The sequence below is a fragment of the Bombina bombina genome, chromosome 10 (assembly GCF_027579735.1).
Source record: "Bombina bombina isolate aBomBom1 chromosome 10, aBomBom1.pri, whole genome shotgun sequence".
NCBI lineage: Eukaryota > Metazoa > Chordata > Amphibia > Anura > Bombinatoridae > Bombina > Bombina bombina.
The window spans coordinates 96,126,986-96,195,774 of record NC_069508.1 but is presented as its reverse complement, the minus strand read 5'-3'; the positions used below and the strand labels follow the sequence as shown (position 1 = coordinate 96,195,774).

Genomic DNA, 68,789 nt, shown 5'->3' with positions numbered 1-68,789 from the left:
GAGGGGTCTCATGGAAGTACAAGGAAAGTACACAGGAGTGCTCTGGTGTCAAATGTGGGCATAAAATGGCTGCACCTGGATTTGCTTAAGATTAGCATGTACAAAATAGGGCTCTAGGGGTAGGCTGAATCTTGATACGTACATAATATAGCTGCCGCAGGCTTTGCTGAAACTTGGTTTGTACATTATATGGCTGCAGGGGGCTTTGCTGAAGCTTGGTTTGTACAGTATATGGCTGCAGGGAGCTTTACTGAAGTTTGATATGTACATAATATAGCTGCAGGGGGCTTTACTGAAGTTTGATATGTACAAAATATGACTGCAGATGGCTTTGTTGAAGCTTGGTATGTACATAATATGGATGCAGATGGCTTTGCTGAAGCTTGGTATGCACATAATATGGCTGCAGATGGCTTTGTTGAAGCTTGGTTTGTACATAAAATGGCTGCAGATGGCTTTGTTGAAGCTTGGTATGTACATAATATGGCTGCAGATGGCTTTGTTGAAGTTTGGTATGTACATAATATGGCTGCAAGGGGATTTGCTGAAGCTTGGTATGTACATAATATGGCTGCAGATGGCTTTGCTGAAGCTTGGTATGTACATAATATGGCTGCAGATGGCTTTGTTGAAGCTTGGTATGTACATAATATGGCTGGAGATGGCTTTGTTGAAGCTTGGTATGTACATAATATGGCTGCAGATGGCTTTGTTGAAGCTTGGTATGTACATAATATGGCTGCAGATGGCTTTGTTGAAGCTTGGTATGTACATTAAATGGCTGCAGATGGCTTTGTTGAAGCTTGGTATGTACATAATATAGCTGCAGATGGCTTTGTTGAGGTTGGTATGTACATAATATAGCTGCAGATGGCTTTGTTAAAGCTTGGTATGTACATAATATAGCTGCATATGGCTTTGTTGAAGTTTGGTATGTACATAATATAGCTGCAGATGGCTTTGTTGAAGCTTGGTATGTACATAATATAGCTGCAGATGGCTTTGTTAAAGCTTGGTATGTACATAATATAGATGCAGATGGCTTTGTTGAAGTTTGGTATGTACATAATATGGCTGCAGATGGCTTTGTTGAAGCTTGGTATGTACATAATATGGCTGCAGATGGCTTTGCTGAAGCTTGGTATGTACATAATATGGCTGCAAGGGGATTTGCTGAAGCTTGGTATGTACATAATAAAGCTGCAGATGGCTTTGCTGAAGCTTGGTATGTACATAATATAGCTGCAGATGACTTTGTTGAAGCTTGGTATGTACATAATATAGCTGCAGATGGCTTTGTGAAGTTTGGTATGTACATAATATAGCTGCAGATGGCTTTGTTGAAGTTTGGTATGTACATAATATAGCTGCAGATGGTTTTGTTGAAGCTTGGTATGTACATAATATAGCTGTAGATGGCTTTGTTGAAGCTTGGTATGTACATAATATGGCTGCAAGGGGATTTGCTGAAGTTTGGTATGTACATAATATGGCTGCAAGGGGATTTGCTGAAGCTTAGTATATACATAATATGGCTGCAAGGGGATTTGCCGAAGCTTATTATATACATAATTAGTGATGTTGTGAACCTAAAATTTTCCGGTATTGTTCGCGAATGCGCGAACCGCGCGAACCGCCATTGAATTCAATAGGCAGGTGAACTTTAAAACCTACAAGGACTCTTTCTGGTTACAATAGTGATGGAAAAGTTATTTCAAGGGTACTAACACCTGGACTGTCGCATGCTCGAGGGGGATCCCTGGCAAAACTCCCATGGAAAATTACATAGTTTATGCAGAAGCTGCTTTTAAGCCATAATGGGCCTAAATCAACTAACATTCCCAAAGTGGCTGTCTCAAAACATCCCGGACAGAAGATAGATTGATAGATAGGATGGATAGCTATACATAGATTGATAGTTAGATAGAATCGATAGAAGAGAAATAGATAGATTTGTTAGATATATAATTACCCTAATAAAGTCTAATAATTAAACATGCGTTCTTGGACCCAACTAGCTTGTGTTAATTAGTACTTTTCTTAGCACTTTAATCCCTGTTCCCCCCCCCCTATCGGGGGTGTTCTATATGGCCTGCCTGATTACCCTGAAAAAATATAATAATAAGACATGCGGTCTGGTACCTATTTTAACTAGGTTGTGTTTTAAGTACTACCATTCTTAGCACTTTAATCTCTGTAACTCCCCCTATTTGGTGAGGTCTATACGGCCTGGATGATTAATCATACAAAATATAATAAGACATCTGCTCTTGGTCTGCGACCCATGGTAACTATGTTGTGTTAATTAGTAATGTCCTTCACATTTTAATAGCTGTTACTCATACTCACCCTATCGGTGGAGGTCTATATGGCCTGCATGATTACCCTTACAAAATATAATAACCAAACATATGCTCTGGGACCCATGGTAAGTAGGTTGTGTTAAGTAGTACTGTTCTTTGCAGTTTAATACCTGTTACAACACCAAATGGTGGCAGGTCTATCTGGCCTTCATGATTAGCTGCACCCAAACCCAAAAAAAGCAGAGTGGTCTTAGACTAACAACCATGGCTAACTCGGTTGTTTCAATTAGTACTATTCTTAGCACTTTCATCCCTGTTACGGGTGGTCTACATGGCCATCATGATTAGCCGAACAAAATACTACAATCCAACCTTTGCTCAGTCTTCATAGGCCCTTCATTGTCTGTATTTTGATAGTACAGTTCTTATTATTTTTATAGCTGATACAACACTGAATGGTGGCAGCTCTATATGGCCTGCATGATTAGCCGCACCCAATACAAAAATAAATCCAAGCGGTCTTGGATTAACACCCATGGCTAACTCTGTTGTTTCAAGTAGTACTATTCTTAGCACTTTCATCTCATCATCCCTGTTACTTCCAGGACTCTCGGTGGTGGTCTACATGGCCATCATGATTAGCCTAACCAAATACTACAATCCAACCTTGGCTCAGTCTTCCTAAGGCCCTTCATTGACTGTATTTGGGTAGTACTGTTCTTATTAGTTTAATAGCTGATACGACACCGAATGGTGGCAGCTCTATATGGCCTGCATGAATAGCCGCACCCAAAGCCAAAAAAAAAGCCAAGCGGTTTTGCACTAACACCCATGGCTAACTGTTTCAAGTTCTACTATGCTTAGCTCTTTCATCTCATCCCTGTTACTTCCAGGACTCTCAGTGGTGGTGGTCTACATGGCCATCATGATTACCCTCACCAAAATATAACAACAATATGTGCGTGCAGGGAACCATGGTAAGGTTACTTCCTTTCGCAAAATCGAGTATAACAGTTGCAGGCAGAGGTTCTGACCCTGCATTATGGCTGCACCTCTCCCTAAAAGAGGCATGTGTTACAGAGTCTGTGGGCATGTATGCAAAGAGCTGGCCTGCCTAAAAAGAGGAGCAAGGCTGTACAGGTTGTTCTCCTTCAGCTGTTTTATACGCTGTCCCACGGCCACGACCCTCAACAACCACAACAGAATGAAACACCACATATGCCATCCTTTTGAACAACAGAGTACAGGTATGGCATTGATTTTAGTTACACGGCGATATTTATTATGAACCGTGAAATTGAAAACAAAAACATGATTGGACACCAAGTACAGTACAGGTCGTTCTCCTTCGGCCTTTTTAGAATAGTGTTCCGGACCCCCAACAAAATCAACAGCAGAAAAGAGGACATATGGCATCCTTTTGAACAATAGATGACAGGTAAGGCATAGATTTTACAAAGCCATAGATATTTTTTTTGCAACTGTGAAATAAAAAAAACATTGATTGGACACCCAGCACACTTCTTTATCCTTAGGCTTTTTTATAAGAGGCTCCCAGAGCCTCAACTGAAACAACAGCATGAAAGAGGACATATGGCAAACTGAGGATTCACAAAAACTATTAACAAAAATTGTAATTTTTAATTACTAAGAATACTGTGACAACAAATATGATTGGTGTAAATATTTTTCAAGTAGGCCTGGCACACAGGCTTGGAAGGCAGTAGAAAAGTGCAATTCTAGGGCACGAGCAAAGTGAGGATTAAGATCATCAACAATCAAGAATTTTTTAATTTTAATTAGTAACTATACTGTGACCAAAAATTATGATTGGTGTAAATAGTTGGCAAGACGGCCTGGCACAAAAGGCTGGCAGGCAGGAGGTAGATGCAATTCAAGGACACAAGGAGACTGATTACTGACAGTCAAAACAGTGATGATTGACAATTTTTGCAATACTATTACAAGAAATATGATTGCTGGCAACAATTGGCTAGGTGGGCCTGGCTCAAAGCAGGCTGCAAGGCAGGAGGAAAGTGCTATTCAATGGCACCAGCAAACTGAGGATTCACAACAACTATTACCAAAAATTTTAATTTTTAATTATTAAGAATACTGTCACAACAAATATAATTGGTGTAAATATTTTTCAAGTAGGCCTGGCACACAGGCTTGGAAGGCTGTAGAAAAGTGCAATTCTAGGGCACGAGCAAACTGAGGATTAAGATCATCAACAATCAAGAATTTTTTAATTTTTATTAGTAACTATACTGTGACAAAAAATTATGATTGGTGTAAATAGTTGGCAAGACGGCCTGGCACAAAAGGCTGGCAGGCAGGAGGTAGATGCAATTAAAGGACACTAGGAGACTGATTACTGACAGTCAAAACAGTGATGATTGACAATTTTTGCAATGCTGTTACAAGAAATATGATTGCTGGCAACAATTGGCTAGGTGGGCCTGGCTCACAGCAGGCTGCAAGGCAGGAGGAAAGTGCTATTCAATGGCACCAGCAAACTGAGGATTCACAACAACTATTACCAAAATTTTTAATTTTTAATTATTAAGAATACTGTCACAACAACTATGATTGGTGTAAATATTTTTCAAGTAGGCCTGGCACACAGGCTTGGAAGGCTGTAGAAAAGTGCAATTCTAGGGCACAAGCAAACTGAGGATTAAGATCATCAACAATCAATAATTTTTTAATTTTAATTAGTAACTATACTGAGACAAAAAATTATGATTGGTGTAAATAGTTGGCAAGACGGCCTGGCACAAAAGGCTGGCAGGCAGGAGGTAGATGCAATTCAAGGACACTAGGAGACTGATTACTGACAGTCAAAACAGTGATTATTGACAATTTTCGCAATACTGTTAAAAGAAATATGATTGCTGGCAACAATTGGCTAGGTGGGCCTGGCTCACAGCAGGCTGCAAGGCAGGAGGAAAGTGCTATTCAATGGCACCAGCAAACTGAGGATTCACAACAACTATTACCAAAAAATTTAATTTTTAATTATTAAGAATACTGTGACAACAAATATGATTGGTGTAAATATTTTTCAAGTAGGCCTGGCACACAGGCTTGGAAGGCTGTAGAAAAGTGCAATTCTAGGGCATGAGCAAACTGAGGATTAAGATCATCAACAATCAAGAATTTTTTAATTTTAATTAGTAACTATACTGTGACAAAAAATTATGATTGGTGTAAATAGTTGGCAAGACGGCCTGGCACAAAAGGCTGGCAGGCAGGAGGTAGATGCAATTCAAGGACACTAGGAGACTGATTACTGACAGTCAAAACAGTGATGATTGACAATTTTTGCAATACTGTTAAAAGAAATATGATTGCTGGCAACAAATGGCTAGGTGGGCCTGGCTCACAGCAGGCTGCAAGGCACGAGGAAAGTGCTATTCAATGGCACCAGCAAACTGAGGATTCACAACAACTATTACCAAAAATTTTAATTTTTAATTAAGAATACTGTCACAACAAATATGATTGGTGTAAATATTTTTCAAGTAGGCCTGGCACACAGTCTTGCAAGGAAGTAAAAAAGTGAAATTCTAGGGCACGAGCAAACTGAGGATTAAGATCATCAACAATCAAGATTTTTTTAATTTTAATTAGTAACTATACTGTGACAACAATTATGATTGGTGTAAATAGTTGGCAAGACGGCCTGGCACAAAAGGCTGGCAGGCAGGAGGTAAATGCAATTCAAGGACACTAGGAGACTGATTACTGACAGTCAAAACAGTGATGATTGACAATTTTTGCAATACTGTTAAAAGAAATATGATTGCTGGCAATAATTGGCTAGGTGGGGCGGGCACACAGCAGGCTGCAAGGCAGGAGGAAAGTGCTATTCACTGGCACCAGCAAACTGAGGATTCACAACAACTATTACCAACAATTTTAATTTTTAATTATTAAGAATACTGTCACAACAAATATGATTGGTGTAAATATTTCACAAGTAGGCCTGGCACACAGGCTTGGAAGGCAGTAGAAAAGTGCAATTCTAGGGCACGAGCAAACTGAGGATTAAGATCAACAATCAAATTTTTTTTAATTTTAATTAGTAACTATACTGTCTGTGACAACAATTATGATTGGTGTAAATAGTTGGCTAGACGGCCTGGCACAAAAGGCTGGCAGTGGCAGGCAGGAGGTAAATGCAATTCAATGGCACTAGGAGACTGAATATTTGCAGTCCGAAAAATTATGATTTTTATTTTTTTATATACTGTTACAAGAATTGTGATTGGTGCCACTAATTGACTAGTTGTGCCTGGCACACAGGCTGGCAGATATGAGTCGTGGATGGTAGGTAGGGCAGCAATTTAACACAGTATGCTGTGTAAGTGACAAAAACACAGGCCTGATTGAAAATTAAGTTAGATTACACTAGCAAAATATTTTAAAATTTTAGATTTTAATATTAAAATTATGTTAAGAAGTGCAATGCACATATGAGTCTCTGAGTGGTCGCACTGGCTGGCTGCTACGTAGGGCAGCAATTAACAACAGTATGCTGTGTAAGTCAGATAGACAGTTAGACACAGGCCTGATAGAAAATACAATTAGATTACACTAGCATAATGATTTAAATACTTTTTTTGGCAATTTAAAGAAAAAGGTTAAGCATATACATATGAGTTGTGGCTGATAGCCTTGGAAGGGCAGCTATTAAAACAGTAGGCTCTGTAAGTCAGATACACGCACGCCTGATAGAAAATACTATTAGATTACACTAGAAAAATTATTTAAATTATTTTTTGGGGAGGGAAATTAAAAAAAGGTTAAACACATATGAGTCGTGGCTCATAGACTAGGGGCGGCAGCAAGTAAACACAGTAGGCTCTGTATGTCAGCAAAACACACAGGCCGGATAGAAAAGTATATTAGATTACACTAGCAAATAAATTTAAACTTTTTTTTTATATTAAAATTAAGGTGAAGAAGAATAGTTATGAGTGCTGGGTGGCTGCCTGGCACAGACCAATTAACCAAAAGACTGAAAAAAAATGAGGTATATTAATGCTGAGTGAGCCTGACAGACACAGGCCTGATAGTAAATGTAATTAGATTACACTAGCAAAATATATATATTTTTTTTAAATTTAAAATAATGTTATAAACGGATATTAACACTGGTGGCTGCTGGCTGGCACAGAGCAATGAACCAGAGTATATGCTGTGTGACACTGGCCTGATAGAAAAAAAATTACACTAGAAAAATAATTAAATTTTTTGGTTAGTTAAATTTAAACTAATGTTGTTAGGGAGATATCAGTGGTGGCAGTAGTCACAGCATATGCTGTGAGCCTTAAACACACAGCCTGAAAGCCAAGCAAATGCTAATAAAAAAAAAACGAAAGAAAAAAAAAAAACGCACGAAATATAGCCCTAAAAAGGGATTTTTGGGGTGCTGTGCTTGCAGCAGAGATGAGTGGAGTCCTTCTGGACTGTAAATACACTAGCCTAGCTATGTTTTTACTATTAATGTCAGGAGCAAAAACACAACACGTCCTCTCATTAAGAAAGCAAGGTCGTAATGAGTCTAAAATGGTGGATTCCGAGTAGCTGGGAGGGTCTGTGAGAGAGTGTCTGATGTTGATTGGCTCTAATGTGTCAGGCGGCTGTGACATAAAGGGTCAAAGTTTCCACAATGATGACACATAGGGGCGGATCGAACATCGCCATGTGTTCGCCCACAAACGCGAACGCGAACAAGCTATGCTTGCTGTGAACCGTTCGCAGGCGAACAGTTCGGGACATCACTATACATAATATGGCTGCAGATGGCTTTGTTGAAGCTTGGTATGTACATAATATGGCTGCAGATGGCTTTGCTGAAGCTTGGTATGTACATAATATGGCTGCAAGGGGATTTGCTGAAGCTTGGTATGTACATAATATGGCTGCAGATGGCTTTGCTGAAGCTTGGTATGTACATAATATGGCTGCAAGGGGATTTGCTGAAGCTTGGTATGTACATAATATGGCTGCAAGGGGATTTGCTGTAGCTTGGTATGTACATAATATGGCTGCAAGGGGATTTGCTGAAGCTTTGTATGTATAATATGTCTGCAAGGGGATTTGCTGAAGCTTGGTATGTACATAATATGGCTGCAAGGGGATTTGCTGAAGCTAGTTATGTACATAACATGGCTGCAGATGGATTTGCTGAAGCTTGGTATGTACATAATATGGCTGCAAGGGGATTTGCTGAAGCCTGGTATGTACATAATATGGCTGCAAGGGGATTTGCTGAAGCTTGGTATATACATAATATGTCTGCAAGGGGATTTGCTGAAGCTTGGTATATACATAATATGGCTGCAAGGAGATTTGTTGAAGATTGGTATTTACTTAATACAGCTGTTGGGAGTTTTGATGAAGCTTGGTATGTACATATTACAGCTGCAGTCTTTTATCCTGTAGCTTGGCATGAACATAATGGGGCCACAGGAGGCTACTGAGTGGTCTTATTTAGACCATATAGAACTTCTGCATTCTGCTCTGGAATCTAACATGGACATAACAAAACTGTAGGGGATTGTGATCTTATGGACATATTGGGGGCATCGGATGGCAGCTCTAAAGGTCTGATAAGTACATAGCGGGGTTGTAGATGCTGTTCTTTTTTAGATGTGGGCTTACTGGGGCTGCAGGACTCTTTTAGGCAATAATACAGGCATTGTAGGGCTGCAGGTGAATGATCTGGGGCCATGTGTGAGCATAATTTGATCCCTAGAGGCTGCTGCTGAGTCTTATGTGAGCATAATTGAACTGCAGGGACAGTCATTTGTTCCAATGTATATGATATTGGCATACACTAGCATAATGGGGCTGCAGGGCACATATATCCTGTGTGATGCAGCAATTTAAGTAGAATTAAACGCTGCAGTGCAGGGCCATGCACTGGTCTGAGATGTGACACTGACATATGTCTGGCATTAGGAACTGTATGCATCTGGTCTAAGGATTGATATTGCATATAGCTGTCATAAGGTGGTGAATTAAACAGGGGTAAATATCTGATCTGTGGTCTGGTCTGTGGAGGGGAATTCAGCTGGAATAAAGGTATTCCTGGGACTTACATAGTAGGTAGGTGTATAAATCATGTGCATATGCATACATTGTATTCATTGTTTTTTATTCTCAATATGTCCCTATGAAAGTGTAGTTTCTATAGACAATATTATTATTAATACGGTATTAATTATTGCATGTTGGATGTGTGCACTAAAATAAACTACTTTTATGTTTGTGGTTAAATATGATGTAGACAATGCACCAAGAAATGTATGAATTTAGAATGAATACTGAATCTGTAAAATTCTTTTTCAAATGCAAATATTTATTTGGAATGCAATATATTACAACATATAGATTGTTGGGTTTTTTGATAATTCCTCAAATAAAAATCATGCACGTACACAGATTATGTATTAACAGCTTCCCTGTATTTAGAAAATTAAAATATAATCTATGTAGTCTTCCTGAGAAAGAATAAAATGCATTGTCTTTTATGCACATGGGGATGATTCACATGAACAGGCCGTGTGAGATTGAATCTTATCAGAGAAATCTTCAGATTTATCCAGGTGAATTTGCTCATCAGCCAGGTCAAGAGTTGCTTCTGCAAGAGAGAAGTTACGTTAATCCACAAATAATCCAAAATGACCATAAATCTCTTGCTTAGTAAAGGGATAGTCCAGCCAAAATTGTAATCCACATGGATGTATTTCAGTTTTAGCAGTGTATTTAACCTTTTACCGCCGTTATGACATTGTATTCCGTCCAAACAGTGCTGGGCTTTAGCGCCGTTAGGACGAAATACAACGTCATAGCTGTTAGCTGTTTGGTTGTCCTGAAGCCCACTGCGCTACCTGGATGTGATCGCAGTCTGGAGGGCGTGCCTAGCATCATAGGGATGCCCCCTTGACCAGATCCCATAATTGAAATCTCGCGATCGCGTGCACAATCGCGGTATTTCAATTTGTCTACATCGGAAAGTTTTTTCCAATGTAGACATTATGACCCTGTCATGAAAGGGTTAAGTATGCACCCTGCAAAAGCATTTTAAATGCCGCACTTGCTCAGAGAGCCTAAGGTGCTTGTACTATCGGATAATTACTCCATTTGTTAATTGCTTAAACAAGGAAAAGGTAGGGAACAGCAGCCAAAACAAATAGGCACAGGAGCCAGGAAGCAGCCACCTCATCCACATCAAATGAAACTCCAAAAGAAAGGGTGCGCCAGCCTTTGCCGTTTAAAGTAAAATGACCTTTATTGTGCCATGGTCCACAAAACAATTAACGTTTCAGACCTACATTAGGTCCTTAGTCATGGCTATCTGTGTATGCAGAGAGACTGCCTTTATACAAGTTAACAGGTGTAAAGCAATTACACTGGTGCAAATCAACTGCACATTAATTGTACAACAGCGCCATCTAATGCTGACAATTTTTATAACATTCAAAGATGGTATTTCTTATCTTAAGCAAGCACTGCGTATAATGTGTATTGACAAAATTAAGCTACATTTACATTATCAAAAACAATCATGATAAGACAGAATCCAGAAATAATCCTAGTAGCAGAATAGCAACCATCATATATACAAAAATGCAGGTACAAAAGATATAGACATGACTAAGGACCTAATGTAGGTCTGAAATGTTGTTTGTTTTGTGGATCATGGCACAATAAAGGCCATTTTACTTTAAACGGCAAAGGCTGGAGCACCCTTTCTTTTGGAGTTTCATTTGTTAATTGCTGATATAATACGAGCCCCCACTGGCGCTCTGAGGAACTGCAGCATTTAAAATGCTAGTGCACTGAGAATATCTAGCTATGCTTCACATGCACGTGTAAAGAAAAAAATGTTGTCATTAAAATAGTTATCACTTTTAATGGAAGCAATTTTGCCAATTCATATATATTGCAAATATGTCTCTATTCACACATGTAATTCATTAATGTGCATTTACATTTTGACCGGAATGTCCCTTTAATGAAGAACACAACATTTTAAGTACAAGAATCAACTCAAGATTAACTGCAAATGGACTAATGGTTTTATTTATTTATCTTATTAGGGTATTTCACTATGCATTGTGCTCTGTTAACATTATCTAACCAAGATTTTTTATTTCAAAGTTGTTTACTTGTTTTGGTTGTTACATGAAAAACGTCATAATCCTAGAGTTATTCTTATTGTGTATAACTTTTGTTTTTGTAGCATTTTATAAATATTTAAGAAAGGTGGATTATGGCTAAAAAAAAAATAGATAAAATGTATGGAACTTTTTGTAGATATATTATGTTTCACCTGGAATTAGATCTATACTTTTTTGGTAAAATAATTTTAGCCCTCACCTGAGTAAAACTATTTTTTTTAATAACAGAATCTATTAATATTGTCTAAATTAAACATGCAACATGTAAATATATTATACTGCTTGGATTTCATTGAATCATTCTTTTTTTTTATTATATTGAAAGGAAATACATATAGACCATTATATCTTCATGCAATGCAACATGTTCCCACTAAATGTAACTTTCTCACTTTCTAATTTAGCCATATTTAACCATTCGGCTACCTGGGATAAAGCAAGACATTATGTGGCAGAAAAAGGCATGCATAAACAAGTTGTTGCACTACAATACTATGTAACAGCATAAATATAATTGTCTAGGGAATTCATGCAGCTTTAAACTTACCAGAAGGAAGACAGTGGAAACCAGTAGTGACCTCTGCAGTCTTAACTGGGGAACATCCCTTGAGACATTGAAAAACTGGACGAACTGAATAACATTTTGCATTTTCTCCATCAAGTCCTACTGGTTTGTCAAATTTCACCAGAGAGTGCTTAACTTTGCAGTCTACAAAAGAATGTAATAATTTGTATGTGAATATTACATGTTATCATTAATTTAAAACTCTAAAATGTAAGAATGTTTCATGCAGTTATCCTTCTATATATTATTCTTTTCAGTAAATGAAACAAATAAAAAACTAAATTAAACAGATTTATTTCACCAAGTGCATTTCTCATTGTTGCTGTATCCAAGAGATTCTACTATATCCTAGATTGTGGATATTTATTATTAAAATAACATTTTTGTATTTTATTTGCAATTGGTAGGTACACCTGTGAAGTAATATACCATTACTGTTTTCTTAAAAATAGGTTGGTGTTATCTATTGTCTTAGAAATAGAAATTATATATAGCATATGTTTAAAAAATACTAATTAACAGTTCTAGCATTTCAAAAGACAATATAGATATTCCTTAAAAACATAAGATCCCTGAAACGTCAATAAATACTGTGACACTTTTTGTCTAAAATCCTTGTAAGTGCGTCATTCTGTTTACATACTTAATGTTTACATACTTTAAATTTGTTTATATATATAATTAAATATTTTATTAGATCGATAGATATTACAGATATATTTTGCAGCAGTACATATACGTTATATACCTTCAGAGCATCTTTCTGAATTCAGAATCCATGAATGACCAAAGCTCACAACATCTTTGGCAACATAACCATCAGGTGTCTGGAACTCCTGTTCATTTTCATCATCATGGCGACCACACAATCCACAGGTCTTGGCTTTCATCCAAATAGCAGTTCTTACCTATATATTTACAAAAATTGCTTGATGAATTTTAAATGTCATAAGTCTAGAATTAAGGATGTGAAAAGGATAGTTTTACAATAATTGACAAATTTAAGGCCATAATTATCTTGACCTCTTGTGTTTAATACATATCTTCTTTCCAGATATGAATAAGTAAGACTTTTTCATGATGTCATTTTTAATGTATATATATATACTGTATATGGAAATATTGAAGTTAATGGAAAAATTAAATTTAGTAAAAGCTACAATGTGATATAAAGTTGATGGGTAGGGTGTGATGGACTAATTCTCTATGGCACCTTTTTACAGAAATGTTAGCTAATGCATTCCATGAGATAAAGTAGTAACAAATGCAATAAATTAATTGAAAAAATAATAATAATCCTGCAATATGTATGAAGTCTGTCCAATTAATCATGCTTACACTATTGATATGTGTATGGGAAAACTAGATGGGTTTTCTGGAAGTTATGTGCGTCCAAATCCATGTTATAGTTGACTTAGGACAATTAGAAAACATACCAATTCTAAGTAAAATTTATTTTATTGGATGCCACAGGACATACATAATTTAGAACTTTAACATTACTCATCACTTAATGAGACTTATTGCCCAATCAGGATCTTGGATCTTGAAACTTATGCTGCTGTGACGTTGAACACCAATGAGCAAATACATGTTCCATTATTACTTTAAAGGATGTGTGTCTTTGTTTCTAAAACAAAATCTAGTTCAAACTAAAGCAAGCTATAAGCTGTGTAACATACTCAGAATAGATATCTACAGACATCATTAATTTTATTAAAGATCCTTTACCATGCAGACAATCTTCCTGTACAAAACATTCATCTAATGAAGTATATTTTACATAATAAAAAATATGATGCTTGGACTTTTATGTTATAAACAATTACCTTGATATTTTCACCATCATAATGAAGAGCTTCAATGCCATATTCTGGGGCTAATACAGACACACCAGTTTCCTCCTTAAGAATCAGGACAGATGGATCTGAAAACAGATAAAGATCATATTTTATCTCTAATTACATATCCTTAGGATAATTCTTTTTAATGCTTAAACTGTTTAATGTTCTTTGGATTCTTACCAGCATGTGATCTATATGGAAGGTTTTCTTCAGATAACTCTACACCATTTATTTTCATTTTCAGATTGTTCTCTACATAATATAAGTCGATGTCACTACATAGACATAAACAAATATATATATATATCAGTATTGAGGAATTAAAACCAGATATAGATATATAAAAGATATATTTACATAAGTCAACTATATATAATGTTGTTTAGTGTTTTGTTGCTAGTCCGTTATATTGAAAATCCAAAAAGGGTAAGATATAGGTGTAGTTAGATTAATTGTGGTGATATTTTATGGCACTACGGTTACTGTGTATTCGGAGCAAACTAACCATTAAGAAAATATTAGTTTACAACAAACTAGACAGTTACCCTCCTAGTCTTCTTACCTGTTAGAAATTGCAGAACCCAAAATGTTTACAAATTTAGGACATCTTAAAGGCAAATTTTGGTCTATTTACTTTTTAAACATTTTTTTGTTTATGTGCCTGCCTTGTCCCCTTACCTGGCATCTGGTCATTCTGGTATCTTCACTCAACTGATGAAGATTTGACAAAAAATCCATAGCCCAGTTAGTAGACATTTTATATTATTAAGTAGATATGAGGAGTGGATGGATCCATATGACCAGATATAGATTGAAGAGAGATAACATAAAACCACCCAATTTAAATTCATATAATAAAAACAAGCTTTTAATTATGTCCCTTTCAAGAAAAGACATCTACCAATTTGTCAGGAACAGAGAAAGGTTCATGAGCGTGTAAACCATGAATTTTATGGTTTATAAAACAAGTTCTACTTGCAATGCGGAAGATGTGGTAAGATTAGCAGCAATCATTTTTATCCTTGTGTAATTGGTAAACCAGAATGATCATACTTAAAATTTGACCCTTTTCTGGCTTTTGTAGGACTGTCTTGCACATTGATGGTCTTCAAGTATGCAGCTTTACAAGCACTGTCAAAGAACTAGTCTATGTAGCTCACTATCCTGCAGCTAAAAAAGACCTATAAAATAGTACAGGAAAATAGAAGCCATATATTTTCTTAATATCTTAACTTTAGTCAGTAGAATTTTTCTGGAAATAGACTGTTTAAATGTATAAGCATATTTGCTATTGATCTCCATACAACTTTGGACCTATGAAGACTGGGTTACAATTCTGTAAGATTTTGTTTTTAAATAAATATCTTTAGAAATAAATGATCAAATAACTGGTTCCATATAAATCTAAAACATTAACATAGTACAATTCAAATACTGACAACCAAAGAGCCTCATTCCATATGATACCTTTAGGAATGACATATGAAAAGTATAATTTTTCTAATTCTCAGACAGGACATGATTCCTCAAAAAGCAAACCATGTTTAATGGAAATCAGAAATTCACAACTACTAAGTCTTTAGAGCAAAAGCCATCCAAAATATAATTGAAAAGAATAACTTTATAATCTGAACTACAAACAATTTTCAGCACAAAAATGTGCACACAAGATAATATACTAAAAAACATTTTACCAACTTTTCATTTTTTTGTTTATTTTTCTATAGTCCGCCAATTTTTTCACCTTTAATACCAAAGATATTAAGCCATTCTATTTTTCTGCATTGCCCTGTAAAACTACATAACAAAAACAATTCAAAAATGTTAAGGTTGTTTCTTGTCCCCATGTATGTATCTCAACAACAAAATAAAGCACTGAGACTTCAAATCCTGCCAGTTCCTGATGCCAAGGACGTCTTTGCTAAAGTTGCTAATCTTCCCATACCAAGGACACTATGTATTTGGGCATTCCACGCCTTCTGACACCTTGTTCGGAACCAACTGCCAAATTGTATTCCACTGAAAATGACACAAAACATCAGCAGTTGGATATCACATTACAGAAACGAGCCTGTAAATGTTTCTTTTTTAAAAAAAATATAAGAAACCCAAATGTCTCAGAAGCTTTACTCATGGAAGCTGACTTGAAGACAATTGGTACAACTCAACGAGATGTTCCCTTATAAAAAAATATTTTAGACAGTATGTTGGCGTATTTTGCCCATTTCCTTCAAGTTTATAAACTAATATAAAGATAGTCTTAAATATTGTTGGAGCAAAATGCTGCTCGATGTGATTTAGATTATTAAATTCAAACTTCTTTCTCTGTTCCTTGGATACCAAAATATGAAAAAAGGGAAATGCTTTGTGTTCAGCAATATGAAAAGGCCCATCATCTATTTCAATCTAATTCCTTCAATATATTTTTTTATCAAGAGAACTATTTATTTTTTCCGGTAGCTTCTATCTTCAGACTAGTTCCTCAGTTCTCATATTTGTTTCATCCTTTGCTTTCAAAAAAACATTGTATATGAAACAACAATTTGCAGTGGACATATCTGTATGGGTTCCAGTTATAAAAACATTTTTGTATTCTTTCAACAGTGCCCACCCTGAATATATGCATTCTCCAATCATCAAAGCCAAATATCCACTCCACAAAAGCCTACATAACATAAATTACCCAAATAACATACACCTGATATATAACAAACACATATCTTTCAGATGATGTTGAGTTCACCTGTACAAACTAAGCTATACATTTCATGTTTTATGATATGAGGCTATGGTTTCATGTGATTTTTCCTTTTATCAACATATTATCCTTATGAACAACAGGAAAATATCATAATGATCTCTCCAAGCATTATTTGTAATTTTCAAAACCAAGTTCACATTAAGTGCATCCACACACTTGACTCATTGAGAGTCAGATACCAAAAAATACATATTTTAAATTAATTGAAAATACTTCTGATAGAAGTAGCAAATATCATTAAAGAGATATCAACAGCTTTAAAAATACTAACCAATGTTCCAAAGGGTACTCATTTCTACCACTCTCCATGTTTATGAACCTACCCAATCATATTTGCCACCAATTTGTACCCTTTTATTCAAGGTAAAAAATACTACCCGCTATGGCTCCCTTTTTGGGTGCCCCAGTAATCAAAACATGCAGAAGTGCTTACATCCAGGGACAAATTCATAGAGGATAGAGGATAGAGAATAGACCCCCTACTTTACAATATAAGGTCTAAACAAAATAATTTCAAAGATTGTTTGTGATTTCCCTCTGTGTCAGCAAGTTTTAGATCATCTTACCCCAAGAGTCAAGTGAGTTAATTATCAGTTTTAATGCCCAATAATGTAGAATATTAATAACAAAGCCTTATTTTTGATTTACAATTGTTAGGTACAGCTGTGAAGTAATATACCTTTACTGTTTTCTCAAAAAATATGCTGATGTTATCTATTGTCTTAGAAATAGACAGTATAAATAGAATATGTTTAAAAAAAATACTATTTTATGTTTGTAATTTTTGTTGTTGTTCTTCTCAGTTGAGGTTAGTGGTTGTGCTATCCAATGAGGCAATACAATTTAGCCATTTGTAATTCAACATTTTTTTTTAGCTACTAGCTACAATATTAATGAAGCTCATGGTCAAGACAGAGCACTGTGTTTATTCTGTGTTAAAATGGAGGCAAATAACCAATTCCACTGATACCTGCATCTCTAATTATGGAGCAATGCCATTTGTTATTTTACTTATAAAGATTTAAGGATCATTAATAAAAGTATTAATACCATATTGATATTGCATACTGTGTCAATATTACTAAGCTTTAGGAGAATGTGTTAGATGAGTGTATGTGCTGCTGAAGACTATTTAGAATCAAGAAATACTGAAGCAGATGCTAGTAACAGTGTGATCATTAGCCACCTGAAGTTGTTATACTTACTAAGTGCCAAGATTAATATTTATGTCTTTGTTTAAAGTGGAGTCTTTTGAGTTTTTCATTGTCACCAAAAATTTCAATTCAGGGCTGCAGTCCTGCACCAGAACATGGGAACATCTTTCAGGCGAAGCATAGGCTAAGTTGACCCCATTGAATGTTTGGATTTGGATTTGAGAGACCTTACATTGACCTAGGAAGTAGGAAACATAATGTATATGTAAAGTTATCTAGTTATATTATGTATGAAAGTAGTTGAATTTATAACATTGCTTATTCTACCTTGCAAAGACTCCATAATTACATGTGGTGCTTCTGAGAACATATTCCATGTTGGTGCTTGCAGGACTTCTTGCTGCATATGATGACCAACAGGGATGGACACTGGGATTTTCATACCTCGGTAATACATTGTAAACTGCAATTGTAATAAGTAGTAAACACATGTGAAAAAAAAAATATTATAATAACTAAACTATGATGAATGCCATAAAAAATAATTTCAATTGTGTGTGTATATACAGTATATATATATATATATATATATATATCAAAATAACAAGAGTAGAACAATGATACTTTTTTATTGGACTAACTATACATTTATAAGATGACAAGCTTTCGAAACAGTGTCTTCCTTTTTTAAGTCTGAAGCAATACTGACCAATCTGATAGAATTTACAGATTATATCTTACTAACGGTCTAGAATTATGATGTTTTTGCTGTTGCTTTTGTTGTTTTCTGTCTTGTCTCTTCCTCTGACATAAGCTTCCATTTCTGGACTGTATATATAGAAATAATAGTATATAAAAACATACTTCTCCCAAAAGTTAACAATTGGTCCAAAGTCAAATTGTTCACAAATTCACTTACCATAAACTCATTATCTAATCCAAGAATTCTTTTCAGTCTTATTTGGACTTCTGAGTTTTCAAGCTGTTCATCTTCATTTTCTTCTACTTTTACCAGGGCATTGATCTTAGAAGCAGCTTTTGGTCCAGTTGTGATTTCAAGCTGCAGTTTTTCAATTGGTGCATCAGTGTGAGCTGTGTAACATACACAATCAAAATCTTACATAACTTCTTGATTCATATATTTATGACAAGCAACTTAATTTCTGTTGAGTAGCACTGTACCTGGTTTCATTGTGACTTTGAATTCATGTTCTCCAACAGCCTGATAAAGAGGAAAATTTCTGAGAAATGCAGCATTTTGTTGTTTAGCATCAAAGCATATTTGGAAGCCAAAATTTCTAGCTTTAACACAATAATGATATGATGCAATACATCTTTGTCAAGACTGGTGTTGTACTACTTCTGCAGAATAGGCATATTTCTTGGATACAATTTCTGAGGACACATCCTACAAAGGATAACAAGTAAAGAAATGTTATTCAGATAAACTAGAAGCAAGTGTGACCCTTTCTATGAGCCATATAAGAATACCAATATAGATAGAAAGATAGACAGATAGATAGATATGAAGTATAATCATTAAAACACTGATTTTATCATATACTTTTTTGTTCATTACCATCATGCTAGCTCCTTCTGCTGAAGCTTTTCCTGTCTCAAAGTGTTTCTTCTGAATGTCTGGCTCTGCTCCTCTTGGCAAAATTGGTGTCTTTTTGGCTGTGTCTAGTTCTTCCACATTTCTTGTCATAGCAAATGTCTGAACCCTAAGGAGGGTATTGAAATATAACAAAACCTTAGAAACAAAAATCTGTATTTCTCTGGTTGTAACTTAAACCTATAATTGTGCTGCTCAAAGCAAGAGTACAGTTAGCTATGCATAAATGTTCCTGTAAAGGAAACCCTAAATTCTTTACATTTAGCCTTTCCATGATAAAAATAAAATTACTTAGAAATTAATAAAGAAAATAGTGATGTAATTGAAAGACTGTTGTTAAATTGTGTTATATGATTTTAATATTTGATAGCTATTTGGAATAGTCGATTTAATCTCAATTACCTTACTACAACAAGGTCATCTTCTTGCTGGCTTGGTGATGTTTCAATTTTAAAAATGTTCTCTTTCATATCAAAACTAGCAGACAATTTTGCAGGTAGATTTGTACGTAGCCTGGCATGGAATTCAAGACCACTCTGAATCAAGTGGGTATTCACTCCCATAGTTGCCACTGCATGCACTAATACACTGCAAGAGAAATTAACATCATTTAGATTTACAATCAATTATGCATTTAGAATTAAAAATAAAATAAAAAAGAGCATTCCTAAAATTCATATAATGCAAAAAATATGACTTTTGTTACCTTGGGTTTAAATCAGTGCGAAGTTGCACTTGAGATTCCAAGAGCTGTGAAACATTAAAACCCGAAGATGGAGTTGGAGTAACCTTTACATCATCTGAACAAAAAAATGTACATTAATAAGTAATCATGAGAAATTAACAAGAACATTGTCACTAAATATTAAACATCATGACTTACTTGAGATGGCTGCATGGACAACACCGCAAGTATATAAGCTAAACTCTGCAGGAAAACCAACAGATGTGGGAACAATGTGTCGAACTTCTGTGGCAAGCAATGCATGGGCCCATTGTCCAGCAAACCCTCCAAGTAGCTTGTTCATCACATTCTTGACAAGTGTTTGTCTTTCAGCTGGCTCATTGAGTGCCTAGAACATACAGTAAAAAATGTTTTAAGATAAAAAAAAAATGCGATGATGCCAACAATTACACAAAGTAGACGTATTTCTGGATACCTGTATAATGGTTTGAATGACTTCTTTGTTTACTTTAGAGAAAGAAAGTTCTTGACCATTTATCTTGATATAGCCAGACAGAAGAAGATCTTGGGAAGGCAGTTCTTTCCTTCGCAATAGCTATTAAAAAAAAAAAAGAAGATTATTCACACCATTAAAGATACATTCTATGGGGAGAAAAAAAAGTATAAAACATAATTCTCACTGTTTTCACAGTCTGCATCATCTTCTTGCGCATTGGGTACTCCGAAAAGGGAACGTTCTGTTTTCTGAGCATTTCCTCTAGTCCTTCTCCTCTGATCCCAATCTACAGAAAAACATTATAATGATGTTTATATATGGGGGCTGATTTGCTAAAGTGCGGACGGACATGATATGTTGTAGCATACCATGTCCGCCGCACATCGATAAATGACAAAAGCATACGCTGTCAACATTTGTCATTGCACAAGCAGTTCTGGCGAACTGCTTGTGCAATGATGCTCCCGGGAAGATTCACAGCCAATCGGCCACTAACAGGGGCTGCCAATCAGCCCGATCATATAAGATTGGGCGGATTGAAGACCGCAGCCTCAGAGGCAGCGGTTAAGTTATGGAGCAGCGGTCTTAAGACAGCTGCTTCCTAACTACTGTTTCCGGTGAGCCTGAAGGCTCGCGTCGAAACAGGGGCATCAAAGTCCATTCAGAGCTTGATAATTCGGCCCCTAAGAGTGTAATTGCATAACACACCAATTATAATGAGTTATCACAATATTTTAAGGGTTTTTTTTTACCTCCAACTTCAATCCCTTTTATTTTCTATGGCCTAGATTTAGAGTTCGGCGGTAGCCGTCAAAACCAGCGTTAGAGGCTCCTAACGCTGGTTTTGGCCGCCCGCTGGTATTTGGAGTCAGTGATTAAAGGGTCTAACGCTCACTTTTCAGCCGCGACTTTTCCATACCGCAGATCCCCCTACGCCATTTGCGTAGCCTATCTTTTCAATGGGATCTTCCTAACGCCGGTATTTAGAGTCGTTTCTGCAGTGAGCGTTAGAGCTCTAACGACAAGATTCCAGCCGCCTGAAAATAGCAGGAGTTAAGAGCTTTCTGGCTAACGCCGGTTTATAAAGCTCTTAACTACTGTACCCTAAAGTACACTAACACCCATAAACTACCTATGTACCCCTAAACCGAGGTCCCCCCACATCGCCGCCACTCGATTACAATTTTTAACCCCTAATCTGCCGACCGCCACCTACGTTATACTTATGTACCCCTAATCTGCTGCCCCTAACACCGCCGACCCCTGTATTATATTTATTAACCCCTAACCTGCCCCCCACAACGTCGCCGCAAGCTACTTAAAATAATTAACCCCTAATCTTCCGACCGCAAATCGCCGCCACCTACGTTATCCCTATGTACCCCTAATCTGCTACCCCTAACATCGCCGACCCCTATGTTATATTTATTAACCCCTAATCTGCCCCCCTCAACGTCGCCGACACCTACCTACACTTATTAACCCCTAATCTGCCGACCGGAGCTCACCGCTATTCTAATAAATGTATTAACCCCTAAAGCTAAGTCTAACCCTAACACTAACACCCCCCTAAGTTAAATATAATTTTTATCTAACGAAATAAATTAACTCTTATTAAATAAATAATTCCTATTTAAAGCTAAATACTTACCTGTAAAATACATCCTAATATAGCTACAATATAAATTATAATTATATTATAGCTATTTTAGGATTAATATTTATTTTACAGGCAACTTTGTAATTATTTTAACCAGGTACAATAGCTATTAAATAGTTAAGAACTATTTAATAGTTACCTAGTTAAAATAATAACAAATTTACCTGTAAAATAAATCCTAACCTAAGATATAATTAAACCTAACACTACCCTATCAATAAAATAATAAAATAAACTACCTACAATTACCTACAATTAACCTAACACTACACTATCAATAAATTAATTAAACACAATTGCTACAAATAAATACAATTAAATAAACTATCTAAAGTACAAAAAATAAAAAAGAACTAAGTTACAGAAAATAATAACATATTTACAAACATAAGAAAAATATTACAACAATTTTAAACTAATTACACCTACTCTAAGCCCCCTAATAAAATAACAAAGCCCCCCAAAATAAAAAATTCCCTACCCTATTCTAAAATACAAATATTACAAGCTCTTTTACCTTACCAGCCCTGAACAGGGCCCTTTGCGGGGCATGCCCCAATAATTTCAGCTCTTTTGCCTGTAAAAAAAAACATACAATACCCCCCCCCCAACATTACAACCCACCACCCACATACCCCTAATCTAACCCAAACCCCCCTTAAATAAACCTAACACTAATCCCCTGAAGATCTTCCTACCTTGTCTTCACCATACCAGGTTCACCGATCCGTCCTGGCTCCAAGATCTTCATCCAACCCAAGCGGGGGTTGGCGATCCATAATCCGGTGCTCCAAAGTCTTCCTCCTATCCGGCAAGAAGAGGACATCCGGACCGGCAAACATCTTCTCCAAGCGGCATCTTCTATCTTCTTCCATCCGATGACGACCGGCTCCATCTTGAAGACCTCCAGCGCGGATCCATCCTCTTCTTCCGACGACTAGACGACGAATGACGGTTCCTTTAAGGGACGTCATCCAAGATGGCGTCCCTCGAATTCCGATTGGCTGATAGGATTCTATCAGCCAATCGGAATTAAGGTAGGAATTTTCTGATTGGCTGATGGAATCAGCCAATCAGAATATAGTTCAATCCGATTGGCTGATCCAATCAGCCAATCAGATTGAGCTCGCATTCTATTGGCTGTTCCGATCAGCCAATAGAATGCGAGCTCAATCTGATTGGCTGATTGGATCAGCCAATCGGATTGAACTATATTCTGATTGGCTGATTCCATCAGCCAATCAGAAAATTCCTACCTTAATTCCGATTGGCTGATAGAATCCTATCAGCCAATCGGAATTCGAGGGACGCCATCTTGGATGACGTCCCTTAAAGGAACCGTCATTCGTCGTCTAGTCGTCGGAAGAAGAGGATGGATCCGCGCTGGAGGTCTTCAAGATGGAGCCGGTCGTCATCGGATGGAAGAAGATAGAAGATGCCGCTTGGAGAAGATGTTTGCCGGTCCGGATGTCCTCTTCTTGCCGGATAGGAGGAAGACTTTGGAGCACCGGATTATGGATCGCCAACCCCCGCTTGGGTTGGATGAAGATCTTGGAGCCAGGACGGATCGGTGAACCTGGTATGGTGAAGACAAGGTAGGAAGATCTTCAGGGGATTAGTGTTAGGTTTATTTAAGGGGGGTTTGGGTTAGATTAGGGGTATGTGGGTGGTGGGTTGTAATGTTGGGGGGGGTATTGTATGTTTTTTTTTACAGGCAAAAGAGCTGAAATTCTTGGGGCATGCCCCGCAAAGGGCCCTGTTCAGGGCTGGTAAGGTAAAAGAGCTTGTAATATTTGTATTTTAGAATAGGGTAGGGAATTTTTTATTTTGGGGGGCTTTGTTATTTTATTAGGGGGCTTAGAGTAGGTGTAATTAGTTTAAAATTGTTGTAATATTTTTCTTATGTTTGTAAATATTTTATTATTTTCTGTAACTTAGTTCTTTTTTATTTTTTGTACTTTAGATAGTTTATTTAATTGTATTTATTTGTAGCAATTGTGTTTAATTAATTTATTGATAGTGTAGTGTTAGGTTAATTGTAGGTAATTGTAGGTAGTTTATTTAATTATTTTATTGATAGGGTAGTGTTAGGTTTAATTATATCTTAGGTTAGGATTTATTTTACAGGTAAATTTGTTATTATTTTAACTAGGTAACTATTAAATAGTTCTTAACTATTTAATAGCTATTGTACCTGGTTAAAATAATTACAAAGTTGCCTGTAAAATAAATATTAATCCTAAAATAGCTATAATATAATTATAATTTAAATTGTAGCTATATTAGGATTTATTTTACAGGTAAGTATTTAGCTTTAAATAGGAATCATTTATTTAATAAGAGTTAATTTATTTCGTTAGATAAAAATTATATTTAACTTAGGGGGGTGTTAGTGTTAGGGTTAGACTTAGCTTTAGGGGTTAATACATTTATTAGAATAGCGGTGAGCTCCGGTCGGCAGATTAGGGGTTAATAATTGAAGGTAGGTGTCGGCGATGTTAGGGAGGGCAGATTAGGGGTTAATACTATTTATGATAGGGTTAGTGAGGCGGATTAGGGGTTAATAACTTTATTATAGTAGCGCTCAGGTCCGCTCGGCAGATTAGGGGTTAATAAGTGTAAGCAGGTGTCGGCGACGTTGTGGGGGGCAGATTAGGGGTTAATAAATATAACATAGGGGTCGGCGATGTTAGGGCAGCAGATTAGGGGTACATAGGAATAACGTAGGTGGCAGCGGTTTACGGAGCGGCAGATTAGGGGTTAAAAGTGTAATGCAGGGGTCAGCGATAGCGGGGGCGGCAGATTAGGGGTTAATAAGTGTAAGGTTAGGGGTGTTTAGACTCGGGGTACATGTTAGAGTGTTAGGTGCAGACGTAGGAAGTGTTTCCCCATAGGAAACAATGGGGCTGCGTTAAGAGCTGAACGCTGCTTTTTTGCAGGTGTTAGGTTTTTTTTCAGCTCAAACTGCCCCATTGTTTCCTATGGGAGAATCGTGCACGAGCACGTTTTTGATGCCGGCCGCGTCCGTAAGCAACTCTGGTATCGAGAGTTGCATTTGCGGTAAATATGCTCTACGCTCCTTTTTTGGAGCCTAACGCAGCATTTGTTTGAACTCTCGATACCAGAGTTAAATTTATGGTGCGGCCAGAAAAAAACCCGCGGAGCGTTAACAGCCCTTTTACCGCCGAACTCCAAATCTAGGCCTATATGTTTTCCCTGATTAAATAATTTAATAAATAAACTTATTTATTTTTCACACATTTCTACTAATTGGGTTTTATGCCAAGTTTGATTAAATTACATAAATATAATGTACACTTTACATTTATTTTTCTCTCATTTTACTAATAATAATGGGGACTTTTCAATCATTTTTTTTCTCTCACTCTCTCTCTCTCTCCCTCTTTATCTTCGCTAGCTCCTAGTTTTCTGTTGATTTATTATTTTTCTATTTATTTATTTATTTATTTATTTATTCTAAAAATGGAAAAAGTGTAAATGGCATGAATAAATGCAGAACTAATTTGTGCTAATTTATTATTGTGTTTTCTATAGTTTGTCAATAATCTCTCTTGGTGCTTAAAAAAAAAAAAAAAAAGATCCATAGTTTGGCAACTGAAATGTTGTTTTTGTATTCAGTCAGATTTTTGATAATGTACACCATCATATATTGGTCCTTATTCATGGAAGTGGGAGTTTATTTAAAGGGACATAATACTCATATGCTAAATCACTTGAAACTGATGCAGTATAACTAAAAAGCAGGACAGGAAAATATCACCTGAGCATCTCTATGTAAAAAAGGAAGATATTTTACCTCACAATCTCCTCAGCTCACCAGAGTAAGTTCTGTGTAAAAAGTTATACTCAGCTGCTTCCAGCTGCAGGTAAAAAAAAAAAAAAAAAAAAATATGGGGGTCTGTATTCTTATACATAAAAAATTGAATTTTCAATTAAAGGAACAATTAAAAGATAAAGCGGGGAGATATATAGGAATAAAAGGTACCCTTCAGGGGGAAAAAGTGACAATATTTAATGTGTACGCCCCAAATATCAAGCAGAATGTTTTTTTTAAGAAACTGTCTAACCTTATATTGGATTTTCAAGAGGGAGTTACTATATTGGGGGGAGATTTCAATGTGATATTAGAACCAAAATTAGATAATTCAAAAGGAAAAGCCTCTATTTCCCAATTATTTTGTATCACAAGTTAATAAGAGCTTAGCCCAGATGGCCCTGCAAGATGCATGGAGATTGTTCCATCCAGATCAAAGAGATTATACCTTTTTTTCACACCCACACCTGTCTTATTCAAGACTTGACTACTTTTGTTTAGATTTAAAAGGACTTACAAAGACACAGGAAATGCAGATCCTCCCAATGACATGGTCAGATCACACACCAGTAAGATTAAAATTAAAATTGGGAACTCAGGAGGGAAAACAGTACAGCTGGAGACTAGATGATTCTATACTGAGTACATTAGAAGACAGAGACAGGATAGCAAGATCAATAGAAGAATTTTGTAATATTAATTATACAGAGGAGATCTCAATATCAGTCCTCTGGGACGCACATAAATGCGTCTTGAGGGGCGAGCTAATTAAATTAAAGGCAGTACAGACTAGGCTAAGAGAAAATAAGTACCTAGAGACTCTGAAAAGGATCCATATTTTAGAGAAGAGACATAAGCAAAACCCTGATAACAAAAATACCCTAGAGGAACTAGGGAAAGAAAGGAGGACTATACAGGAATATTGGTCCAGTATAAATAAAAAGAAAGCAATATGGTTAAAACGTAAATATTATACGAAAGGAGATAAAAATGGAAGGCTTCTGGCTAGAGCCATTAAGAAAAAAGAAATAAGTAATGGCATTTATAAAATAAAGGATGAGAATAAAAACTTCTGTAAGAATCAAAAAGAGATTAGCACACAATTTGAAAACTTTTATAAATCTTTATATAACATAGACCCACAAGTGAGGGAGGAAACAGAGTGGAGAATTTATACAAGTAATCTTAGACTAAATAAAGTAACAGAGCTTGAAAATCAAAAATTAGAGGAACCTATAAGCCTTCAAGAAATTTATGAGTCTATCGAGAGCCTATCAGAAGTCAAAGCTCCAGGCCCGGATGGGTATACGGCCCTGTATTATAAAAGTTATAAAGAAATCCTGTCTCCATTTTTACTGAAACTGTATAACTCAATAGATGAAGGATATAAGTTTTCCACAGAGATGCAGGAGGCTAGTATTATTGTGATCCCCAAAGCAGATAAGAGTAAGGAGGAAGTGAAAAATTACAGACCTATTTCACTCTTAAACGTAGACTTAAAAATATATGCAAAGATTATGGCTAATCGATTAAAAAACATTATGGAACGAATTATACATCTGGACCAAGTGGGCTTCGTCCAGAATAGAGAAGCCAGAGATAATATTATTAAGAATATACATCTACTAGAATATACCCAATTGAAAAAAATCCCATCAGTGTTCATCTCGGTCGATGCTGAAAAAACATTTGACCGAGTTAGGTGGTCATTTCTGGAAGATACACTAAGACTGTTTAATTTTAACCAGACTACGATTAAGAGAATAATGGCATTATACTCAAAACCAACAGCAAGGATAAAAATAAATGGGCAATCTTCTAATAGATTTGAGATATATAATGGGACAAGACAAGGGTGCCCACTATCACCAACATTATTTACATTAACTATAGAAGTATTAGCAGCCCGCATTAGACAAAATAAATCTATAATAGCGATTAAGCTAGGAGACAACGAATATAAAACATCTTTATTCGCAGATGATATCCTCCTGTCCCTGTCTGATCCTGAGACATCAATTGTAGCTTTGATGAAAGAACTCAAGGTATTTTGGACCATGTCTAACTTTCTAGCCAATATGAATAAGTCTGAGATAATGTATGTGGAAATAGATGATAATTTACAAGAAAAGTTATCTAGGATCTCATCCTTTAAAAGGACGGAAATATTGAAATATCTAGGAATTTTCTTGTCTAAATCTCTGGGTAAAATGTTTGATCTTAACTATATAAGCCTTAAAAAAACTATAACAAATGATCTACTATCTTGGTATCCTAAAATAATTTCATGGCTGGGAAGAATAAATATTATTCAGATGAATGTTTTACCAAGATTCTTGTACTTATTGCAAGCTCTGCCTATTCCTCTACCTCCCAAATATATGGAAGAAGTTCAAAAAATGATTAATAATTATGTTTGGGGTAAAATTCACCCTAGGATAGCCATAGGGACTATGCTAGGGATAAGACAAGCAGGAGGTTTGGGCCTCCCTAACCTAGCCAAATATAGACAGGCATCTATGTTGCAAAGGGTAACAGAGTGGCATACTAAAAAGGATTCTAAAATCTGGGTGAAAATAGAAGGAGACCTTTTAGACAGGAAAGAGATTAGCAATCAATGCTGGTTAAAACCAAGAGATAGATCTATAAGGATAGAAAATTATAGTATTCTGAAAGCAAACTTTAAAATTTGGGATAAGCTGATCCGGAAAAAAGAGGAGATTTCATGAATTCCATCCCCATTACTAGCCTTAGTAGAGAACAATGCATTTTTAGCAGGCCATTTTAAAGGGGACGATAAGGATAATAAATATCGAATAATAGACCTAACCGAAGAGGGGAAAATAATGACCCAGAAAGATCTACAGTCTAAAGGATGCTCTGAAGTAACTGATTGCTTTAAGTATTCACAATTTTGTCATTATGTATTAAATAATAAGGAAAAAGATAAGATACTTAGGCCATTAACAAAATTGGAGATGCTGTGTAATTCTAGGGTAAATATTAAACATGTCCTTTCTAAGGCATATGGTATATTACAGGATAGTATAGATCTCCTCCCCCCTTATGTCAAGAATTGGCAAATAGAACTAAATATGGATATTGACCCCAAGACATGGGCAAATATATTCCAGTGCACAGCCAAATCTTCCATATCAGCTAGAATGTTAGAACAAAACTTAAAGATCTTAACAAGATGGTATCTTACACCAACTAGAATTAAATAAATCTACCCACATACTCAGGATAATTGTTGGAGAATCTGTGGAGAAAGGTGCACACTATCCCATATTTTGTGGTTTTGCCCAAGAATTAAGCATTTTTGGACTAACATATTACAAGTAATAGACAGTAAGGAAGATAGGAAGAAACTGAATAATTTTCTCACAGCAATATTAAATAACCTGGACTTCAAAGGTAGCAACCCTAGAAGATATTTATACCAAATAGTTCTTAATAGCGCAAAAAGTTTAATATTAAGTAAATGGAAGACAGTAGAAATCCCCACAAAAGAAGATTGGATTAACAAAGTTAATGAAAATTTGTTGAATTAGGAATATTTTTATTTATATAATAATAATTGTGAAATTCCCAAGGAAGCAAAGGCTATCTGGGAAAAATTAATAAGGGACTCTCCATCTCTCTTGGAGTGATAGGCAAAGGGATGAGAATATTCATGGCATGTTTTTTTTATACTTTTTTGTTTTTGTCTCTCTCTTTTTTTTTTCTCTTCTCTTCTATTTTTTTTTTTTATAGTAGATAGGTGATCCAATACATTATTTGCTGGCAAGTGTATTTGCTTTTGTATGTGTTTTTAAAACAAATAAAAAATTAAAAAAAAAAAAATATGAAGAAATGAACTGCAGCCAATCAGCATCAGCAGTGCTGCGGTCATGAACTCTTTTACTGTGATCTCATGAGATTTGACTTAACTCTCATGAGATTTCATAGTAAGCTTCCTTTGACCTGAATAGGGAAATAATATGAGAGTGCACGAGGCTCATCCCCTTAGCTGTCCCAGGACAGACATACTAATATGCTGCTTAGAAATCCTTTGCAATGGGATGTGGCTACTGAGGAACTTTTGAGGTAAAATATCTTTCTTTTTTACAACGAGATGTTCAGGTTATATTTTCTAGTCAGCTTTTTACAGCTATACTGCATCACTTTCAAGTGTTTAAACATTTGGGTATTATGGCCCTTTAAATTCATGCACATTCCAATGTGTGTGTGTGGGGGGTGGGGGCTGAAAAACAGCACAGAAATACTGTAGTTACATTTGATTTTGAAGAATAGCCTGGGGTCTGCACCAAAGGCAATTTATAATTTACCTCTATATCATCTGTTTCTTCTCCCACAACATATCCTCTGATTTTAGCGAGAATGAACATAGGGGACATGGTATTTGCACTATTCATAATGTAGACTTTGGCAGCAGCACCAGCCATTAGAGAATCTTTGAGAAGACACCATAAATATTTATGAAACAGTAGATATAGTAGATTAATGCAAAACAAATATGCTTCACTATACATGAGGAACCGTGATCCACTAAGCAGATCAGTAAATAAATTATTATTTGTAATGATTTGTATAAACATCCATGATATCTCAGCCAAGGAATAAAATAATGACTAACATACAAATACATCCTATTAGCAAACACACAAAAAAATATATAAAAAGGATAAAAAAGGACAAAATATAAGTAGATCAGTCCATTACATAGAAAGATTTAAAAAATGCACACTAGCTTGCTTCAGAGTGTATTTGAGGGCTAAATTAGCTAATTATATTTACACAAGGCTGGATAAAATAGCTCAGTAAATTATATTTACACAAGGCTGGATAAAATAGCTCAGTACATTTTTTATCTACATGAAGTAAAACATAATAGCTCCAAATGAAAGATTTTAAACCATGTAAAGATAACTAGGAATGTTTTAATGTACCTACTTACCTTTGAAATGATCTACTCGATAAACTTTGCTGTATCAGAATCCTAATTTGTCAATAGCTGGATTCATTATCTTAAGGGCAACACTGCGAGCTGCAGCCCTAAATGTTAAACAGATATCATAAATATAAAAGTTTATAACAATAAGTATTTCTTATATGTAAAATCTGATTGGAATGAAAAACAACCATTGTTACTCTTGTACTTACAGGGGTTCAAGATGTGGCACTCTGCTCCTGGACAAGGCCTTTATTTGGTTGTATATAAAACTTGCAAGTTGTAAATTTAGTTTGCTTTCCTTTACCACCACATTGGCAATGGTTGTTACTAAAGCCAGACCTGGCTTAGTCTCAAACAATGCCAAAGATGCCATCTGTCGGACTTCTGTACGTGCATTGCGGTTCATGAAGACCTGGAGTAGGATTTCTTGCACCTAAGATAGTAAGAAAACAATATGGCACCAATATATTAATAGGGGATATTTAATTCAAATATTCTTTTTGCGCTCCTATCACTCTGCACAAAACTTGATTCCTTCCACCTCTCTTACTACCTCCTCACATTGCCACCTACAGGAAGTTTCTATAACTGCACTTATTTTCTGGAATGCTATACCTCAACCCACTTCCCCCAGACTTTCAGAGCTTCATGTGTTGCCTGAAACACTAATGTTAAGGAATACATACCACATACACTGAGTTCTCTAATTTCTCACCTTAGATCCCTCTCCATATCTTATAAACCCCTCATTTCTCCTTTTAGCATGTAAACTGAAAAGCCCACCAGTCCTGTACACCGCCTTCAACCAACCGGGGCCATATCAAATGATCGTCTACCCATTCCTCATTTTGTATCTGATTTTTGCTAGTTTTCCAATGGCAACATCACTGAAGAAAATGTTACTACTCGTAACTCTACAAATAAATATCACTTACTTTTCGTTGGTCTTGTTGGGCAATGTTTCTCAGGGCCATGACAGCATCAGTCTGAATCCTGACTGGGAGCTGGGAAGCAGTGGAGGAAAAGCCGGGCAAGAACTTCTGGATCCATTTGATACTTTGAGGTTGCCCTGCATTACCCAAAGCCTTAAGTGCCAGGGAGATATCCTCTTCATGTACCTTGCTGTGGGCCTCAGCCACTAAATCATGCAGGGGCTAAAATAGAAAGAAATAAGGTTTATAAACCAACAAGGACAACATTGATTCACAGATTCCCAAAAATATGCAGACAGTAGGGCAGAAAATTTTTCTATACAAATGAAAAATACCTTAGCTGGAATTAATAACTATCACAAGTCTAACACAACAGATTCATTATATTTTCCTTCTGCCAGCTAGCCACTGTAATTAATGTTTTCAAAAATATTTTCCAAGTTATTAAATCCAAGTTATCAATTATAATCAGTTAAAACAGTCAAATGTGTGTTCTAGAAAGCACAGCTGGATTACTTTTTTAAGGATTGGCCTTGTCTTTGTTACACAACATCAACAAATACTCACCTCTAAAGCTGCCTCTGGACAGCCACTCAGATGTTCACAGTACTTATTCACCATGGAGCCATAAGCAAGGATTGCAGCTTTGTACAATTGACGATATTTCTGTATCTTTGGATCTTTTACCAACTCCTACAACACCAAAACAAATAGTTAATAGATGTTCTACAAAGAAAATGTTTGTAAAAGCACACATTGGGCCCCACATACAAAGCAGATGTGGACGAGGTTCCCAACTTCAGAACTTGTCCACCCAGTTTCGCAGTGAATTGGCAGCTTACACTGTATGTCTGCTGCCCATATGTACCTTTACATACTCAACTGAGTGTGTAATGCCACCCCCTTCTCTCGTGTGACTAATCATGTGAGAGAAGGGCCTGTCAATCAACCAAAATTAAATCCCAAATCTCTGAAACAGATAAGCGCAAACAGACTCAAGTGTAGGTAGATACAACAAACGCACCCCACTCTCTGAATTGTACTTACAAAATTGTAATTTATTCAGGCAGTTTGTTAACACAACATATGATATCCAAGGCAGTTAAAGCATAAATCTTTGCAAATGAAAATTTCGGAGCCAAAAGTGTCCGTTTTAGGTTAATGTCCGTTGTAGTGACTTCAGATGAAAAAACGCTGTGTTAGAAAGCATCAGTGTAAAAGCCGATGTCGTCACTGGAGCAAAGTACGGATCCTCATGTAGTCCAAAAAGCCATATGATTGTCAAGGAGGCCTTTAGGAAACACTGGGGCATATTAAAATCAGATAGTATGTTAGCATCATCATTATCAGAACATCCACAAATCACCTTTAGGAAGGGTAGAAACTTGAGAAATCTGTTAGCCCCTAGTAAATAAAAAGCAGTGAAAGGAGATAAAACAACAGTGAATAAGAGCAATTGGCTAAGTTTGAAAGAAGGCACATATAAATGTGGTAAACAAAACTGTGGAATGTGCAAACATGTAAATAAAGATCCCAACTTCATAAATAGTGATAAATCTCGTAATTTTAAGATTCAATGCCGTTGCACTTGCGATTTTACTCATGTTGTATATTTATTAACTTGTGGGTGTGGTCTTATGTATGTGGGTCGCACGAAAAGGAAGATCAGACGTAGAGTGTCAGAACATCTCAATAATATTATAAATGAGATGGATAAGCACAGTGTTCCTCTTCACTTTAGAGACACTCATGGTGGAGACCCCAGAACACTCAAGGTGCAGGTCATTGACTGGATTTCCCCCTCCATCCCTAACAGATTACTTACATTACGCAAACGTGAGACATTCTGGATACAGAAGTTGAACTGTCTATGTCCAGGTGGTCTCAATGTTGATTTAGATTTAGCAGCCTTCATGTAAGTTTCCCAATTTATAGCCTTTAGTTTAGGATAGGGTCCTTTAGTGTACAGTGTTTCAGAGATTGTTTGGATAGGTGTACTTATGTACACATGTATGTTTATATATGTGTGTGTACATCTCTCTCTATATATACATTTGTGTATGTATATATGTATGTGACAAAGAATCAATTAATCTATTTATTTATGATATATCTTTATTCTGAATGTTTTGGACATTTTAAATATTTTTAAGATTTTTAAGATTTTAAATTAAATGATCTGAAGAATTTGAATATTTTTATGTCCTGAATATTTAAATAATATTTAAATAATATTTAAATATTATAATACTTAAATATTTTTAAATCAGTGTTAGTATGTATCTTACTGGTATAACTTATGGGTGCTAATAATCATTATAGAGCAGATAGGATACAATGGCTGTTCCCTTACACATTGTTTTAGGTTTTGATCTATGCACAATATACACCTTATCATTAATGGCTATAAAAACATTTGTGAAAATATATTGGTTTTTAAATCTATTAGTGATAGTCTTTTGTGGTCTATTAATTTATATTTTTCGGTAAAATTTAGTAACTACATTTTTAACAGTACACTATTATATGTTTTTAATAGTATAAAATTAAAAATTTGTGTTTTTAATAGATTTTTGTCATAATAACATTGTTCTTTTTTTGTCTTTTGTTTCAAACTATCCTTCAACATTTCTTCTACAATTGGCAAAATACGCCTGTGAAAATCTAGTATATTGTAGTTTAGTAATGACATCCTTTGGTTTATTAACTTATTTCGTCTTAGTATAATTTATACATCATCCTTCAGTACTTTAGCATAGTTATGTTTTTAATCGTATCATAATATGTGCCATTTATTTAATATGTATCTTAATCCTAGTTTGCTTCCCACAATAAACACAGCAGGCAGGCCAGTTATATAATGAGACTTTTTTCCATCCAATGAAATAAGCCTGCTGGCTATATAGTACCTTGCGCTGTGAGAAGGGACAAGAACTTTTACCTCTTGAGAAAGACCGCACGGTGGCGGTTGAAACGCGTTGAGGCTTTTTGGACTACATGAGGATCCGTACTTTGCTCAAGTGACGACATCGGCTTTTACACTGACGCTTTCTAACACAGCGTTTTTTCATCTGAAGTCACTACAACGGACATTAACCTAAAACGGACACTTTTGGCTCCGAAATTTTCATTTGCAAAGATTTATGCTTTAACTGCCTTGGATATCATATGTTGTGTTAACAAACCGCCTGAATAAATTACAATTTTGTAAGTACAATTCAGAGAGTGGGGTGCGTTTGTTATATCTACCTACACTTGAGTCTGTTTGCGCTTATCTGTTTCAGAGATTTGGGATTCTACTTTACTTCAGGAGGCACGCAGGACACCTTCGGTCATTTTTGCAGCAGCAGGTCTCGTATATAACAATTATTATACAGTTGTACTTATTTGCACCTATTGTGTTTTTTGTTCTATGTCTTCTCTTTAGGAATTTGTACATTAATCATTAGTGATTCTTAAATAATACACGTTAATCCATTTCATTCATTTTTAATTTCTTATTTTTATTAAGTATTAATTTTTATTATTATTATTTATTTTCTTGGTGTTTATTGTGTTACATCACAGCAATTTTGAATCACCCCTGGCAGCTAGCGCTGTTTAATTATTGTGTTTTGTATTTTTGTAACCAAAATTAAATGTTTGGTGTGATTTCTATCCACCATCTCAGAGGTGCCAGAGATAGTAAGAAGCAGCAGTCAAAAAGGGCTCCATGGCAGAATTTGCTGCTTAATTACATGGAACCCATTTTTGGGTGTGTGGAATATCTTATATATTTGCATATATACATACAATTATATATGCAATTAATTACTTTTTTAAATAAATGTAGAATTATAAATATGAGCAAACTAGAGTGGCTTCAAAATCTATTTTCCATGTTTCTATGATTAAAGGGGTGCTAAACCCAAATTTTTTCTTTCATGATTCAGATAGAGCATGCAATTTTAAGCAGCTTTCTAATTTACTTTTATTATCATTGTTTCTTTGTTCTCTTGCTATCTTTATTTGAAAAAGCAGGAATAAAACTTTTTGTAGCCGGCCCATTTTAGGTTGAGAACCTGGGTTGTACTTGCTGATTGGATGGCTAAATGCAGGCACCAATCAGCAGGCCCTATCCAGGGTACTGAACAAAAAATAGGCCGGCTCCAAAGCTTTCATTCCTGCCTTTTCAAATAAAGATAGCAAACGAACAAGGAAAATTTGATAATATGAGTAAATTAGAAAGTTGCTTAAAATTGCATGCTCTACCCGAATCATGAAAGAAAAAATTTGGGTTTACTATCGCTTTAAGGATTTGTTTCAAATCAGTTATAATTAAAATACTGTTTTTATATTTGTATTTGTTTATATTCTTTTGTTTATCTTTATTTGATGTGTTTAATTTTAAAGCCGAATGAATACTAATTACATAAGTTATGCTATATTAAAGGGACAGTAAAGTCAAAATTAAACAATAATTCAAACAGAGCATAATACAATTTTAAACAACTTTCTAAACCTAGGTATGCTAATTGGACCTTAGAAGCATGCATGTGTCCTTATCATTCTATGGCAGCAGTATTTGCAACACTATATAACATTGCCATAAACATTGTTGCAAACACTGCTACCAGATAACTAAAGACACCTTCATGCTCCTGAGATCAACTGGGATTACTCTTTAACAAAGATGACCAAGAGAACTAAGCAAAATTAATTATAGAAGTAAATTGAAAAGTTGTTTTAAATGTCATGCTCTATTCAATCCAATTAAGTTTAAATTTGATTTTACCTTTAACGGTATTACCAACATTCCAGAAGTAGGATAAAAGATATATCTATATCTGAAATAACTTACAGCGGAAACTTGGAAAGCACGTTGATTGGATCTTGCAAATTGCATTGCCAGTGTAATTGTTACTGCTGCTTCATGAGGGCTCAGGTCCTGGTTGTGAAGACTCTGCTTAATAAACTTCAGGGAATCCATTGTTCCAGCAACAGGGATAGCATTCAAGAGCCAACGTCTGGATCAAACATAAAGCTCAGTATGATCATTCAGGTTTATTATAGGCTTCAACTACAAAAGTGATTATCAAAGTATTTTATATATAAAAAATCCTGTATTTATTTCTAATGATCATATCTACAAAATTATATTCACAAATCTAAATTATTCATTGTTCAGTGCTATTTTCTTCCTACACATGGTTTGAGTACAGCAGGTCATCATTATCAGATATTTGTAGAGTGCTATAACATAGGCGGTATACACAATACCATTTAAGGGATCAAATGGGTAGAGGGCCCTGCCGAGAGTTGCACTTTTGTAGTCGGCTCTTATGAACGTGACCTACAAATAGGGCTCAAAGGCTTACATGCTAAGGGGTTCAAGTGGTGTCAGGAATCTATTCAGTTTCCCTCCTTCTATGACATCAGCCTCACTCTGAATCTATAAATCTAACCTACGCCCTGTTCCTAGTGCTTAGTAATCGTTTAGACTTCATGACAAGTAGTCTATATACCCTGAGCTCTCTACAATTTAACACTAAACAATCCTGATCCCATCAGCTATCTGAATAAGTAACCAGTGATCTTTTCAGGATTGTGCACGACTTATCCTGTTACTCTGGATGTGACTGTTTCCACTGAAAGATCGCTAACCTAATTGATCTCTTTCAACCTATTTGTTCCTGCATCTGACTCATAACTAGTAACAGACCGACATTCTACATTTGTGCCATCTCATGTAATTTGGATTATAATCTTACCGCAACCATCTGTTTTAGTGTAAAAAACTCTCTCCGCAACTACCGAGGAGCGGCGTGTGACGTCCGCTGTCACTCAAGCCTAACGCTGCCAGCTCACGCCCACTTGCTCTGCTCTATTTGCGATCTGCAGCCGCTGCAATAGGAGACACCAGCGATACACGCTGTCAGCACGGCAACCGCACCTAAGGAGACTTCAACTTCCTACGTGTGCTCAGTTAACCGCACAGACCCAATCCTCTCTCTCTCTTTCCTAAAGTTGAAAAGTACCTCTCAGGGCAAGTATAGTGTATGTCAGCCAGAGACTGTTTCACTTCTAACACTTGTACCCTGCTCGAGAGTTATCACATACCTTCCATTAACCTCTCGGTTATCCAGAAGTATAAGTTATTACCTTTACTAAGCACTGATAGTAACAAGACTATCTGGATTGAATAACTATATTATTTCAATCTAATTCTAAACTGAAAATAATTCACTCAGGATTATAGCTATTGATTTTCAATATCAGTAGTCCAGTTTTGAGTGGAACAAACCACCTTAATTCTACAGCTGTGATCTGTTAAACATATCTCATTAGAAACAACTCAGGGTTGGGGAAAATCCTGACAAGTGGATAGCAATGGAGTTAAGAAAGGTTAGTGTAGGTTGTATGCATCCCTAAATAGAGTCTTTAGGGAGTGCTTGAAGCTTTCAAAAGTAGGAGACAGGTGACATATTTGGTGACATGACTGGCACATGCTCCTTACTTATGCACATGCACATGACCTCTGGCTGTATCAATAGCAGGTTGCTTACATGTTAAGAGATATTGTTGTAGCAGTGATAATGTTTAATGAAATATGTTTGCATAACTGTGTATTTCAAACGTGACACTAAAGGGAATTCCAGTGCAAACTATTATGGGCTACTTTTAACGTTTGCAACATACTTTAGGATCAGCACAAAAGATTACACTAGATGGGATCTCTGAGCATTTTGAGCATTTGATTGGTTCATACCTGTACTGAGGTCTACCAGAAAACTGCTTCCAAATGCCCTGGAGGCCTTCAATAGATGATAAACGTAGAAGCTGAGTAAGTTCCAAAAATTTGGGTGGAGCATCATTGTGCACTTGCTGTTGATTATTCTGTACCAGGTGTTGCAGAGTTTCCTCTATCTATTTTATTGATGATAAAAAACAATCATAAATACAAAATTCCAATCATTTATCATTTTATAAAAATTAAAAAAGCACTGAAGTACCTGAGGAAAATTAACACTGGTGTGAGATTCTTAATCATGCAAGAAATCGGTTAAACTAAGGTCAAGATGATCAGAATGGTGAAAAATCACACAAAATCTTTAGGGGCTTTTTTGATAATTATATTGCAATGTATCTGTCTCTCCTTCACAATATGTTGCTTTATTTAGCAAATAAATCTTGAAATGTTATGATTTGTGGTTTAGTTTAATGATTTTAATAATTATTATGTACCTGTCCTTCAGGGCTCTTGGTTCTCATAAGATGGATAGGAATTTGGTACACCTCAGAAGCCACCTGATAATGAAGCCCACCACGGTTTTGCAGCTGAATCTGTGGTGCATACGTCTGACCACCTTTGGTTCCTGCCCAAGTTATTACTTGTCTATGGTGTAGAAAGAATATCAAATATTAAATATGCTAATTTATATTCTGCAATTCAAATTATTTTCTATAAATTATGCTCATCTAGTCATTTAGTAAAATTATTCAAAACATAATACAGACAAAGCCTATAGGCTGGTTCCTGTACCTGTATTATTTTTTTCTAATTATCATTCAAAATGAATGTTCCACCAACTCTAGATGGAAGATTTACTACATAGATAGAAAGATAGATATAGCCATATAGATAGTTAAATATGCATTAAATAAGCAAATATAGTTAAGGTCAATTATATTTATTTCTTACTGAATGAGATTTCTTGTTTTTTTAAATATTATTTTTTTAGACTAGTGAATATGTCAACAATGTTATAGCGGGATAGACATATTCATCTTCCAATGGTTTTATTATTTCTCTAAATATAATACTCACACTATGAATAAATGGAGTTAACCTTGTTACTGACAACACCAAAAAAATATTCTTAAATGATTAGCCAAAAAAAATACAAAAATATTTTAGTTTACCATAACAACATAAATACTGTAAAATGTGATTAACCCCAACTTCATAGACATAACAGCCTTAGAATTTGGTTACAATTTTCTAACCATTGTGAAAAAGAGCATTATTTTACAGAAAATGTGGTTGATATTTGGGCAATAAATGTGTATGGTATACAAATCATCTAGGTAAGTGCAATAGAGAATACAGGTAGTTATACTGAACAGCCTTCCTACATGGGTGGAAGTATAAAAGGATAAAGAAAATTGAAATAGGTTTAGGATATGTAAGTGCTAATTCTGAAAAATTTGCTCAACATATTGTACAGTCTAATCAAATAATGAGCATATAACGTTTTATATCAATTTAAATGTTTTTATCATCTCTTCATTGTAACAAAGAAGAAACATAGACATGGTCTAATACAGTGTTGCTTAAATTCAGTCCTCAAAGTACCCCTAACAGGCCAATTTTTCATGAAATCTGAGAGCACAGGTAAAATAATCACTTGGGGAGCGATCCGATATACGGCGTAGTTTGCGGCGCAAGCAAGGGAACCCGCGTCGCCCGCAGTTTCAGCTCGCATCTCGAGCTATCCAATATACGGCGCCATCAGATGCTAACGTGCCGTAAGTCGGATAAACCAGCGATGTCCAGAAATCTTCGCAAGTACAAATTTCTGGCGTCGCCAGTGACTTGCGCCACGTTAGAAACTGCCGGCGCCTACAAAACCTGACTAAAGTATGAAATCACCCGCACTGTCTAACACGCCTCCCTAACATAGCCCGACACATCTAACCCTCTATACGCTATCCCCCCTCACTAGCCTAACAATAAAATATGTATTAACCCCTAAACCGCCGCTCCCAAACCCCGCTGCAACCTAATAAAGTTATTAACCCCTAAACCGCCGCCAGCTATATTAAATCTATAACCCCCTAAAGTGAGCCCCTAACACCGCCGCCATCTACCTTACCTACCCCCTAAAGTGAGCCCCTACCCCGCCGCTATCTATTTTAAAATTATTAACCCCTAATCTAATCCCCCTACCCCGCCGCCATCTATATTAAATTATTTAACCCCTAAAATACTAAACTATCCCTACCACTAAACCTAAGTCTAACCCTACAAATAGCCCTGAAAAGGGCTTTTTGCGTGGCATTGCCCCAAAGTAACAGCTCTTTTGCCAGCCCTTAAAAGGGCTTTTTGCGGAGCATGCCCTAAAGAATTCAGCTCTTTTGCCAGCCCTTAAGAGGGCTTTTGGCGGGGCTTTGTCACAAAGTAAACGGCTCTTTTGCCTACAATCTACATCCCCCTACACCGCGGCCACCTATAATAAATGTATTAACCCCTAATCTAATCCCCCTACACCTCCGCCAGCTATATTAACCCTAATTATATTAGGGTTAATATAGTTAATATAGTTATTATATTATATATATTAACTATATTAACCCTAATTATATTAGGGTCAATATAGTTAATATCGTTATTATATTATATATATATATATATTAAGTATAATAACCCTATCTAACTCTAACATCCTAACTAAACTTTTATTAAAATAAATCTAATATTAATATTATTAATTAAAATATTCCTATTTAAATCTAAATACTTACCTATAAAATAAACCCTAAGGCCCAGATTTGGAGTTTGGCGTTACCCGTGAAAACCAGCGTTAGAGGCTCCTAACGCTGGTTTTAGGCTAACTCCGGTATTTGGAGTCACTCAAAAGAGGGTCTAACGCTCACTTTTCAGCCGCGACTTTTCCATACCGCAGATCCCCTTACGTCAATTGCGTATCCTATCTTTTCAATGGGATCTTTCTAACTCCGGTATTTAGAGTCGTGTCTGAAGTGAGCGTTAGACATCTAACGACAAAACTCCAGCCGCAGGAAAAAAGTCAGTAGTTAAGAGCTTTTTGGGCTAACGCCGGTTCATAAAGCTCTTAACTACTGTACTCTAAAGTACACTAACACCCATAAACTACCTATGTACCCCTAAACCGAGGCCCCCCCCACATCGCCGCCACTCAATTAAATTTTTTTAACCCCTAATCTGCCGACCGCCACCTACGTTATACTTATGTACCCCTAATCTGCTGCCCCTAACACCGCCGACCCCTGTATTATATTTATTAACCCCTAATCTGCCCCCCACAACGTCGCCACCAGCTACCTACAATAATTAACCCCTAATCTGCCGACCGCAAAGCGCCGCCACCTACATTATAGCTATGTACCCCTAATCTGCTGCCCCTAACACCGCCGACCCCTATATTATATTTATTAACCCCTAATCTGCCGCCATCAACGTCGCCTCCACCTGCCTACACTTATTAACCCCTAATCTGCCGAGCGGACCGCACCGCTACTATAATAAAGTTATTAACCCCTAATCCGCCTCACTAACCCTATAATAAATAGTATTAACCCCTAATCTACCCTCCCTAACATCGCCGACACCTAACTTCAATTATTAACCCCTAATCTGCCGACCGGAGCTCACCGCTATTCTAATAAATGTATTAACCCCTAAAGCTAAGTCTAACCCTAACACTAACACCCCCCTAAATTAAATATAATTTTAATCTAACGAAATTAATTAACTCTTATTAAATAAATTATTCCTATTTAAAGCTAAATACTTACCTGTAAAATAAATCCTAATATAGCTACAATATAAATTATAATTACATTGTAGCTATTTTAGGATTCATATTTATTTTACAGGCAACTTTGTAATTATTTTAACCATGTACAATAGCTATTAAATAGTTAAGAACTATTTAATAGTTACCTAGTTAAAATAATTACAAAATTACCTGTAAAATAAATCCTAACCTAAGTTACAATTAAACCTAACACTATACTATCATTAAATTAATTAAATAAAATACCTACAATTACCTACAATTAAACCTAACACTACACTATCAATAAATAAATTAAATACAATTCCTACAAATAACTACAATGAAATAAACTAACTAAAGTACAAAAAATAAAAAAGAACTAAGTTACAAAAAATAAAAAAATATTTACAAACATAAGAAAAATATTACAACAATTTTAAACTAATTACACCTACTCTAAGCCCCCTAATAAAATAACAAAGCCCCCCAAAATAACAAAATGCCCTACCCTATTCTAAATTACTAAAGTTCAAAGCTCTTTTACCTTGCCGGCCCTGAACAGGGCCCTTTGCGGGGCATGCCCCAAGAAGTTCAGCTCTTTTGCCTGTAAAAAAAACCATACAATACCCCCCCCCAACATTACAACCCACCACCCACATACCCCTAATCTAACCCAAACCCCCCTTAAATAAACCTAACACTAAGCCCCTGAAGATCTTCCTACCTTATCTTCACCATACCAGGTTCACCGATCCGTCCTGAAGAGCTCCTCCGATGTCCTGATCCAAGCCCAAGAGGGGGGCTGAAGAGGTCCATGATCCGGCAGAAGTCTTCATCCAAGCGGAAGCTGAAGAGGTCCATGATCCGGATGAAGTCTTCATCCAAGCGGGAGCTGAAGAGGTCCATGATCCGGATGAAGTCTTCTATCAACGGCATCTTCAATCTTGTTTCTTCGGGAGCCATCATCTTCCATCCGACGCGGAACATCCTCTTCTCCCGACGCCTACTAGCCAAATGACGGTTCCTTTAAATGACGTCATCCAAGATGGCGTCCCTCGAATTCCGATTGGCTGATAGGATTCTATCAGCCAATCGGAATTAAGGTAGGAATATTCTGATTGGCTGATGGAATCAGCCAATCAGAATCAAGTTCAATCCGATTGGCTGATCCAATCAGCCAATCAGATTGAGCTCGCATTCTATTGGCTGTTCCGATCAGCCAATAGAATGCGAGCTCAATCTGATTGGCGGATTGGATCAGCCAATCGGATTTAACTTGATTCTGATTGGCCAATCAGAATATTCCTACCTTAATTCCGATTGGCTGATAGAATCCTATCAGCCAATCGGAATTCGAGGGACGCCATCTTGGATGACGTCCCTTAAAGGAACCGTCATTCTTCAGTTGGACGTCGCCGGAAGAAGATGGGTCCGCGGTGGAGGTCTTCAGGATGGAGCCGGTCGTCATCGGATGAAGATAGAAGATGCCGCTTGGATCAAGATGGTTGCCGGTCCGGATCGCCTCTTCTTCCCGGATAGGATGAAGACTTTGGAGCCTCTTCTGGACCTCTTCAGCCACCGGATGATGGATCGCCAACCCCCGCTTGGGTTGGATGAAGATTTTGGAGCCAGGACGGATCGGTGATACCTGGTGAGGTGAAGACAAGGTAGGATGATCTTCAGGGGCTTAGTGTTAGGTTTATTTAAGGGGGGTTTGGGTTAGATTAGAGGTATGTGGGTGGTGGGTTGTAATGTTGGGGGGGGGGTATTGTATGTTTTTTTTTACAGGCAAAAGAGCTGAACTTCTTGGGGCATGCCCCGCAAAGGGCCCTGTTCAGGGCTGGTAAGGTAAAAGAGCTTTGATCTTTAGTAATTTAGAATAGGGTAGGGCATTTTTTATTTTGGGGGTCTTTGTTATTTTATTAGGGGGCTTAGAGTAGGTGTAATTAGTTTAAAATTGTTGTAATATTTTTCTTATGTTTGTAAATATTTTTTTATTTTTTGTAACTTAGTTCTTTTTTATTTTTTGTACTTTAGTTAGTTTATTTCATTGTAGTTATTTGTAGATATTGTATTTAATTAATGTATTGATAGTGTAGTGTTAGGTTTAATTGTAGGTAATTGTAGGTATTTTATTTAATTAATTTAATGATAGTATAGTGTTAGGTTTAATTGTAACTTAGGTTAGGATTTATTTTACAGGTAATTTTGTAATTATTTTAACTAGGTAGCTATTAAATAGTTCTTAACTATTTAATAGCTATTGTACCTAGTTAAAATAATTAACAATTTACCTGTAAAATAAATATAAACCCTAACATAGCTACAATGTAATTATTAATTATATTGTAGCTATCCTACGGCTAGATTTGGAGTTTTGTCGGTAACGACCCGAAAAGCTAACGCCGGCTTTTTTCTTGCCGCACCATAAAAATAACTCTGGTATTGAGAGTCCACATAAAGGCTGCGTTAGGCTCCAAAAAAGGAGCGTAGAGCATATTTAAAGCAGCTTCAACTCTCGATACCAGAGTTGCTTACGCAAGCGGCCAGCTTCAAAAACGTGATCGTGCACGATTCCCCCATAGGAAACAATGGGGCTGTTTGAGCTGAAAAAAAACCTAACACCTGCAAAAAAGCCGCGTTCAGCTCTTAACGCAGCCCCATTGTTTGCTATGCGTAAACACTTCCTACGTCTGCACCTAACACCCTAACATGTACCCCGAGTCTAAACACCCCTAACCTTACACTTATTAACCCCTATTCTGCCGCCCCCCGCTATCGCTGACCCCTGCATATTTTTTTTAACCCCTAATCTGCCGCTCCGTAAACCGCCGCTACTTACATTATCCCTATGTACCCCTAATCTGCTGCCCCTAACACCGCCGACCCCTATATTATATTTATTAACCCCTAATCTGCTCCCCACAACGTCGCCTCCACCTGCCTACACTTATTAACCCTTAATCTGCCGACCGGACCTGAGCGCTACTATAATAAAGTTATTAACCCCTAATCCGCCTCACTAACCCTATAATAAATAGTATTAACCCCTAATCTGCCCTCCCTAACATCGCCGACACCTAACTTCAATTATTAACCCCTAATCTGCCGACCTTGAGCTCACCGCTATTCTAATAAATGTATTAACCCCTAAAGCTAAGTCTAACCCTAACACTAACACCCCCCTAAGTTAAATATAATTTTAATCTAACGAAATTAATTAACTCTTATTAAATAAATTATTCCTATTTAAAGCTAAATACTTACCTGTAAAATAAATCCTAATATAGCTACAATATAAATTATAATTACATTGTAGCTATTTTAGGATTAATATTTATTTTACAGGTAACTTTGTATTTATTTTAACCAGGTACAATAGCTATTAAATAGTTAAGAACTATTTAATAGTTACCTAGTTAAAATAATTACAACATTACCTGTAAAATAAATCCTAACCTAAGTTACAATTAAACCTAACACTATACTATCATTAAATTAATTAAATAAAATACCTACAATTACCTACAATTAAACCTAACACTACACTATCAATAAATTAATTAAATACAATATCTACAAATAACTACAATGAAATAAACTAACTAAAGTACAAAAAAAAAAAGAACTAAGTTACAAAAAATAAAAAAATATCTACAAACATTAGAAAAATATTACAACAATTTTAAACTAATTACACGTACTCTAAGCCCCCTAATAAAATAACAAAGACCCCCAAAATAACAAAATGCCCTACCCTATTCTAAATTACTAAAGTTCAAAGCTCTTTTACCTTACCAGCCCTGAACAGGGCCCTTTGCGGGGCATGCCCCAAGAAGTTCAGCTCTTTTGCCTGTAAAAAAAACATACAATACCCCCCCCAACATTACAACCCACCACCCACATACCCCTAATCTAACCCAAACCCCCCTTAAATAAAGCTAACACTAAGCCCCTGAAGATCTTCCTACCTTATCTTCACCATACCAGGTTCACCGATCCGTCCTGAAGAGCTCCTCCGATGTTCTGATCCAAGCCCAAGCGGGGGGCTGAAGAGGTCCATGATCCGGCTGAAGTCTTCATCCAAGCGGGAGCTGAAGAGGTCCATGATCCGGATGAAGTCTTCATCCAAGCGGGAGCTGAAGAGGTCCATGATCCGGATGAAGTCTTCTATCAACAGCATCTTCAATCTTCTTTCTTCGGGAGCCATCATCTTCCATCCGACGTGGAACATCCTCTTCTCCCGACTCCTACTAGCCGAATGAAGGTTCCTTTAAGGGACGTCATCCAAGATGGCGTCCCTCAAATTCCGATTGGCTGATAGGATTCTATCAGCCAATCGGAATTAAGGTAGGAATATTCTGATTGGCTGATGGAATCAGCCAATCAGAATCAAGTTCAATCTGATTGGCTGATCCAATCAGCCAATCAGATTGAGCTCGCATTCTATTGGCTGTTCCGATCAGCCAATAGAATGCAAGCTCAATCTGATTGGCTGATTGGATCAGCCAATCGGATTGAACTTGATTCTGATTGGCTGATTCCATCAGTCAATCAGAATATTCCTACCTTAATTCCGATTGGCTGATAGAATCCTATCAGCCAATCGGAATTCGAGGGACGCCATCTTGGATGACGTCCCTTAAAGGAACCGTCATTCTTCAGTTGGACGTCGCCAGAAGAAGATGGGTCCGCGGTGGAGGTCTTCAGGATGGAGCCGGTCGTCATCGGATGAAGATAGAAGATGCCGCTTGGATCAAGATGGTTACCGGTCCGGATCGCCTCTTCTTCCCGGATAGGATGAAGACTTTGGAGCCTCTTCTGGACCTCTTCAGCCACCGGATGATGGATCGCCAGCCCCCGCTTGGGTTGGATGAAGATTTTGGAGCCAGGACGGATCGGTGATACCTGGTGAGGTGAAGACAAGGTAGGATGATCTTCAGGGGCTTAGTGTTAGGTTTATTTAAGGGGGGTTTGGGTTAGATTAGGGGTATGTGGGTGATGGGTTGTAATGTTGGGGGGGGGGTATTGTATGTTTTTTTTTACAGGCAAAAGAGCTTAACTTCTTGGGGCATGCCCCGCAAAGGGCCCTGTTCAGGGCTGGTAAGGTAAAATAGCTTTGAACTTTAGTAATTTAGAATAGGGTAGGGCATTTTTTATTTTGGGGGTCTTTGTTATTTTATTAGGGGGCTTAGAGTAGGTGTAATTAGTTTAAAATTGTTGTAATATTTTTCTTATGTTTGTAAATATTTTTTTATTTTTTGTACTTTAGTTAGTTTATTTCATTGTAGTTATTTGTAGATATTGTATTTAATTAATGTATTGATAGTGTAGTGTTAGGTTTAATTGTAGGTAATTATAGGTATTTTATTTAATTAATTTAATGATAGTATAGTGTTAGGTTTAATTGTAACTTAGGTTAGGATTTATTTTACAGGTAATTTTGTAATTATTTTAACTAGGTAGCTATTAAATAGTTCTTAACTATTTAATAGCTATTGTACCTGGTTAAAATAATTACAAAGTTGCCTGTAAAATAAATATTAATCCTAAAATAGCTACAATGTAATTATAATTTATATTGTAGCTATATTAGGGTTTATTTTACAGGTAAGTATTTAGTTTTAAATAGGAATAAGTTATTTAATAAGAGTTAATTTATTTTGTTAGACTAAAATTATATTTAACTTAGGGGGGTGTTAGTGTTAGGGTTAGACTTAGCTTTAGGGGTTAATACATTTATTAGAATAGCGGTGAGCTCCGGTCGGCAGATTAGGGGTTAATAATTGAAGTTAGGTGTCGGCGATGTTAGGGAGGGCAGATTAGGGGTTAATACTATTTATTATAGGGTTAGTGAGGCGGATTAGGGGTTAATAACTTTATTATAGTAGCGGTGCGGTCCGCTCTGCAGATTAGGGGTTAATTATTGTAGGTAGCTGGCGGCGACGTTGTGGGGGGCAGATTAGGGGTTAATAAATATAATACAGGGGTCGGCGGTGTTAGGGGCAGCAGATTAGGGGTATATAAGTATAGCATAGGTGGCGGTCGGCAGATTAGGGGTTAAAAAAAATTAATCGAGTGGCGGCGATGTGGGGGGGCCTCAGTTTAGGGGTACATAGGTAGTTTATGGGTGTTAGTGTACTTTAGAGTACAGTAGTTAAGAGCTTTATGAACCGGCGTTAGCCCAAAAAGCTCTTAACTACTGACTTTTTTCTGCGGCTGGAGTTTTGTCGTTAGATTTCTAACGCTCACTTCAGACACGACTCTAAATACTGGAGTTAGAGAGATCCCATTGAAAAGATAGGATACGCAATTGACGTAAGGGGATCTGCGGTATGGAAAAGTCGCGGCTGAAAAGTGAGCGTTAGACCCTTTTTTGAGTGACTCCAAATACCGGAGTTAGCATAAAACCAGCGTTAGGAGCCTCTAACGCTGGTTTTCACGGCTAACGCCAAACTCCAAATCTAGGCCCTAGGGTTTATTTTATAGGTAAGTATTTAGATTTAAATAGGAATATTTTAGTTTATAATATAAATTAGATTCATTTAATAAGAATTTAGTTAGGGGTGTTAGGGTTAGATAGAGTTAATATAGTTAATATAAATACTATAGTAACTATATTAACTATATTAACCCTAATATAATTAGGGTTAATATAGTTAATATATATAATGTAATAACTATATTAACTATAATATACTTAGGGTTAATATAGATAATATAGCTGGCGGCGGGGTAGGTAGATTAAATTAGGGGTTAATAATTTTAATCTAGATGGCGGCGGTGTAAGGGGCTTACATTAGGGGTTAATACCATTAATATAGGTGGCGGCGGTGTAGGGAGGGCAGGTTATAGGGCAAAAGAGCTGTTAACTTTGGGGCAAAGCCCCGCAAAAGGCCCTTTTAAGGGCTGGTAATAGAGCTTATTACTTTATGGATATTAGATTGGGGTTAATAATATTAATATAGCTGGCGGCGGTGTAAGGGGTCAGATTAGGGGATAGATCAGGTAGATGATGGCGGTTTTAGGGGCTCACATTAGGGGATAGATCAGTTAGATGGTGGCGGTTTTAGGGGCTCACAGTAGGGGATAGATCAGTTAGATGGTGGCGGTTTTAGGGGCTCACAGTAGGGGGTTAGTTTATGTAGATGGCGGCGGTTTTAGGGGCTCACATTAGGGGATAGATCAGTTAGATGGTGGCGGTTTTAGGGGCTCACATTTGGGGATAGATCAGTTAGATGGTGGCGGTTTTAGGGGCTCAAATTAGGGGATAGATCAGTTAGATGGTGGCGGTTTTAGGGGCTCACAGTAGGGGATAGATCAGTTAGATGGTGGCGGTTTTAGGGGCTCACAGTAGGGGGTTATAGTTTATGTAGATGGCGGCGGTTTAGGGGTTAAATACTTTATTAGGGATTGCGGCGGGGGATCGCGGTTGACAGCTAGATAGACATTGCGCATTCGTTAGGTGTTAGGTTTATTTAGCAGCTAGTTTAGGGAGTTACGGGGCTCCAATAGTCAGCGTAAGGCTTCTTACGGCTGCTTTTTGTGGCGAGGTGAAAATGGAGTAAGATTTCTCAATTTTCGCCACGTAAGTCCTTACGCTGTATATTGGATACCAAACTGCGCTGGTTTGGTATACCTGCCTATGGCCCAAAAAACTACGGGCGATGGCAGAAATATATACGCACGTAACTTCTAGGTTACGCCGTATATAGGATACCAAACCCGCGCAAATATTGGCGTTGCCAGCTTTTGCGGGCGACAATTTTTATCAGATCGAGCCCTTGACCGGTAACTATGGTTACTAACCTGCTCTTGCACATCAGGAGATTATTTCACCTTTTATCTAGTTCAGATTACATGAAAACCCAGCTTGTTACTTGAAGAATGGAGTTGAAAAACACTGATCTAACAGATCACATTCTCCAGAAGACAGTCTACTAAAAATGAGTTTAGCTCAACCAAAAACAAAATACAGATGAAGTGTGTATTTGGAAATAATGTCGACATAAGATGACAAAATACGCCATAATATTACAAATACAAACCTGGCTTCCATAACAGCAGCACCATTGAGTTCAGCAAATGGGGAATAATGATATATCTGCCGTGCTGAAACTTCCATTATAAAAGCGCCTTGTTCCCTCTTCTTCAACTTGTAGGTGTATGTTGCTGTTCCACGTAAATTTTTCCCCAGCTAAATAAAAATAAATAAGACATTATATTTAGTTGAAGTGATGTGTTATTTTCTTTTTCCTCCATAAAAGTGAAACATAAAAAGTACCTACATGTTTACAAGCTATGCAGGACTCCAAGAAGGCAATGCCGACATTCTTATATACTTTGTCTTGACAGTTGTTCAGGTCTGTAGACTTATGTACAATGATTTGATCTCCTCTTCTGTCCTCTTGAACAACATATCTGGTGTGGCAGACTCCACCAATGCTTGACTAAGACACAAATATATATATAATTAGAAAGGTAAGCAGAGAAATGTTAGGTTTGTATTTAAAAGATAATAAAATAATAAATGGATCTACAATACAGATATGTGCAATGAAAGAACAGTTACATTTAAAGGACTATAAAACACAGTAGAAATCAACAAGTGCATAACAAAAAAAATACAATTCAATAGCAATTATTTGATGAACAGTGGATTTTAAAAAGGCAAACTTAAAAAGCTACTTAAACCCCCTCCCCCCCCCCCCCCCCCGGATCATGTAAAAGCTATCAGCAAATCACAGACCCACTTAAGTAGAGTTTAAGAAATACTACAAAATAACTAATTAAATCATCCTGTACATATTAACATAATTTTCATTCTTTAAGAAGTCAACAGTATAGAAAGCAAATGCTGAAATGTCAATCAAATTGTAGTATTAATTCCTCTTGACATATGTTTTGAAATGTGAATGTTTTTGTCACACCAGAATATGAATATTGAATGTAACAGCAGCATATTCAAATTCAACATTTGAATATAACATTGCAACATATACATATTGCATATATTGTTGATTCCTTTACTCTCTCTCCATGACGTTTAAGACAATCAACAATTGAATTTGTATTCTATAATCTAATGCTACATTTTATATGAACTTTTTAGCTTGCAAAACAAGTAATGAATGTTTGACAAGTAATTCAACATTTGCAGACAGCTTTTATTACTTTTAATTAATGTACCATAACATTTGCCCAACCTTAGTCAATGGCATTTGTAGCAATTGTTATAATTTTACTGAGCAATATGTTATAAAACACAAAACTAACCTCTTGCAAGTCATAAACATTTTGTGTCTTTTTCATGGTCATTTGGAACAAGTTCAAGATTCCTCTGTAAATGTTGACAACAGTGTCTGAAACATCATCAGAGGCATAGATGTTTCCAACCCGTCCATTGTGGTATTCAAACTTTACAGGTTTTGTAAGCTGATCAGCAATTATTTTTGTCAACTTGGATGACCGCGTAAATGGATCCTTTGGCCACACACCATTGTACTCCTTTATTTCTGGAGATTGAATCTAAAAATAATAGATTTTTTCATTGAAGGTGCACAAAAAGATGATGGATTTAGCTAGATATATAATACAATGTACACTATTACTAAAATGATTCTGTAGACAATGAAGGCAACATATTATACCCAATAAAAAATATTAAATCCCTGAAAGATCTATAAAATTCTAGTCAATCTTGAATTTTACAATTGCATTTATTTTATTAGAAATATTTTTAGTACTAGTTCTTAAAAACAAATTTCCATTGTCCTATGAATATATATTTATTACTTCAGCCAGTGTGCCTGGCTCAAATTAAATACCTACCATGGCAGCTGGTCAAGCCTGGGCACAGATGGGTGCAATATTTGTCAACTTTTGATTGTCACTGAATATATCTCATAATTTAATTTAGAGATATTGTTTCTCACCAATGGAATAAATGGAAATATTTGCTAATATATTTCTGTCTGGATTAGATCTTGGGCAGGATAAGCAGTAGACATTTAGTCACAAAACTGGTACAGAGATACCATCTATAGGATAGAAATTTAAAGTACAACTACACCATACATCAAATGTGTTAATGCCAGCAACAAATACATGTTAGATGCCAAAGCAGGGCTTATGGCAGGTCCAGCCCCTGCCTGGAAAAGTATAGCAGTGCAAAAAATGTGCAGGCAAGGAGACCTGACCTGACATAGGTTCCTCATTGGTGGAACACACCTATTTTACAACATGTACGATGTACTGGAATATGAGACACATTTAAATTTTATAGAAAACAAAAAATGTAAAAAGTGAGGACATTTTCTTAGCTATTATGCCATTGTGTCCCACTTGTATCCAGTGACATATTTTAATATGTGCAAGACTGGTATTCTTGCAGCTACAGCTTATATGGCAAATGGGTGAGGACAGCCAAAAACTACCAGTCGGACCAGTGGTCCTCAACAGAAATCTTAATTTATAAAATAGCCATTCCAGTTCTGGTTAAAAATACAATTAATATCCAATATTTAGTATCAACTTTTAAATGTGTAATTTTTACCTTGAGAAGGTACATCCTCTGAGCAAAGGATTTGATCTCAAATTTGCAGTTCACTTTAATACCAGACCGCACCAAGCCATTTTCAGGAAGTCCATTCAGAATAACAGCCTCATAGTCATATACAATAGTTTTGCTTTGGCTAAAAACGGGCTCTAAAATATATTAACATTATAGTATTAATCAATCAGCTATTACATTTATAGCATTACACAAAACAGCATACATATAAGATATGTTAGACCTACCTATATCTGATCGTTCAGAGCCTATAGGTAAAACAGAAACAAACTTAGGAGATTTGTCAGAATTGTAATGGATTTTATTACAAGAAAATTAGGTCCAAATATTTCTTAAAATAAAATATAGTATTGCAAAACAAAGATCTGTTCGAATCTGCTCTACACTTGGGGGTCCCAAACACACCAGGTTTTACAAGTTAAAGACTGATATTAATTTATAACATTATAAGTATACACTAATATACAATTTGGAGAAAAATGATGTAACCTATTTTGTAAATGCAAATTAGTTGTTAAATCACCCTTCACATCCAACATGCATAGCCAAAATCAGTACAAGTTGGTTATTTAAAATAAATATATATATGACTTGCTTTTAAAATGAAAGCAAGTCAAATATTCATAAATCCATAAATATCCAATTCGCAACCATATTGCCAAATCCATACAAATTTAAAGCCAGGGATTATAATTTGAACATACTGTTAATCTTAAAGGCCTAATTATATCAAATCTCTGGTTAAATGGATAGATACAAATATTTGTTTATAACCCTTTAGACTAGCTATAATTCATTTGAAATTTTAATATTAAGTTTTGGAAACTGAAATTGAATTCTAAGGATTATTAGTAAGTGGAGAAAAAGTTTTCCAGTCAAAGCTATAGGGACATTAAACACTTTGGCCTAGATTTGGAGTTCGGCGGTAGCCGTCAAAACCAGCGTTAGAGGCTCCTAACGCTGGTTTTGGCCGCCCGCTGGTATTTGGAGTCAGTGATTAAAGGGTCTAACGCTCACTTTTCAGCCGCGACTTTTCCATACCGCAGATCCCCCTACGCCATTTGCGTATCCTATGTTTTCAATGGGATCTTTCTAACGCTGGTATTTAGAGTCGTTTCTGAAGTGAGCGTTAGAGCTCTAACGACAAAACTCCAGCCGCCTGAAAATAGCAGGAGTTAAGAGCTTTCTGGCTAACGCCGGTTCATAAAGCTCTTAACTACTGTACCCTAAAGTACACTAACACCCATAAACTACCTATGTACCCCTAAACCGAGCTCCCCCCACATCGCCGCCACTCGATTAAAATTTTTAACCCCTAATCTGCCGACCGCCACCTACGTTATACTTATGTACCCCTAATCTGCTGCCCCTAACCCCGCCGACCCCTATATTATATTTATTAACCCCTAACCTGCCCCCCACAACGTCGCCGCCAGCTACTTACAATAATTAACCCCTAATCTTCCGACCGCAAATCGCCGCCACCTACGTTATCCCTATGTACCCCTAATCTGCTGCCCTAACATCGCCGACCCCTATATTATATTTATTAACCCCTAATCTGCCCCCCTCAACGTCGCCGACACCTGCCTACATTTATTAACCCCTAATCTGCCGAGCGGACCTGAGCGCTACTATAATAAAGTTATGAACCCCTAACCCGCCTCACTAACCCTATCATAAATAGTATTAACCCCTAATCTGCCCTCCATAACATCGCCGACACCTAACTTCAATTATTAACCCCTAATCTGCCGAGCGGAGCTCACCGCTATTCTAATAAATTGATTAACCCCTAAAGCTAAGTCTAACCCTAACACTAACACCCCCCTAACTTAAATATAATGTTTATCTAACGAAATAAATTAACTCTTATTAAATAAATGATTCCTATTTAAAGCTAAATACTTACCTGTAAAATAAATCCTAATATAGCTACAATATAAATTATAATTATATTGTAGCTATTTTAGGATTTATATTTATTTTACAGGCAACTTTGTAATTATTTTAACCAGGTACAATAGCTATTAAATAGTTAAGAATTATTTAATAGTTACCTAGTTAAAATAATAACAAATTTACCTGTAAAATAAATCCTAACCTAAGTTATAATTAAACCTAACACTACCCTATCAATAAAATAATTAAATAAACTACCTACAATTACCTACAATTAACCTAACACTACACTATCAATAAATAAATTAAATACAATTCCTACAAATAAATACAATTAAATAAACTAGCTAAAGTACAAAAAATAAAAAAGAACTAAGTTACAGAAAATAAAAAAATATTTACAAACATAAGAAAAATATTACAACAATTTTAAACTAATTACACCTACTCTAAGCCCCCTAATAAAATAACAAAGCCCCCCAAAATAAAAAATTCCCTACCCTATTCTAAATTAAAAAAGTTACAAGCTCTTTTACCTTACCAGCCCTGAACAGGGCCCTTTGCGGGGCATGCCCCAAGAATTTCAGCTCTTTTGCCTGTAAAAGAATAAATACAATACCCCCCCCCCAACATTACAACCCACCACCCACATACCCCTAATCTAACCCAAACCCCCCTTAAATAAACCTAACACTAAGCCCCTGAAGATCTTCCTACCTTGTCTTCACCATCCAGGTTCACCGATCCGTCCTGAAGAGCTCCTCCGATGTCCTGATCCAAGCCCAAGCGGGGGCTGAAGAGGTCCATGATCCGGTCAAAGTCTTCATCCAAGCGCGGCAGAAGAGGATCTTCCATCCGATTGAAGTCATCATCCAGGCGGCATCTTCTATGGTCTTCCATCCGGAGCGAAGCGGCAGGATCCTGAAGACCTCCAGCGCGGAACATCCATCCGGACCGACGACTGAACGACGAATGACTGTTCCTTTAAGGGACGTCATCCAAGATGGCGTCCCTCGAATTCCGATTGGCTGATAGGATTCTATCAGCCAATCGGAATTAAGGTAGAAATTTTCTGATTGGCTGATGGAATCAGCCAATCAGAATCAAGTTCAATCCGATTGGCTGATCCAATCAGCCAATCAGATTGAGCTCGCATTCTATTGGCTGTTCCGATCAGCCAATAGAATGCGAGCTCAATCTGATTGGCTGATTGGATCGGCCAATCGGATTGAACTAGATTCTGATTGGCTGATTCCATCAGCCAATCAGAAAATTCCTACCTTAATTCCGATTGGCTGATAGAATCCTATCAGCCAATCGGAGTTCGAGGGACGCCATCTTTGATGACGTCCCTTAAAGGAACAGTCATTCGTCGTTCAGTCGTCGGTCCGGATGGATGTTCCGCGCTGGAGGTCTTCAGGATCCTGCCGCTTCGCTCCGGATGGAAGACCATAGAAGATGCCGCCTGGATGATGACTTCAATCGGATGGAAGATCCTCTTCTGCCGTGCTTGGATGAAGACTTTGACCGGATCATGGACCTCTTCAGCCCCCGCTTGGGCTTGGATCAGGACATCGGAGGAGCTCTTCAGGACGGATCGGTGAACCTGGATGGTGAAGACAAGGTAGGAAGATCTTCAGGGGCTTAGTGTTAGGTTTATTTAAGGGGGGTTTGGGTTAGATTAGGGGTATGTGGGTGGTGGGTTGTAATGTTGGGGGGGGGTATTGTATTTATTCTTTTACAGGCAAAAGAGCTGAAATTCTTGGGGCATGCCCCGCAAAGGGCCCTGTTCAGGGCTGGTAAGGTAAAAGAGCTTGTAACTTTTTTAATTTAGAATAGGGTAGGGAATTTTTTATTTTGGGGGGCTTTGTTATTTTATTAGGGGGCTTAGAGTAGGTGTAATTAGTTTAAAATTGTTGTAATATTTTTCTTATGCTTGTAAATATTTTTTTATTTTCTGTAACTTAGTTCTTTTTTATTTTTTGTACTTTAGCTAGTTTATTTAATTGTATTTATTTGTAGGAATTGTATTTAATTTATTTATTGATAGTGTAGTGTTAGGTTAATTGTAGGTAATTGTAGGTAGTTTATTTAATTATTTTATTGATAGGGTAGTGTTAGGTTTAATTATAACTTAGGTTAGGATTTATTTTACAGGTAAATTTGTTATTATTTTAACTAGGTAACTATTAAATAGTTCTTAACTATTTAATAGCTATTGTACCTGGTTAAAATAATTACAAAGTTGACTGTAAAATAAATATTAATCCTAAAATAGCTACAATGTAATTATAATTTATATTGTAGCTATATTAGGATTTATTTTACAGGTAAGTATTTAGCTTTAAATAGGAATCATTTATTTAATAAGAGTTAATTTATTTCGTTAGATGTAAATTATATTTAAGTTAGGGGGGTGTTAGTGTTAGGGTTAGACTTAGCGTTAGGGGTTAATCCATTTATTAGAATAGCGGTGAGCTCCGCTCGGAAGATTAGGGGTTAATAATTGAAGGTAGGTGTCGGCGATGTTAGGGAGGGCAGATTAGGGGTTAATACTATTTATGATAGGGTTAGTGAGGCGGATTAGGGGTTAATAACTTTATTATAGTAGCGCTCAGGTCCGCTCGGCAGATTAGGGGTTAATAAGTGTAGGCAGGTGTCGGCGACGTTGAGGGGGGCAGATTAGGGGTTAATAAATATAATATAGGGGTCGGCGATGTTAGGGCAGCAGATTAGGGGTACATAGGGATAACGTAGGTTGCGGCGGTTTACGGAGCGGCAGATTAGGGGTTAAAAAAAAATATGCAGGGGTCAGCGATAGCGGGGGCGGCAGATTAGGGGTTAATACGTGTAAGGGTAGGGGTGTTTAGACTCGGGGTACATGTTAGGGTGTTAGGTGCAGACGTAGGAAGTGTTTCCCCATAGGAAACAATAGGGCTGCGTTAGGAGCTGAACGCTGCTTTTTTGCAGGTGTTAGGTTTTTTTCCAGCTCAAACAGCCCCATTGTTTCCTATGGGAGAATCGTGCACGAGCACGTTTTTGAGGCCGGCCGCGTCCGTAAGCAACTCTGGTATCGAGAGTTGCATTTGCGGTAAAAATGCTCTACGCTCCTTTTTTGGAGCCTAACGCAGCATTTGTTTGAACTCTCGATACCAGAGTTAATTTTATGGTGCGGCCAGAAAAAAGCCCGCGGAGCGTTAACAGCCCTTTTACCGCCAAACTCCAAATCTAGGCCTTTTTGTTTATGTAGTAAAAACAGCTTAGTAATATACTTTAATTTTTATTAATTTTATTAAATAATTGTATCCCCTTTCCCTGCAATTTAATTCTAAAAATTGTGGAATTTCCTAATTCCAGTTAGAAGTGGAAGTCATTGGTTGAACATGCTAATGACTAACCTATAGCTGTCGCCGATTGGCCTGAACAGAGAAGGAAACCTAGGTTACATCATGGTGGTGCCCATTGCTTTATGCAGACACTTATTTTATTTAACATTTAAAATGATAATATTAATTTAAAAAAAAATAAAAAAAAATATATATATATATATATATATAACAGTAGCAGAGATGTGCACTCTCACTTAGTGACAACTGCCAGGGTGCTAGTAAAGATCCATATAGAAAGAAAAAACAAACTTGCACTCGCTGGTCTTTTTAGTGAAATAATTTACTGCAAAATTGTGACGTTTCGAGGACAAAATCCCCTTCCTCAGATAATGTGTTTAACAAACAAGAGTGACTTTATACACTGTGTAACTCAAACCCCTCCCCTCAATTAGACAAAAAAAACAGCCAAATTGGTAACCATGGTGACCACTGAGTCACATTGTACACAACAAGTATTTACCATATAAAATATGTGCTATCGTATAAACATATATATAGATAGATGAGCCATCCTGGCTCAACCAAAACAGTGACAGCCCAAGTGCACGTTATGAAAACTGTGATGCAATGAAAACGAGCATGGAAAACAAACAGATCCCTTAGTGAGTGTGCTGAGAGATACCATTCGTTCATTCATACTATCCTTTGATACTCAATGGAGCATTGAAGATGTTAAAGAAAAATGACAAGTCGCCAGTTTTTTACTCACCAGAGAAGGGACATAACCCACAGACTCAGGAGCCGTTCACTGCCGCATCGGTACACAACGCCGGGTAGAGAACCCGGAACACAGAACTACGTAGGTCTCTCACGTGGGGGGCAATCGGCCAATCACCGGGATTGTTTACCGTTGCCACAGTGACCAGAAGCCGCAAGTCGCACATATACTCTACAGCCCTAGAATATACACAGAAGTTGGAAATTGACTTGATAGAGTTACGGTTACAATTATCCTTAAGCTATAGCAGAGTACAACACATACAGAGGATCAAAGATGTACAATCAACTATAAATACGTATCACCACGATCAGAAACTCGTTGTGACCTCAATTGTCATTTGATCAATAATTCTATCAGCCAAACACATCCTCCAACTAAAAGTAGAAAGTAAAAAGTAAAGAGTAAAAAGTAAAGAGTAAAAAATATAATGAAGCTGTGATACACCATTGACCTTATTTGCCATAATGTGCCATAAACCCCATGCATATTACTATTGTAGCCCTAGGTATCACAAAGATGAGGACTAAGACAGGATTGCAGCTAACGGAGTCCTCGAAACGTCACAATTTTGCAGTAAATTATTTCACTAAAAAGACCAGCGAGTGCAAGTTTGTTTTTTCTTTATATATATATATATATATATATATATATATATATATATATATATATATATATATATATATATATATATATATATATTTATACATATATATATTTTAATATCAGGCTAATTTTGCTTTGAATGCAACATTCTATCTAGCATTTATTTATTTAGTGTTTAGTGTCCTTTTAAAGATAGAGAATAGACATAATTTATCAGCTTAACTGCTGCAATTACTACTTACTAGTCAGATATTAGTGTATATATATCATCTACTGACTTGCTTAAGTATGTAGACTTACTTGTATGTAACTTACTGTTAGACATGTGTATGGCGAAAAAATTCGGTTCGGTTCGGATTGATTCAGATTTTTTCGAATTTCGGTTCGGAGCGATTCGAATTCGGAAAAATTTGAATCAATTCAGTTCGGATTTGTTTCTGATTCATTCGGATTCGAATAAATTCGGTTCGGATTTGTTTCGGATTCATTCGGATTCAAATAAATTCGTCTGGATTCGGTTCGATTCGGTTCGGAAATTCGGAATTTCGGTAAGTGTTAGGTGGGATTAGACTAGTATTATGTACTGTACATTAGGTGTAACCCATAGCAGAGTGATATAACCTAATATACTGTATAATACTAGTGTAATCCATGGCCATTCGAATCTACCGAATAAATCCGAATAAATCCGAAGTAATTTGGATTTATTTGGAAGATTTGGCACTATTTTAATTCGGAGATTCGGTTCGATCCGAATCTCCGAATTTGCCGAAATTTTACGAATTTCCGAATCGAACCGAACCGAATCGCACATGTCTACTTACTGTCTTTTTTATGTTTTGTGTGACCTTCTCAAATGTTTAAAGTAAGGTAGAAGTGTGATTTATTTAGGACATGAAAGACTGCTTTACCCAAATATACTTCTATATGATTGTATAATTATTACCCCAAGTAGAGTTCGTTAGCATGCATAATAGCTGATAGCATTGATTTTAATACTATATTGGCCATGCCAATAAAGACAAATAGTATGGCAACCCCGAACGATTCATACTCTCTAATGCTGCTTTTATTTTCTGTGATTTCTACATTTATAAATGGAGCTGGCCCACAAAGATCTGGAAAGTCACTTCACATCTCAAATAAATTTTAAAGGATTGCATAAGTATTGGGGAAATAATTATTATTAAATGGTTGAGTTGATTTCTGAATGAATTAAGCTGAGTCCAGTAGACATATGTGAATCCCTTATTTATTAATTATTTTACTTACCCGCCACAGCAAGCAGAAATGCTAGGATGATTCCCCTCATGGTGGGGAAAGCAGAACCACGAGCAACCTGCTCTATTTATAATTGAAAATCTGAAAAACGTGATACAATTTTGGCTCATTCACATCTCTTCATCAGTTTGTGCAAACAATTCTTAATTCACATTGAAAAAGAACTTCAGAGAAAATTGTGAACAGTTCTTAAAAATAAAAAACTACAACAAATATATAATAACAGCAGTTACAACTCACTAGAGTATGTAAATTAAGTTTGTTTAAAAAAACAACTAATTAATAATATTAAAAATGAGTAAGTCATCTACCCTTGAAAACACCCACCCACTACTCATCACCTATAAAAATAATAGACTAGAACCACTGTAAACTATCCCCCTTTATTCCTGGCCAATAGCTGGAATCGTCGGCTTCAGGTGCCAGAGATAGTAAAGTCAGCAGTTTAGCTAACTACAAGTACAAACGCGTTTCGGCCACTAACACTGGCCTCTTTCAATGTATATCTTGTGGTAGTAACAGACAAACTGATTGCCAAAGACTCAGGGCTTTTAAATCATACAGTGCCATTTTTAGACCAATCAGAAGACTGGACCAGATAACGCCCCTTTACCGACCTATCAAATTGGTTCTGCCTCAATGCAATGGAGGCGTGCTAAAGATTGATGCTAATTGTTTTCAATTCAACGTGCTGTATTGTTTAGCCAGTAATCTCATACTTAGCATACACACCCATACGCTTCTTATCATTTCATTGGAAGCAATGCATATGGGTGTGAACTTGCTTAAAGAATATGTTTTTTGCTTGAATTGATATAATGTGTGGCAAACAAAGATGAGTACTTCGTTCATATGGGAAACTTGACATGCACCTTATTCTGGATGCAACTTTTAGTAAGGTTTTTTTTAACACAGTTTTCACTCAGATTGTGTTCCAATCTTATTTTAAAGAGCAATGTTCACTAAAACGGGTTGCATAGCGCAGTATAATTCTCAAATATTACGAATCATAACTGCGAGTGAAATATTATTATCGTTATACATCCAATACCACCCACATACATTTTTACTTACTGAACCAAAGCTGACTAAAGTGTGTATATTAGTGCTGTGATATTAGGTAACCAAATTATTACATTGTATTCGGGGTGCATATCATAGTTTTAAACTTTCCAATTAATATAAATATAGATGGAGCTACCAATCGAAATAATATTAATTCTAAGTCGTGGTAAACAGTTATTTGTATAACTTCCCTTACACAAAATCAACACTGAACACTTATGTCAAAATGATGACAGTAGACAGTGGATCCAAACAATAAGAGCATGTTAAAAATCAATGTTTACTATGTACGTGGAGTAAACGCATCCTAAATAACCCATGCTCTATATATGTTCAAAGATCACAAAGTTGACAATATACTGATATCAACATTGTCTAAATACCTCTATTACCATAGTGACATAAATTGGTGTCAGTGAAATTAAATGTGGGGGAAAATATTAACCATGCCACATGTCCGTATGTGGATGATGAAGTTTCCACAATTGGACATTAAAGTTATTACGATAATGAATAAAAGCTCCTATTTAATATATTATTCTATAGAAAGACCCAAAAGTTATTGTTTTCACTCATGCCATGGGGCATAACGGAGTGTAGTTTAAAAATCCATCTTGCTTCTTTCTTTAACAATACTTGCTCTGTGCCACCCCCTCTGATATCTGTTTTATATGATTCTAAGCCCCAGCATTTGAAAGTACTGGTGTTGCCGTTGTGGCATTGCAAAAAATGTCTCGCTACACTAGTGATCTTTTTCTTATTTTCCACATCTTTACATGCAGTCCTGGCATTGCTTAACCCCTTAGTGACCAGACCACTTTTCCATTTGTTGATCGTTTGGGACCAAGGCTATTTTTACATTTCTGCGGTGTTTGTGTTTAGCTGTAATTTTCCTCTTACTCATTTATTGTACCCACACATATTATATACCGTTTTTCTCGCCATTAAATGGAATTTCTAATGATACCATTATTTTCATCATCCTATATAATAAAAGGCCAAGTGTGTTTGTCCGAAGCTGTCATGCGCAGTAGAGACAGCACAAGGACAAACACACCTGGCCTAGCTGATCTGCGGCAGAAGTGGGCGTGAGCGGGGGCAAGGTTGACGTGAAGGGGTCGTGGTCGGGCGCGAATTGCTGTGAAGGGGGCATGGCTCGGCGCGGTCACGCAATAGAAGGGAGAGAGATAGAGAGGGGGAGAGATAGAGAGGGGAGAGAGATAGAGAGGGGGAGGAGAGAGAGGGGGGAGAGAGAGGCGAAGGGAGAGAGAGGAAGGGAGAGAGAGTTCAAAAGAGAGGGGGGAGAGAGAACAGAAGAGGGTGAATAGAGAGAGCAGAAGAGGGGGGATAGAGACAGGGAGAGAGAGACAACAAAAGAGAGAGAGGGAGAGATATAGCAAAAGAGGGGGGAGAAAGACAGCAAAAGAGAGGGGGAGAGAGACAGCAAAAGATAGAGGGGGAGAGAGACAGCAAAAGAGAGAGGGGGGAGAGAGACAGCAAAAGAGAGAGGGGGAGAGAGACAGCAAAAGAGAGGGGGGAGAGAGACAGCAAAAGAGAGGGGGGGAGAGAGACAGCAAAAGAGAGAGTGGAAGAGAGACAGCAAAAGAGAGGGGGAGAGAGACAGCAAAAGAGAGAGGGGGAGAGAGACAGTAAAAGAGAGAGGGGAGAGAGACAGCAAAAGAGAGAGGGGAAGAGAGACAGCAAAAGAGAGGGCAGGAGAGAGACAGCAAAAGAGAGGGGGGGAGAGAGACAGCAAAAGAGAGGGGGGAGAGAGACAGCAAAAGAGAGAGGGGGAGAGAGACAGCAAAAGAGAGAGGAGAGAGACAGCAAAAGAGAGGAGGGGAGAGAGACAGCAAAAGAGAGAGGGGAAGAGAGACAGCAAAAGAGAGGGGAGAGAGACAGCAAAAGAGAGAGGGGGAGAGAGACAGCAAAAGAGAGAGGGGGAGAGAGACAGCAAAAGAGAGAGGGGGAGAGAGACAGCAAAAGAGAGGGGGAGAGAGACAGCAAAAGAGAGGGGGAGAGTGCAAAAGAGAAGGGGGAGAGAGAGCGCAAAAGAGAGGGGGGAGAGTGCAAAAGAGGGGGGAGAGAGAGAGCACAAAAGAGAGGGGGGAAGAGTGCAAAAGAGAGGGGTGGAGAGAGCGCAAAAGAGAGGGGGGAAAGAAAGCGCAAAAGAGAGGGGAGAGAGAGCGCAAAAGAGAGGGGAGAGAGAGCACAAAAGAGAGGGGGAGAGAGAGAGCGCAAAAGAGAGGGGGAGAGAGAACGCAAAAGAGAGGGGAGAGAGGGGGGAGAGAGCGCAAAAGAGATGGGGGGAGAGAGCGCAAAAGAGATGGGGGAGAGAGAGAGCGCAAAAGAGAGGGGGAGAGAGAGAGCGCAAAAGAGAGGGGGAGAGAGAGAGCATAAAAGAGGGGGGAGAGAGCGCAAAACAGAGGGGGGAGAGAGAGCACAAAAGAAAGGGGGAGAGAGAGCGCAAAAGAGAGGGGGGAGAGAGCAAAAGAGAGGGGGAGAGAGAGCGCAAAAGAGAGGGGGGACAGAGAGAGCGCAAAAGAGAGGGGGAGAGAGCGCAAAAGAGAGGGGGAGAGAGTGCAAAAGAGAGGGGGGAGAGAGCGCAAAAGAGAGGGGGGAGAGAGAGAGCTCAAAAGAGAGGGGGGAGAGAGAAAGCTCAAAAGAGAGGGGGGGGAGAGAGAGCAAAAGAGAGGGGGGAGAGAGAGCAAAAGAGAGGGGGAGGGAGAGAGCGCAAGGGGTGGGACCGCTGTACTGAAAAAAATGGCCCGTGTGAACGGGCTTTAGGACTAGTATCTCATAATTTACTATAAATTTTTTTATTTATTTATTTATTTTTGACCCCCAAAATCTGTTATACATCTACAACTACCATAAAACACCCATGCTAATTAGTTTCTAAATTTAGTCCTGAGTTTAGAAATACCCAATGTTTACATGTTCTTTGCAAGTTATAGGGCAATACGTACAAGTAGCACTTTGCTATTTCAAAACCATTTTTTTTTTCAAAATTAGCAATAGTTACATTGGAACACTGATATCTGTCAGGAAACCCTGAATAACCCTTCACATGTATATATATTTTTAAAAAGAAGACAACCTAAGGTATTAAACTTGGGTTATTTTGACTCTTTTCATGCAACCATTATACCACCAATCTATGCCAAATTTTGAAAGAAAGAAAAAAAGTGGTGATTTTTTGACAAAATAGCAATTTAAGAATACATTTACTGAGAATGTTAAGGGTTACTTCCAAATAACACCCCAATATGTGTTTAGAAACATCTCCTGAGTACAGTGATACCACCCATGTATAGGTGTGTTAGGTTCTCTGGGGACTAAAAGGCCATATTTTTAGAGGGCAAATTCCAGTTTTTCAACTTGGAATTTTCACATCTGTCATCATGCACCCATGTCCTATTTGGGTAATTTCTGAAGCCGGCCAATGTAATTTACCCCCATCCAACCATATATTTTTGAAAAGTAGACACCCTAGGGTATTTGAAATGCCAGTATTTTTTTTTTAAAGGCTTTATTGGTGTGAATATTCAAGATACAATCATAGTAGAACAAAAAATTGTGGTTACATACCATTGTGAAAAACAAACACAAATAAAATAAGCATAACCAAGATTATTATCACATCCGCAGTTTTAGGTTCCAGCCATCTCCTCCGAGGATGGAACCTATGTCAAACATATTCAATTTACATAATGAACAATTTAACATTGCAATCGAAGAGTTACACAGTGAGCTATCTGTAAGATTTTGAGGAAAGAGATAAAGAATCGGGGGGGGGGGGGGGTCAAGTAGGGAAAAAAAAAAAAGTTTTAAGTTGCTCATTGAGGGTGGTTATTCAGAAACTAAATTGTTTTGTGCCACAAGGCCAACATCAATTCGTATTTCTCTAGGTTTTGTGTTTTCAAATAATGGTATCTCTCTAACAGAAGGGTAGTGTAAATTTGGGCGCGAATATTCTGCGTTTTCTGGGGATCAACATCTTGGCTCCGGTGATCATGATCAACAACAGCGCCAAATGTGACTCGCTCTGAGTTTTAGGGAGAGAGAGAAATAGAAGTATTTCTGGTGAATTTGGGACGTTAATGTTGAGAATGTTGGACATTTCCCTAATAATATTTTGCCAGTAATTTGTCAGACTCGGGCACTGCCACCATATATGGAGCAGCATCCCGTCTCCTCCACAGCCCCTCCAGCAGGTGGAGCTGAGAGAAGGAGATATTTTACATAACCTCGCCGGGGTGAGGTACCATCTGCCAAGGAGTATGATGTGAGACTCCTGCATGTGCGCAGACACCGAGGATCTCTTAATCAGGGTCCAAGCCCTTGTCCAGGCAGTGTAGTCAAAGTCCGAGCCTAGCTCTCTATGCCATTGAATAGTGTATGAGGGGAATTTTTCCCTTTCGGGGACGAGCAAAATTCTGTATATCAGGGAAATCAGGTGTTTGGGAACTAGGGCGGATGAGCAAAGGGACTCAAAGGGAGTTAGCTCTCTCCCCAGCTCATGTTTATGCTTGTGGGTTTTTATAAAGTGGAGGAGCTGATTGTAGTGAAGCCATGAGTTAAAGATACCTGAGAACGCTGCCTCCATCTTGTCCTGAGGCATCACAGTCCCATTCTCGACAATGCCCTGTATTGATCCCTCTCTGAGGCTGTATGGTGTCAGTCTGCTATAGCCTAGTTTGTGAAAGGGGAGGTCCGGGTTCTCGATGATCGGGAGGAGGGGAGAATGTCTCGTAGATACGTGGGTCGTGGTGGCCACCACAGTGTCCCAAACCTTGAGGGTCTCTTCAAATAGCTGGTAATCTCATAGTTTAATCGGTCTCTTAGAGGGACCAACCCAAGCCAGAGTACCCACGTTGTTTAATCTAAGAATGTTTCTATCTAATTGTACCCAAGCCTTCTGCTCTATGTTATGCGACCACTCCACCAACCTTTGTAAAATGACAGCGTCTCTATATGTTTTTAAATCGGGGAGACCCAGGCCACCCCTGTCCCTGGGCAGGTACATAGTCCGTCTGGGAAGGCGGGGTCTGACGTTAGCCCAAACGTACTGTTCAATCAATCTCTGAAGCTGGGCTAAATAACCCGCCGGGAGAGCGATGGGGACCGTTTGAAAGATATACAAGATCCTAGGGAGGATATTCATTTTAATAACCCCCACCCGTCCCAGCCAGGAAAGGGGTCTATTACTCCAGGATGACAGGTCGGCCACAACATTATGTTTGAGGGTCCCATAATTGTGCTTAAAGAGGTCTGTAGGGTCGGGGGTGAGATAGATTCCTAAGTATTTCAACTTTTCCTTAGCGATTTTGATATTGTATTTTGTATGTAAGGACTTTATTATCTTAGGGCATGTGTTGATGTTTAAAATTTCTGACTTGCCAAGGTTAAGAAGGAAATTAGACACACCACTGAATGCGTCCAATTCGCCCAAGAGCTCAGGTAGAGATGTTTCGGCATTTGTGATGGTATAAAGGACGTCATCGGCATATAGTGCCTGTTTATGCTCTGTGCGGTCAACCCGTAACCCCGTAATATTATGGTTCAGTCTAATTTTTTGAGCTAGAGCCTCTATTGAGAGGGCGAATAGGAGTGGGGATAGGGGACAGCCCTGTCTAGTGCCGTTCCTGATGGTAAAAAACTCAGATAGAGTACCGTTTACCCTAATCCTGGCACCTGGGTTTGAATATAATGCGAAAACTGTGTTTACATAAGCATCTCCAAAACCCATCGTCTGCATAACCCAACGCAGAAAAAGCCAGTCGACCCTGTCGAAGGCCTTCTCCGCGTCGGTCGAGAACAACACCAATGGAGTGTTGGATGCCCTAGCGTGTGAGTTTAACTGTAGTACTTTAGAGCTGTTGTCCCTGGCCTCTCTTCCAGCGACAAATCCCACCTAAACATTAGATACCAGATCTGGGAGATATTTATTAAGCCTACTTGCCATAATCTTAGCCAAGAGTTTCATGTCCACGTTGATTAATGAGATGGGTCTAAAGTTCTCTGGGACTTCTGGTATCTTGCCAGGTTTGGGGATGACCGTGATATGGGCCTCCAAAAGTACCCGTGATAGTTTCGGGTTGTCTCTCAAGCTGTTAAAGAGTAAAAGGAGTGGGGTGGAAATCTCTTCAATATACTTTTTGTAGTAGGGTAATGTGAAGCCATCTGGGCCTGGACTTTTCCCCGATGGGGTGTCCTTTATAACTTGGAATAGTTCCTCTTTAGTGATTGGGGAATCTAAGTATTCCGAGGCCTCAACGGACAAGCTTGGCAAGCCAATATCTCGTAGATACGAGTCAATCCTGGCAACCTTGTGTTGCTGGGAAATCTTTCCCTTCTCTGAATCCGAGTTTTCCTCTATGTTATATAATGAGGAATAGTATTTATGAAACACAGAAGCTATCTGTTTGCTACTATACAAACGGTTTCCGTCTGTGGTTTTAATCGAGTGGATATAGGACTGTATTTGCCGTCTCTTAAGGGCTCTGGCCAAAATTCTCCCTGGCTTATTTCCTCCCTCGTAGTAAAAACGCTTAAGGGATAACGCCTTCTTTTGACGCACTTCTTCCAAGTGCTTGTTCAGCTCAGCTTTAGCAGAGCTTAGTTTATTTTTTACATCTAGATTCTGAGGGCGGACTTGTGGGAGGTTTCTAAGGTTTTCAGCGAGGAGATCAGTTCGCTATATCTTAATCTGTACCGTTTATTAA

At 37.3% G+C, this 68,789-nt stretch overlaps 1 protein-coding gene across 1 annotated transcript; it reads right to left on the bottom strand.

Moving 5' to 3' along the window:
- Positions 1-9,657: 9,657 nt before the first annotated feature.
- LOC128640822 (vitellogenin-A2-like) lies at positions 9,658-61,248 on the bottom strand. Its single transcript, XM_053693246.1, is given in 29 exon segments — positions 9,658-9,960; positions 12,051-12,212; positions 12,817-12,976; positions 13,898-13,995; positions 14,093-14,187; positions 17,879-18,065; positions 18,155-18,290; positions 18,747-18,919; positions 19,010-19,235; positions 19,407-19,551; positions 19,845-20,030; positions 20,149-20,242; positions 20,326-20,515; positions 20,603-20,722; positions 20,808-20,909; positions 30,450-30,574; positions 31,079-31,176; positions 31,285-31,508; positions 32,011-32,229; positions 32,575-32,700; positions 36,848-37,013; positions 38,756-38,913; positions 39,232-39,382; positions 50,576-50,724; positions 50,816-50,977; positions 51,804-52,055; positions 53,083-53,234; positions 53,328-53,348; positions 60,988-61,248. Coding segments are annotated over 29 exon segments (4,230 nt in total). The 5' UTR covers positions 61,028-61,248; the 3' UTR covers positions 9,658-9,847.
- Between the last annotated feature and the right edge of the window lie 7,541 nt (positions 61,249-68,789).